Below are 67818 nucleotides of genomic sequence, written 5' to 3'. Positions count from 1 at the left end.
TGAAACTCACTTGATCTTAATGTAACTTACATTTGTGTTTGCCAAACACAACTCTAGATTCAGCCGAGGGCATGTGGGTTTTACTTGGGTTGTCATGAGAAAGGCTGGGGCATAAGCTACAATTGTGCTGCCCCTCATGGCACCATCCTTAGTAATGGTTGCAGGGTCCCTGCTCAGTCTACAGGGTCTTCCTGGAAACTGCCAGGACAGTGCAGGTTGTGCTGAGGCAGGAGGACTAACTGACAAAACACTGGCTCCACACTATATCTGAAAACACTGCATTGCAAGGTCCCTCTTTAGCGTCAATAAAAAAAAGAGGTGGTTTCTTAAGCATTGTGTATCCAGAGTTAAATGGGATTCTGTCCCAAATGCCCCTGTTTGCTCACTCAATCCCTTGTTATGTTTGTTACCTACAGAGGGGCCAGTCTAGACATAGGTTAATCGGGGTGTGACTGGGAGACGTTTACAGTTAGCCTGTTTCTGTTTTTCTCTTTCTCTCAGACAAGGCAGCCCACCCACAACAACCGCTAGCTACGCAACTTGTCTTCTTCTTGTGTCGACTTGCTGTTTTCTCTTAGGTCAAAGCTCAAAACCCACATGGAAAGAAAGACCGATAGAAACACAATTCTGCATATAAACACCAAGGAAATTCTTGAATGTAAAAAAAAAAGTTACATTAGAAACTACTTCTTGAAATTTAGTGGGCAGAGTTTTTGGTGCATGGGGATTTCTCTGTGGGATTTACCCCTAAGAGGCCCTAGGATTCCTGACAAAGACCACCCCTAAACAGTGTTCAAGCACCCTCACTTGGGCAGACGGATCGCACTGTTGCGTATGGAAACAAGTATAGGGCTAATATTCCTCTCATTCTCTGTTACACATGCTCTACACAAGCCTATCCATTTGTATCTCTAACAGCTCCTAGCTTCAGCACCCCCACACTGGGGCTGAGATCACACTGGGGCTGAAAGATCAGATTGTTGCATCTGGAAATATATTGCGTAATGTTAATATTCCTCTCATTCTCTGTTACACATGGTAGTCAATTCTATGTAGACTTTACATGTCTACCTCCTGAACAGGCCCAAACGTTCTATTTCCAGGTACTACAGCTGGTGTCGAGGCTTCCCATGAGCTCAGTGTAATCTCAGGGCCCTGCACCAATGAGGGCACAGTGGCCATTCCTAGTCACGCATGGGCTGTGGTCCCTACCCCCAACCCCTCTCTGATAAAGCAAGCTGTCCAGGCCTGCAGGCTGATCAAACATGCTAACTGGATAACACTAGTATTTTGCTATGAATTATCTGTCTCATAAAGTGCTAGCAATTCTGTGCAAAAAGGTTTTTGTCATATTTTTTTTTAAATAATTGCATTGGCTCTCGTCTATACGCCCTTATTTGCAGTTGTATCTCATGCTGTAGGCTATTCCCTTTATAAATATAACTTTGAGTGAGCTTCCCGCTGTCCCCCTAAAATATCCTATTCAGGGATTTCAACTATGTTGTAGTGATTGGACTATATTATCACTATATTATTCAGAAAAAAACGTTGACCTTAAAGTTTGTAGTTTAGTTGATTATTTGATGACTAAGTAGAAGCCTCACGGGAATTAGGACAGAACAAACACAGGATCAGATGTGGAGTTATTTATTGATAGCAGGGGCAGGTTCCTGAAAGCCTGGTTGACTGTGGGAGGTTGTATTATCCTGCATGCCTGCATTCTGACTATTTGCAGAGAATGGTTGTTTTAGGACCTAAATCTGAATTTACTTCTCACCATCTAGAAGGTAAATAAACTAACTGCAGCTTCACTGGTGTGAGATAATTCAGAGGACATCAAATCAAATTGTATTTGTCACATTCTTCTTACGAACAGGTGTAGACTTCTACAGGATAATGTCCCTAAGCACACAGCCAAGACAACGCAAGAGTGGCTTTGGGACAAGTATCTGAATGCCAGAGACCAGACTTGAATCCAATCAAGCATCCCTGGAGAGATCTGAAAATAGCTGTGCAGCGACGCTCCCCATCCAACCCGACAGAGCTTGAGAGGATCTGCAGAGAAGAATGGGAGAAACTCCCCAAATACAGGTGTGCCAAGCTTGTAGCGTCATATCCAAGAATAATCAAGGCTTTAATCGCTGCCAAAGGTACTTCAACAAAGTACTGCGTAAAGGGTCTGAATACTTATGTAAATGTTACATTTCAGTGTTTTATTTTATTTTTTAGAAATTTGCAAACATTTATAAAAAACTGTTTTGCTTTGTAATTATGGTGTAATTATAGTGTGTAGATTGATGAGGACATTAAAAAAATTAAAAAATCAATTTTAGAATAAAATGCGTGAAAAAGTCAAGGTGTCTGAATACTTTCCGAATGCAATGTATGTGATGAGTCAAAAGAGTTAGTGCAAAAAGGGTCAATGCAGATAGTCCGGGTAGCTATTGGTTAACTATTTACTGTAACTAACTACATAGAAGTCTTATGGCTTGGGGTTCTAGACTTGGTACATCAGTACCGCTTGCGAGGCGGAAGCAGAGAGAACATTCTATGACTTGGGTGGCTGGAGTCTGACAATTTTTACGGCCTTCTGACACCGACTAGTATAGAGGTCCTGCATGGCAGGGAGCCCATTACTTGCCCATTACTTGCAATGCTCATACCTTGAAATCCAACCCATCACGCGCCACACAGTATTCTTGTTCATGTTTCTATACTTTTACAGCAATGTTTTCACTGACTGAGGAAGCCATGTGACTGTGTTTGTATGTGTGTTTGAGAGATTTTCTTTTCCCCTTGAGAGATAATACCCTTGCTGACATGTGACCAATCAGCTACATTCCTGCAACCGTTGCTGCAACATTTCCTGACATTAGCCGGCACCATCTGCAGAGACCTGAGGGTGCTGAGACGGGGCTTTTCAGCCACGATTGTCTCACAAACAAGGTCACAGGAACCCAAGGAGAGGGCTGCTCTCCATTCAGCATGCATACCAAGACCTGAGGCAATTAGAGAAAGACCCTACAGCACATCCATTCTGCTGACAGTGAAAGCATTCTGGGACGCCAGAGAGGTAGAGGTGGCCTGAACACTTTATCCCTTTGGTCAACCTCTGACTGTGTTCACACCTGTCTCGCTACACCACCTGGCTAAAACCACTGCCTTCAAACTGGACTCAGAGGTAAACGTAACATAGTAAACAAAAATCCAGAACTATTAGTATGATATGTGACGTTTGGTATGGTATGTATTACTTTTTGGATGTCCTCCATCCATTTCGTATGAAATGTTACGAATTACAATTTGTATGATACACTACATTACCAAAATTATGTGGACATCTGCTCGTCGAGCATCTCATTCCAAAATCATGGGCATTAACATGGAGGTGGTCTCCCCTTTGCTGCTATAACAACATCCACTCTTCTGGGAAGGCTTTCAACTAGATGTTGGAACATTGCTGTGGGGAATTACTTCCATTCCGCCACAAGAGCAGTGAGGTCGAGCACTGATGTTGAGCGATTAGGCCTGACTCGCAGTCAGTGTTCAAATTCATCCCAAAGGTGTTTGATGGTGTTGAGGTCAGGGTTCTGTGCAAGGAATTCAAATTATTCCACACCAATCTCGACAAACCATTTATGTACATTGTCATGCTGAAACAGGAAAGGGATGTCCCCAAACTGTTGCCACGAAGTTGAAAGCACAGAATATTCTAGAATGTATGATGTAGCGTTAAGATTTCCCTTCACTGGAACTAAGGGGTCTAGCCTGAACCATGAAAAACAGCCCCAGATCATTATTCCTCCACCAAACTTTACAGTTGGCACTATGCATTCGGGCAGGTAGCGTTCTCCTGGCATCCTCCCAACCCAGATTCGTCCATCGGACTGCCAAGTGGTGAAGCATGATTCATCACTCCAGAGAATACGTTTCCACTGTTCCACAGTCCAATGGCGGCGATCTTTACACCACTCCAGCCAACAACTGGACATGGAAATTGCACATGGTGATCTTAGGCATGTGTGTGGCTGCTCGGCCATGGAAACCCATTTCATGCAGCTCCAGACAAACAGTTATTGTGCTAATGTTGCTTCCAGAGAGCAGGTGTGTCAATACTTTTGACTGGTACTGTAGGTCCTGGATGTCAGTAACCTTGGCCCCAGTGATGTACTGGGCCATGCGCACTACCCTCTGTAGCGATGCAGCAGAATACCACCCTTAGGTATCATCTGCAGGAACTCCAGAACAGTCACGTGTTATCGCGGGACGACCAAACCAAGCAACCTAGCTCACATCCGGAGCTCAGGGAACGAGGTAATGTAGACGACAGGAGATTTCACAATTTTTCTCTTGGCCATTCGGCCCACAGTGACATGGCGCCTCCCTGCCAACACAACCACAGCTTGACTTTTCCTCTTGGCCTTTCGGCCCACAATTCCCTACGGGAGGGTGCCGATGTTTCAGGAAAGCCAAACAGCATTCTTCGCAGACATAGAGGATGGCTAACCAAACGCTACGAATGCCGACAGGCTCTACCTGTTGAAGCGAACATCCAACAGACACGTGACAAGGTTCATCCGCCTACAAGAGCAACACGTGCAAAATTACTAAGCTAAACTTGCCAATGTGTTGAAAATAGAATTCAGTGGTTCTGCGACTCGCAAACACAACAGCTCATTAGCTAACAATATCAGACAAGCTCGAAATGAACACCCACAAGCTTATAGGCTTCGTTCAGCTTACTTTGTCATGCTCACTGAAACAGGAATGGTAGACCTATTAGGATTCAAACAACTGTTTCTGTCAAACATGTCTCCCAACTTCATCAACTACTTGGTTTGCCGATCTCGACACTCCGAGATCGGAGCATCAAAAGCAAGCTGGGCTAAGAGCCCGGACAGCTCGATTTTAGAGCTTGGGCGGGAACCATCCCTCTAATTGGAAGGTGTGGCATCAGGGACAAGTGCGGTGAAAGATGCCGCACAAATGGGGTGGCTACCAAGTAACCACCACACCGATAACCACCGCAGTAACAATAGCTATGATGAACATCCCCAACCTAACAGGTCCCGTAGAGGTCGACCTGACCGCTATGTCCCTGCACCTAACCCTCACAAAGGGTCAGGACACAAGGGTAACAAGCTTAACAAGGACAACAAAGTGTTCAACAATGATCTAAACGCTAACCGAAACTATATGACAACCCGCTATTGGAACTAAATGCTAGATCCACTTTTAATTTTTTTTTAACCAGGCAAGTCAGTTAAGAACAAATTCTTATTTTCAATGACGGCCTAGGAACAGTGGGTTAACTGCCTGTTCAGGGGCAGAACGACAGATTTGTACATTGTCAGCTCGGGGGTTTGAACTTGCAACCTTCCGGTTACTAGTCCAACACTCTAACCACTAGGCTACGCTGCCTCCCCACTTATCTCCTGGTACATAATCTGACTCATGCGGATATTTCCATTCCTCGGCACACTCAGATACAAACATTGATTGATTACTCCTTCCATGATTTTTAACTTGTTGTTCCCGTGATTGGGCCTCTTCCGTCCTCCCTGGACCTAGGTGACGAGGGAGATACGCTGTTTACTTGTCCGTCAAAAGCAATCACAATAACTCCCGTACTGCCACATGACGACACAGACGTTCAGGCTGGATGTCGATTCTGACAACAACCTGTTAATATACTCCATATACTGCATGTGAGGTACACTCTTGTGAGGTAACAACTGATGATTCTCCCACCCGATGATGACCTGTACACTGTCGCCGAATCATATCCTGGCTTCCATGCACGACAGGTCGTACAAACACTGTAAGAGGCTGATGCACTTGATAATGACACTGAAGTTGAGAGAACAAACACATTGAGATCTGGTCGACAGACTCGCTGGATTGCGGTGTTACGGGCATTAATGTGGTGCGTATTCCTATGCCACCCCCCATTGACTCCCCATTAGCTAAACAGATAATCAGGGAATATAACAGTACGTACAACACTCCCGTGTGGTCTGTTCTGAAACCAACGGGTAAATGGCATCTTACCGTTGACTATAGACAACTCAACAAGCTGGTTCTGTTGTCTCATTGGCCAATGACACAGCTGGACCAAGAGTTGCCAAAGGTGGCAAACGCCAAGTACTTCTGCACCGTCGACGTGGTTAATGGTTTCTGGACCATGACAGTTGACCCTCGTGACCAACACAAGTTGGCTTTTTCTTTCTCGAACAAGCTCTTCACATTCAATTGTTGCCTGTTCAGGTATGTGAACTCCCCCTCAGAGTTCAACATCTTCCTGCACAAGGCAATGCCAGATGCAGCATCCAGGGGGATGATAATCTACATGGACAACGTTCTCATGAGAAGTTGAGACTTGGTCACATCACCTCAACAAGTTGGACCACGTTCTTACCCAACTCGGGGCGGCAGGGGCCATCAGGAAGTTTGGCCATCATGAAATGGCAATGGCGCAGAACCAAGGTAAACTACGTTGGGCTTCTGGTGGGTGCTGAGGGCATCCTGCCACTGTCTAACAGAATCCAAGCAGTCTGCAACATCAAAACACCTACAAACATTCATGAGATGCGCAGTTTCTAGGGAGTATGTAATTACTCCATTCAATTCATCGAAAACTATGCTGACTTGTCAAAGCCTTTGACCTGTCTTCTTCAGAAAGACACCCATTAGTTTGGGATGGCACTCACGATGAACCTGTGGCTTCCTTGAAAAACCTGCTTTGCGAGGCACCCTGCCTGGTGTACCCCAACAAAGATTCAGATTCCCGGATTATGCGACGTTCAGAATGACACTGTAGAGGAAATGAATTAATTAGCGACTGTTGATATTCTGATATTCTTTGAGTTAAATTTGGGAAATAGAAACTCAATAAAGCCAAACTTTCCCATGGTGCCCCAGGTTATTGAGTTAATAATTACCTGATTAATTTAATCACGTAATTATAAACCGTCAATCATTCGATGAACAGCAGTCGTCACAATCAATCCAACGTCACGACAATGGTCTATTTGCATGTAGGCGTACTGCAGCTCTGATTGTTTATGCCGCACAGGTCTGTGTGTATGGGCTGAGTAGTGTGTGTCAATACAATAGAATCCTACTCCGATGCGTTCTGCATCCGTTTTCAATGTTTGGAAAATACATACTTTCATCTTTCATCAGAACTGAAAATTAACCTGATTTCAACGTCTAGAAAATATGTCTAAAATACATATTTCAATGTAATTCTGCTCAAAGGGTAGAGAATTTCCTAGTCGGTTCTTTCCTACAAGTCTCTGGCATCCCCACTAGAATATCACCATCGGTTAGCTAAACCTGTGGGCATTCTGTTAACGCCATGGTCTCTGCTCACCTCCCTGTCAGCAGTTTAAACCTGACTCACTCATGTTTGTTCAGTGTTTGTGAAACTCACATGATGTGAGCACAACATAAAGAGCAAGGAGCTGGGAGGTCTATTAATAGCAATTTTTTTCATGAATGACACTGTGGCTACTATTAGACATCAACAAACATAGCCTATACCCTTGGATGGGCCCTGACCATAAGTCGTAATCGTCTTGCACACAGGCACATAAATACACACACACACACACAGGAACAAGTCTAACTGACACGCACGCATATACACACACCTCCCTAATCGGCACTGATCAGTGGGTTTGGTCAGTTAACACTCACATGCACTTTCCTGTTTTTGCTGTGAGGATGTGGTTACATCCGCACTTTCAATGCTTCTGCTGCAATCAATACACGACACGCACACAGGCCTACCTCTCATTCACACTTTAATTCATTGGAATAACTATCACTTTAAATCAATATCACTTTCCTAGTAAGCTATTTTGTCAGGGAAACACGAAAATAATAGGCGACCGTTGATGTAAGCCTTGTTCACATTTGCTTTGGAGAATCTAGCTCACCAGTCAGAAAAGAGGTACTAAATTCAATAAGCACCCAGGTGTTACGCAACATATGGGCTAATTAAGTTGCAGCATCACTTGGGACACCTCAAAGGCAAAAACCGTATGCAAATAGTATGTCCTCTGCAAATAACACGATTGTGACTGACTCATGGCAGAACATGTGCCTGAGCCTCAAGGAGAGGAATCAAGGAGGATGGAGCTCACCTGCCCTCTGTTGGTCAACTGTCGTTCATCTAAAATTTCCTGGAGCAATAAAGAGTATGATTTCAATATTTACTCAATCTTGATCCACTATAACAAAACTGAAAATGTACAAAAACAATTACAGCATAACTCATGCTATTCACTCATCTTGAGACTTTGGCCAAGATTCAATCAGATCAAGCGTTAATGTCGATAACCAAGGTGTAACTGTGTTGGAGATGTCAAATCAGTGAGCAGCTGTTCTTGATCATTTTCATGAAGCCAAACCCGTCCCACACTTGTGTTAGATGTTCGGAACAAGAAAGTGTGGGCTATATAGAAATTACACTCCAAATGAAAACCATTAAGCAAAATGAGGACTACCATCAGCCTAATCGAGGTGTAAATTACATCTCACATTCCAGTGTTCGAACTTGCAAACAAGGCTTCATGGGATTTATCTTAATGGCAATGTCCGCTTTAGGTATGTGGACTTGACAACTCTAACACAGTTCGACCACCCAAAAACTGCTATGTGGATGTCGGCTAAATAACTTCATGCTACGCCCATACTGTTTACAAATTAAGAAAGTATGACTGACAGATAAACAGTTATTATATCTTTATTGAACATTAATGAGTATGATAAAGCTCTCAATGTATGAACTCTAATAATATAGTATAAAAATAAAAAAAGTACAAATAACAACAGTCATTGTAAACATCCATAACAGTTTATCATGTCAGTATTTCTTCAGCACAGTATAATGTGTTTTGATAATGTAGTGTGTCATACTGTTTGAAAACCATGCCTCCAAACAAAAATAAATTCAGAACAAATCCCAAACAGCTGGGAGAAACCTAGTTTTTCCCCCTGGAATTAATTACACTGAACAAAAATATAAAACGCAATGTGTAACAATTTAAAATACTTTACTAAGGTAAAGTTAATTTACAGAAAAGCCATAAATCTATGGATTTCACATGTCTGGCAATACAGATATGCATATGTTGGTCAGATATCTTTAAAAATAAAGGTAGTGCGTGGATCAGAAAACCAGTCAGTATCTGGTGTGACCACCATTTGCCTCATCTCTTTCGCAAAGAGTTGATCAGGGTGTTGATTATGGTCTGTGGAATGTTGCCCCACTCTTCAATGGCAGTGCGAAGTTGCTGGATATTGGTGGGAACTGGAACACGCTGTCGTACACGTCAATCCAGAGCATCCCAAACATGCTCAATGGGTGAAATGTCTGGTGAGTATGCAGGCCATGGAAGAACTGGGACATTTTCATCTTCCAGGAACTGTGTACATTTCCTTGCGACATTGGGCCGTGCTTTATCATGCTGAAACATGAGGTGATGACCGGCGGATGAATGGCACGACAATGGGCCTCAGGATCTCGTCATGATAAAATGCAATTGTGTTCTTTGTCCGTAGCTTATGCCTGCCATAACCCCATGGCTACCATGGGGCACTCTGTTCACATTGCCATCAGCAAACTGCTCACCCACACAACACCATACACGCTATCTGCCCGGTACAGTTGACACCCGGGATTCATCTGTGAAGTGCACACTTCTCCAGCGTGCTACTGGCCATCGAAGGTGAGCATTTGCCTACTGAAGTCGGATGCGGCGCCGAACTGCTGTCAGGTCAAGACACTGGTGAGGACGATGAGCACAAAGATGAGCTTTCCTGAGACGGTTTCTGACAGTTTGTGCAGAAATTTACAGTAAACCAGTTTCATCAACTGTCCGGGTGGCTGGTCTCAAACGATCCCGCAGGTGAAGAAACCAGATGTGGAGGTCCTGGGCTGGCGTGGTTACACGTGGTCTTCGGTTGTGAGGCTGGTTGGAAGTACTGCCAAATTCTCTAAAATGACGTTGGAGGCGGCGTATGGCAGAGAAATGGACATTCAATTCTCTGGCAACAGCTCTGGTGGACATTCCTGCAGTCAACATGCCAAAACTTGAGACATCTGTGGCAAAACAGCACATTTTAGAGTGGCCTTTTATTGTACCCAGCACAAGGTGCACCTGTGTAATGATCATGCTGTTTAATCAGTTTCTTGATATGCTACACTTGTCAAGTGGATGGATTAGCTTGGCAAATGAAAAAATGCTCACTAACAAGGATGTAAACACATTTGTGAACAACATGAGAGAAATGAGCTTTTTGTGCGTATGGAACATTTCTGTGATCTTTTATTTCAGCTCATGAAACATGGGACCAACAGTTTACATGTTGCATTTATATTTTTGTTCAGTATACTTATTTCATACAAAACAGCCAAAATGGCCTAATGCAAGTCCATATTTTCCAGGGAAGGCACAAAAAAAAGTGATAAAAAACAATGTAATACAAACTCTGGCCTAAAATGGCCATTTCAGTAAAAAATGACTACACACAGGGAGGGCATCATTGGTAGAGGTTGTTGTAAGAGAATATGGAATAGAAAAACAGGCAAGTAACATGATGGATGAGGAGGAGCTGTGGGCGAGTCAGTCAGTCTGCATATCCAATGCTGCTGTAGGGCTGGATTGTGCCACACAACAGAAATAAAATGTAAATAAGAGAAGTTCGCCACAGGGCTTCTTAGATGCGGCAGAGAAAGGGAGGGGATATATGACACCAGGTATCATAGCCTAGTGGCGGATGCGACATGTGCTGGTTAGTCCAGTAGTATGCCGTGCATTATATCCTGTAGAGGGGAGGGGGGGACGGGACACTGATGAGCTCAATTTGGGCGTCCATGTTTGAGCTTGTCGATGTGGAATGTGAGTTTTAGGGCAGGCCCGAGCTTCAAGCCCATGTATTTCATCATCATGTCGCTGCGTAGTAACAAGAGGGCTTTGCCATCAATCTCCTGCAAAACATAGGAGTGGGATAACATTTTCATTTGCTATTAAGGTTATAAACTCAACAAAACACTTAAGAATTTGAAAATACTTCCACTAAAAACAATGGCAAAACATACAGTGCATTGGGAAAGTATTCACACCCCTTGACTTTTTCCACATTTTGTTATGTTAGAGCCATATTCTAAAAGGGATTAAATTATTTGTTTCACTCATCAATGTACACACATTATCCCATAATGACAAAGTGAAAACAGTTTTTTATACATGTTTGAAAATTTATTAAAAACAAAAACAGAAATACCTTATTTACATAAGTATTCAGACCCTTTGCTATGAGACTCGAAATTGAGCTCAGGTGCATCCTGTTTCCATTGATTTTCCTTGATGTTTCTACAACTTGATTGGAGTCCACCTGTGGTAAATTCTATTGATTGGACATTATTTGGAAAGGCACACAACTGTCTATATAAGGTCAAACAGTTGACAGTGCATGTCAGAGCAAAAACCAAGCCATGAGTTTGAAGGAATTGTCCGTAGAGATCCGAGACAGGATTGTGTCAAAGCACAGATCTGGGGACGGCTACCAAAGAAATTCTGCAGGATGAAGGTCCCCAAGAACACAGTGGCCTCCATCATTCTTAAATGAAAAAAGTTTGGAACCACCAAGACTCAGGAGTGGCTTTGACACAAGTCTCTGAATGTCCTTGAGCGGCCCAGCAAGAGCTGTGCAGCGACACGCTCCCCATCCAACCTGACAGAGGTTGAGAGGATCTGCAGAGAAGAATGGGAGAAACTCCCTAAATACAGGTGTGCCAAGCTTGTAGAGTCATACCCAAGATGACTCTTGGGTAGACTCTAATCACTGCTAAAGGTGCTTCAACAAAGTACTGAGTAAAGGGTCTGAAAACATATTTAAATGTGATCTTTTTAAATTTTTTAATACATTTGCAAAATGTTTATAAAAACCTGTTTTTGCTTTCTCATTATGGGGTATTGTGTGTTGATTGAGGGGGAAAAAACAATTTAATACATTTTAGAATTAAGCTGTAAAGTCACAAAATGTGGAAAAAGTCAAGGGGTGTGAATACTTTCCGAATGCACTGTAAGTGTCCCTCTATGCTGAGTGTTCTGTCGGGCTGATACGTACATATACAATAGGATAGTACTGTTCTATTAAATTCTGTAGATACGTACGTGTTTTCTGAAGAGATCTGCGTGGGGGGCCAGTAGGGGGTCTATGTCTCTGATGAACTGCATGACGTCCTTCACCGTCCACAGGTTGGGGTCCTGGCCACTGGGCCGAGGGCTCTCTCTGAAACGCTCAGAGCCTGTCGGATGGCGGGTCAGAGTAGAGATACAGAGGAACATTAGTCACCAATCACCAGCAGGGTTTGTTATTATGGGATGATGAGCAACTCCATCGAAAGTGTTACCGAAAAGCCATACACAATCCATAAATTAGCTTGGCTAAAAATCTAATCAAATCCACTGGACAATATCATTTTTGCCTTTAATGACATGCACTGCATTAAAGATAAACCCCGACCTGAAGAGTTGAGATGTAGCAACTTGGTGGGGGACCGCAGGCCCAGAGGCTGCCCTGTCGAGCCCGGGGACAGGGGGCTCTTTTTTAAGTGCCCAGAACCCCCTACACCGTTCACCATGAGGAAGGGCTCACCTGGAACAACATGGACAGGAGAGTCAATGACAAGGCCCAAGTGACACACCTGTAGCTTAACTGTAGTCAAAAAGTTTGCTTAGTGGGACATTACTGGCTACACCTTGGGCTGTTGCGGTGACCGTATTACTGCCACACCGGCAGTCTTGAGTTATGACCGCAGTAAAATTCCATGCGACTGTTGAGTCATGGTAATCTCCTCTTATGCACTCCGGACATGCTTTGGTAATACCTAACTTGCTAATGACCATCAGGTCCCAAAGGCCTGGAACTCATTTTGGAACTCAGGGCTCTATTGTCCCTCCAACTACTCTGACATCAATGCAAAATCACTTATTATCAAAACAGTATTGCGCTTTCAAAACTCACCTCAATGTGATGATCAATTTGAAGAAAGAAGTTCAACAGCAGGTTGAAAGTGAGTGTAAAACATGGTCGTTGTGGATGTTGTTTCAAAGCCTAACACAACAAAATGGACAGCGCTTTCTAAGGTGATGATTCATTCAAAACACCAATACGCATTTTAGAGCTTATGCATACTCATTAATTTATGAGCCCAAGCCCGAAAAATACCTCAATTAAAATGATTGTGCATACATAGCCTACCACATAATACACATGGCAAAAAAACATAAAACAAAACTGATTTAAAATGTCTTTGGTACATAATTGGTCTAGCCTATACAAATTTGAGTAATCGCCATTGAGTGTGGACTGTATTATTATGCATACTGAATGGACTGGTTACCTTATGCTAAGTTCCAAAATGTCTATCCATGAGTCTGGGAGAGAACATACAGTGGGGCAAAAAAGTATTTAGTCAGCCACCAATTGTGCAAGTTCTCCCACTTAAAAAGATGAGAGAGGCCTGTCATTTTCATCATAGGTACACTTCAACTATGACAGACAAAATGAGAAGAAAAAACTCCAGAAAATCACAATGTAGATTTTTTATGAATTTATTTGCAAATTATGGTGGAAAGTAAGTATTTGGTCAATAACAAAAGTTAATCTCAATACTTTATTATATACCCTTTATTGGCAATGACAGAGGTCAAACGTTTTCTGAAAGTCTTCACAAGGTTTTCACACACCGTTGCTGGTATTTTGTCCCATTCCTCCATGCAGATCTCCTCTAGAGCAGTGATGTTTTGGGGCTGTTGCTGGGCAACACGGACTTTCAACTCCCTCCAAAGATTTTCTATGGGGTTGAGATCTGGAGACTGGCTAGGCCACTCCAGGACCTTGAAATGCTTCTTACAAAGCCACTCCTTCGTTGCCCAGCCACGTTTCATCTTCAATGCCCTTGCTGATGGAAGGAGGTTTTCACTCAAAATCTCATGAAAGACCCAGCCACGTTTCATCTTCAATGGCCCCATTCATTCTTTCCTTTCCTTTACACGGATCAGTCGTCCTGGTCCCTTTGCAGAAAAACAGCCCCAAAGCATGATGTTTCCACCCCCATGCTTCACAGTAGGTATGGTGTTCTTTGGATGCAACTCAGCATTCTTTGTCCTCCAAACACGACGAGTTGAGTATTTACCAAAAAGTTCAATCTTCTTCTGGATCATCCTAATGCTCTCTAGCAAACTTCAGACGGGCCTGGACATGTACTGGCTTAAGCAGGGGGACACGTCTGGCACTACAGGATTTGAGTCCTGGTGCAGGTCTACAATTTTGTTTCTGGTGTCCTTTGACAGCTCTTTGGTCTTGGCCATAGTGGAGTTTGGAGTGTGACTGTTTGAGGTTGTGGACAGGTCTTTTATACTGATAACAAGCTCAAACAGGTGCCATTAATACAGGTAACGAGTGGAGGACAGAGGAGCCTCTTAAATAAGAAGTTACAGGTCTGTGAGTGCCAGAAATCTTGCTTGTTTGTAGGTGACCAAATACTTATTTTCCACCATAATTTGCAAATAAATTCATTAATTTTCATATGATTTTCTGGATTCCCCCCCCCCCCATTTTGTCTGTCATAGTTGAAGTGTACCTATGACGAAAAGTACAGGCCTCTCTCATCTTTTTAAGTGGGAGAACTTGCACAATTGGTGGCTGACTAAATACTTTTTTGCCCCACTGTATAACCCTAGGCGATGCTGTTGGATGTGCAGGGCGGCTTACAGATAGGCCTACAATTATAGTGAATTTGTATTTGATTTTGAATAGCCAGTTAATAGGGATTTTTTTATATATTCATAATTAATTGGGTGACACATTACCTTTCGCTATACAGACTACCTCACCACCATGCCTTTCCATCTCCTCCTCGCTCTCCTTTATTCCTTTCTCGAGCGTGCAGAGGTGCGGTCAACAGTTTAGTGAAATTGGTTTTGTTGTGAAAACATGTTATCATCGATTGAAAAACGTATTGGCGGGAAAGTGCACGGCCTCCATTCGCTATTCGAGTGCATGCAGATGACATGTATTTTTCCCCCTCCCCATTTGATAATGAGCCATTCTAAATCTAAACAAATTGTAAGGTTTATATCATTCACAACTAAAGTTGCCAAATAACTCTAAACCTAGCGTATAGGACCTGTTTCAAATGATCACTTTTACACTCAACATAACCACTTCATATGTGCACTCGCACTGGAATGGGGAAAAATATCCTTTCTATTTTATTCAGCTAAGTTCAATTATATAAAACCATGGCACGGGACTTTTAAGCATAACTTAATGAATAAGACTACAGCCTATGGCATGGAGCATAGCCAGATAACATACAGTATGCCAACTCACATTATGTTCTTCTGAAATACATTTTCTTCATATCATGTTTCTTTAGACCTGACTAAAATAAATGATGAATATATTGTGACGGTGTATATTAAATAAAATATACACCATCACAATAAATCCATTATAGTGAAGTCTAAAATAAACATGATTTGAAGAAAATGTGTTTCAGAAGAACAGAATATGAGTTGGCATACTGTATGTTATCTGGCTATGCTCCATGCCATAGGCTGTAGGCTTGTTCACTTAGCTGACAAGGTACAAGCTGCTGATGAGCTTGCCTTTGGGACAACTATATATATATATATAAAAAAAAAAAGTCTAATCTTAGACTTTTTAAAACGTAGATGTTCCAAAGGCACGCTCATCACTAGCTTGTATGTGGCTTGTATGCAATTTGTATTCGTGGAGGCCTGGAAATGCTAAACGTGTTTCTGTTAATTAACGGTCAATTACCGTGAGACCGGCAGACTTTTGCATTACAAAAACCGGCTGACCTCCAGTCCTAGCTACACCCTAAAATAAGAGTTTTTGTTTGTACACAAATGTTTTCCATTTGTTTGTCCCATTAGAGGTGCATGTTTCTATTTTCATCAATCAAGTCATTATAAATGAAGCGTTAAGGATTTCCTAGGGAGCTGTACCTTCCAAGGAGAGGCAAAGGTTTTTGGCCAGCTTGTGGGGGAGGGGGCTGTAGTAGGAGTCTTGAAGGAACCGCTTGGAGCCTCTTCCTGGACCCGTCGTGAGGCCCTCCCTAAAACTTCTCCTTTCTGGAGAGAGTCGTAACAGAAAAGAAAACTAGTGAGGAGTGAAAAGTAAATACCTACATACTTGACTCAAATCGACACTGTTAAAATGGTGAAAAGGCCAAAAAGAAACAGACAACCCTTTTCTGTCCTGAACCAACAGTAAAGTCAAGGTTATGCCCCAGTACAGTGTGTGTGCTGACCTGGGTGGGCGTGGCTATCGTAATGCAGGCCCCCTTGGGGAACGGGCTGGTTGCCAAACAGAGGGTCACAGTAGAGGTTGTGACAGAGTTTCTCCAGGAAGCGCAGGACGTACGTGACACTGTTGACCGTGGGCAGGGTGAGGGTATGGTGCTGCTGGTCAAAGTGGGCTGCATGGGACAGACACAGAGGGCAAGGGTTCGGCACAGACAGCCAATTCCTCACATTTAGCAGCAATGCCAAGTGAATAGGAGATATAGAGATTTGGTTTGATCAATTTCAGGAAAAAAAGATCTACCAGTCTGTTTTAACAACTGGTCCTGATGTAGTGCACAGGGAGGCTTGAAATAAATGAAGGAAAAATCATATTTTTTAAGGAAATGCAAAGACTCTTTGATTATCTCTATAACTAAACCTAAAATAAATCTTATAGAGAGCATAGCCCATACAGAAAGCAGGTACCAGTCCTTACCTAATATGACCTCTCCTCCGTGACCTGGCTTGAGGCAGGAGAAGACAGAGCTCTGGTTGTGGGCACAGTCCACACAGGCCTGGACACACTGCTGTAGCACCGAGGAAGCCCGGCCTGGACCAAAGTGGTCGGGCAGCTGCTGCACCCGCCGCCCGTCCAAGTGGGGTCCCACCTTCCCATACTTGTTCAGGTATACACACACTGTGGGGACACGTAGGTAGATGCAGGCAGTCACGCACACAACCACAGAGGCATCTAACATTCAGTGTGTTTACCACTTTGGCTGAAAAAGGCAGATTTGACTTAATGCTCCAAACATATTTAAAAATATCACATTTTCATCGATGATTGACTCGCAAGGATGTCCGAGGGCATACAATTATTCATAATACAGGTTGCACTGGGCTCCACAGAAATCCATATGAGTGTTAATTGTAGTGATGAAGTACTACTTTGTGTGTGTGTGTACCTGTTGCAGCATGCAAGGCAGCGCTGGGGATGGTGGCGTTGTCCAGGGGCACCGTGCTGGTGTCTGGCTCTGGCATATTGCTGTTGGGGGAAACAGGCACGGGGTTGGGCACCACCCGCGGTTTTCTCTGTTCACACAGACACACACACACACACACACGTTTAGTGGGGTGGTATGCGCTCATCCATAAAAAAAAAAAAAACACTTGTCCCAGGTGCTGGATTAGTCACATTGTACCTAAAAAAATATATAATTGTGTGTTTGTGTGGTTACCTTGCTGCCGGGCTTGGGCCCTCTCTTTTTGGGGATCTTGATAGACTCCACTTGACCCTCCTGCAGGGCCATCCTCTGGGCCCAGTCGGCTGGCAGCCTCCCTCTGGGCCGGGACATGGGTCGCCCTGGGCCTGCCATGGCACCCTCCAGCCAGCCTGCTCTCTTCGCCCAGCCCAACTAAACACAGAGGAGTGAGAGGACAATGTTAGGGTTAGGTCAATCACTCTAGATGTCAATGGGAGGGCAAACATGACTTTTCTCAGTAGCAGTGGAATTAGAATATAAGTGAATTCTTGACTTTAGTTCAACTTTTGACCAACAAGGTTGTTATTATAAAAGAGTGTTTGGGTACTGCGACACAGGATGAAACATCCAACCCTACCCCACCCACACTTCCCAACCCCGGGTCCTTGGTCTGTACCTTACTCCCCGGTTTGGGGCCTCTCTTCTTGGGGACCTTGATATGCTCCAGTCCATTTCTGGGCAGGGGGGCTTGTGTTCCTACTCCGGCCCCCTTCTGGCCCCAGAGCCCTGTCAGCTTGGCTTTCCTGCGGCCTGGCTTGCGCCCCCGTTGGCCAGGCGGCTGTCCTGGCATGGGGTGCATGGCTGTTCCCTCGCTACCGTCTGAAAGGCAACCGAGGGTCTTGGGTAGCACTGCTGTCCCCAGAGAGAGAAAGAGCAATAGGGGGAGTGTAAAAAAAAACCCCAGTTCAAACAGGATGTTAAGGAATCAAACAAATGCAATTTATCCTCTAGTCTAGAGATCGGAGGCGGCAGGGTAGCCTAGTGGTTAGAGCGTTGGACTAGTAACCGGAAGGTTGCAAGTTCAAATCCCTGAGCTGACAAGGTACAAATCTGTTGTTCTGCCCCTGAACAGGCAGTTAACCCACTGTTCCTAGGCCATCATTGAAAATAAGAATTTGTTCTTAACTGACTTGCCTTGTAAAATAAAAAAATATTCATTGAAGTTGTGTCATTCATTATTTCCTTCATCCATTAAAATGCAGCCGGACAGGAAACAATGAATGTCAGATTCAGGAAGTAGCATCAAAGTAACACATAACCAACCAGGGAAAGAGCAGCGACTTAATCAAAATCATGACAGACTCAATGACATAAACAGCCAGTGATAGGCAATAATTCCTCTAACAACACAGCTTTTGTGTTAAGGAAGGCCATGGTGACCCAGTTTGCTTTCAGCTGCGGAACAAAGAGGCAACTTGTGTTACACTCTATCCTTCATAGAGAAGGATGAGAGACAGACAGAAAAAGAGTGTTGCCAGGACCACAAATACAAACTCCATCTAGACACCGTTGCCCTAGAGCACACAACAAACTATTCCTGTCTTGGCTTAAACATCAGCACCACAGGTAACTTCCATAAAGCTGTGAACGATCTGAGAGGCAATAATTTTTATTTTATTTTTTAATTTCACCTTTATTTTACTAGGCAAGTCAGTTAAGAACAAATTCTTATTTTCAATGATGGCCTAGGAACAGTGGGTTAACTGCCTGTTCAGGGGCAGAACGACAGATTTGTACCTTGTCAGCTCGGGGATTTGAACTTGCAACCTTTCGGTTACTAGTCCAACGCTCTAACCACTAGGCTACCCTGCCGCCCCAGAAGGGCCTTCTACGCCATCAAAAAGACACAAAATTCAACATACCAATTAGAATCTGGCTAAAAATCTTGAATCAGTTATACAGTGCCTTCAGAAAGTATTCACACCCCCTTGACATTTTCCAAACGTTGTTGTGTTACAGCCTGAATGTAAAATGGATTACATTTAGATTTTCTGTCACTGGCCTACATGCCCATAATGTCAAAGTGGAATTATGTTTTTCAAAATGTGTAATAATTAATAAAAAAAATGAAAAGCTGAAATGTCTTGAGTCAATAAGTATTCAACCCCTTTGTTATGGCAAGCCTAAATCAGTTCAGGAGTAAACATTTCCTTAACAAGTCACATAATAAGTTGCATGTGTGCCATAATAGTGTTTAACATGATTTTAAATGACTATATAATCTCTGTGCCCCACACATACAGATAATTGTAAGGTCCCTCAGTCGAGAAGTGAATTTCAAAACAAGATTCAACTATAAAGACCACCATTTTCCAATGAATGCCTCGCAAAGGACACCTATTAGTAGATGGGTAGAAAAAAAAGACATTGAATATTCCTTTGAGCATGGTGAAGTTATTAATTACACTTTGGATAGTGTATCAATACCCCCAGTCACAATTTTCAAACCTTCCATAACAAAACCATCACCTATAGAGAGATTAACCTAGAGAAGAGTCCCCTCAGCAAGCTGGTCCTGGGGCTATGTTCACACACAGAGCCTGGACAGCAACACAGTTAGACCTAACCAAATCATGAGAAAACAAAAAGATAATTACTTGACACCTTGGAAAGAATTGACCAAAAAACCTGAGCAAACTGCAATGCTATTTGGCCCAGAATACCACTGAGACTGACCCAAAATTAAGGAAAGCTTTGACTATGTACAAACTCAGTGAGCATAGCCTTGCTATTGAGAGGCCACTGTAGGCAGACCTGGCTCTCAAGAGAAGACAGGCTATGTTCACACTGCCCACAAAATGAGGTGGAAACCGAGCTGCACTTCTTAACCTCCTGCCAAATGTATGACCATATTAGAGACACATATATCTCTCAGATTACACAGACCCATGAAGAATTCGAAAAACAAATCAAATTTGTATAAATACATTTTTTGGGGATAAACTCCCATATCTATTAGGTAAAATACCACAGTGTGCCATCACAGCAGCAAGATGTGAGACCTGTTGCCACAAGAAAAAGGGCAACCAGTAAAACACAAACACCAATGTAAATATTAACCCATATTTCTGTTGATTTATTTTCCATTTTGAACATTGTTACAACTCTGTACATAGCCATAAAATAGCATTTTAAATGTCTCTACTCCTTCGAAACTTTGGGTGTTTAATATTTACTGTTCTTTCCTGATTGTTTATTTTACTTTGGTTTATTATCTATTCACTTGCTTTGGCAATGTAAACATACAGTATGTTTACATTGCCAATAAAGCCCTATGAATGGAATTGAGAGTTCTTCACTGAGATAGAGATCAATGGCAAAACTTGCAATGAGTGATACAAAGCAAACAACTCACTTCAGGCACACACACACAATAAAGGGTGAGACAAACAAATACAGACCCTGCACAACAGAGAGGCTCCTGAGCTTTGTGAAGTGGCTCTGATACAAACCAATCAAGCCCAGACAGACAGACAAAGACAGTGTAAGTAGACAGTAGAGTTCCTCTGCACTAAGTTACCCGTGTGACTCTTCCTCTCTGCACACTTCCTTCCTCTCTTGAGTTTTGTACACTTGCAAGGCCTCGCCAATGGGGACCGGACAAGACCAAATTCCTCATAAACCGCAGACTCTCGCTCGTTGTAATCTCTGTGCAATTCTCACCAGAGGAAAAAGCAAACTAGTAGCCTACCGAGGCCCATCAAGTAGAACATGCTGACAACTGCCTGGGAAATAAGAGTAGTAGCAATAAAGACGCAAACTGCCGATAGCTGTCAGATATGGTGTTAACATTTATCTTTAAACGTCACACCCTGTAGTACACACCCTTTCATTCTTAGGGGCCAGGCCAAGTCTAAATCACGCTCTGCCTAAAGTGTACGAAGCAACGACGATGACAATATGTGCAGCTTGCAAAGTCACACACGAATGCGGACACTCGCACTAACACATGACTTGGCCTGTGGGGCAATATACCAGACTTGGGTTCAAATAAAAGTGTATTCGACTATCTGGTATTTAAAATACTTTTTTCTGTGTATTTGAGTATTTTCAAATACACAGCTTAAAACAAGTACTTTTGAGTATTTGAATGGGTTATTTGTAAAAATAAATAAATACTCTACCAAATTGTAATTGATAGTATTTCCAAATACTTATTTCAAACACTATTTTCAAATACCTGGGTTAAACACATGGGAGTGTATATGAGTCAGTGTATTTTCAAATACTTTCCGAGAGTATTTCCAAATAATAAAATATTCAACTTGTCTTTTCAAATATAATATATTAGAATACTTAATTCACTTACATCTTAGTAATTTAGCAGATACTCTTTGAAGAGGTAGGGTTTCACATGTTTTACGGAAGAAAATACAATGCTGTTCTAGCTTCAGGGGGAAGGTGGTTCCACCATTGTGGTGCAAGGACAGAGAAGAGCTTGGACTGGGCTGGTGGGAGCTGCCAAGAGACCAGAGGTACATCTCTGTGCAATTGTGAAAGTAATTGAGACATTTGAAATGGTATTTGAACCCAGGTTTGTAAAATACACAAACCCATAATGGCACGCACCGAAAAAGTCTGCAGGTTATAATTATACTCATGTACACGTCAGTATCAGATAATGTGCCTAGCATAAGTATTCACCCCCACTTGGATTTTCTTCACATTTTGTTGCTTTACAAAGTGGGATTAAAATGGATTGAATTGTGATTTATTTTGTCACAAACTACACAAAATACTGTCAAAGTGAAAAGAAAATTCTATAAATGTTTACAAATTAATAAAAAAAAAAAAAAAACATCTTGGTTATATAGGCATTAATTTGTTATGGCAAGCCTAAATAAGTTCAGGAGTAAAAATGAGCTTAACAAATGACATAATAAATTGCACGGACTAAGTCTGTGTGCAATAATAGGAGGTAACATGATTTTTGAATGACTACACCATCTACACTACATAACCAAAAGGACGTGGACACCTACTCGTCGAACATCTCATTTGAAAATCATTGGCATTAATATGGAGTTGGTTTGCTGCTATAACAGCCTCCACTTTTCTTCCAAAGGCTTTCCACGAGATGTTGGAATATTGCTGCGGGGACTTGCTTCCATTAAGCCACAAGAGCATTAGTGAGGTCGAGCACTGATGTTGGGCGATTCGGCGCTCCAATTCAACCGAAAGGTGTTCGATGGGGTTGAGGTCAGAGCTCTTTGCAGGCCAGTCAAGCCCTTCCACACCGATCGACAACCCAATCCCTGTATGGACCTCGCTTTGTGCATGGGGGGCATTGTCATGCTGAAACAGTAAACGGTATTCCCCAAACTGTTGCCACAAAGTTGGAAGCACAGAATTGTCTAGAATGTCATTGTATGCTGTAGCGTTAAGATTTCCCTTCACTGAAACTAAGGGGTCTAGCCCGAACCATGAAAAACAGCCCCAGACAAATATTTCTCTTCCACCAAACTTTACAGTTGGCACTATAAATTGCGGCAGGTAGCGTTTTCCTGGCATCCGCCAAACCCAGATTCATCCTTCGGACTGCCAGATGGTGAAGCGTGATTCATTACTCCAGAGAATCCGTTTCCACTGCTCCAGAGTTCAATGGCGGCGAGCTTTACACCTCTCCAGCAGGACACTTGGCATTGTGCATGGTGATCTTAGGCTTGTGTACGGCTGCTCTGCCGTGGAAACCCATTTCATGAAGCTCCCAACGAACAGAGGCACTTTTGGAACTCGGTAGTGAGTGTTGCCACCGAGGACAGATGGTTTTTACGTGCTATGCACTCGGCGGCCCTGTTCTGTGAGCTTGTGTGGCCTACCACTTCGCAGCTAAGCCGTTGTTCCTCCTAGACCGGGGCCGGGGCAGCTCTAGCAGGGTAGAAATTTGACGAACTGACTTGTTGGAAAGGTGGCATCCTATGCCGGTGCCACGTTGAAAGTCACTGAGCTCTTCAGTAAGGCCATTCTACTGCCAATGTTTGTGTATGGAGATTGCATCGCGGTGTGCTCGATATTACAAATCTGTCAGCAACGGGTGTGGCAGAAATAGCCGAATCCGCTAATTTGAAGGGGTGTCCACATACCTTTGTATATATAGTGAAAGTACCTCACACACTCAATTCTCTTTAAGGTCCCGCCGTTGAGTAGTGAATTCTAAGCAGAGATTCAACCAAAAGACTGGGTACCAATTTTTCACAAAGCAAAGGCTGAATATCCCTTTGAGCATGGTGAAGTTATTAATTAGGCTTTGGATGGTGTATCAATACACCCAGAACATGTACAGACCAGCTGGCTGGAGTGTTTACAGACATATTCAATCTCTCCCTATCCCAGTCTGTTGACCACACTTGCTTCAAGATGTCCACCACTGTTCCTGTACCCAAGAAAGTGAAGGTAACTGAATTAAATGACTATCGCCCTGTAGCACTCACTTCTGTCATCATGAAGTGCTTTGAGAGACTAGTCAAGGATCATATCACCTCCACCCTACCTGACACCCTAGACTTCAATTTGCATACCGCCTCAATAGATCCAGACAATGCAATCGCCATCACACTGCCCTATCACATCAGGACAAGAGGAGTACCTATGTAAGAATGCTGTTCATTGACTACAGCTCATACCATAGTACCCTCCAAGCTCATCGTTATGCTTGAGGCCCTGGGACTCAACCCCGCCCTGTGCAATTGGGTCCTGGACTTCCTGACGGGCAGCCCCAGGTGTTGAAGGTAGGAAACAACCTCTTCACTTCGCTGATCCTCAGCACCGGGGCCCCACAAGGGTGCGTGCTCAGCCCCCTCCTGTACTCACTGTTCACCCACAACTGTGTGGCGATGCACGCCTCCAACTCAATCATCAAGTTTGCAGACGACACAACAGTAGTGGGCTTGATTAGCAACAACGACGAGACAGCCTACAGGGAGGAGGTGAGGGCACTCGGAATGTGGTGTCAGGAAAACAACCTCTCACTCAACGTCAACAAAACAAAGGAGATGATTGTGGACTTCAGGAAACAGCAGAGGGAGCATCCCCCTATCCACATCGACGGGTCCACAGTGGAAAAGGTGGAAAGTCTGAAGTACACATCACAGACAAACTGAAATGGTCCACCCACACAGACAATGTGATGAAGAAGGCACAACAGCGCCTCTTCAATCTCAGGAGGCTAATGAAATTTGGCTTGTCACCTAAAACCCTCACAAACTTTTACAGATGCATAATTGAGAGCATTGTCGGGCTGTGTCACCGCCTGGAAGGGCAACTGCAATTGCACCGCCCACAACCGCAAGGCTCTCCAGAGGGTGGTGTGGTCTGCACAACATATCACCGGGGGAAAACTACCTGCCCTCCAAGACATCTACAGCACCCGATATCACAGGAAGGACAAAAAGATCATCAAGGACAATAACCACCTGAGCCACTGCATGTTCACCCCGCTTACCATCCAGAAAGTCTCAAAATCATTGGCCACTAATAAATGGATCACTAGTCCCTTTAATAATGATGTTTACATATCTTGCATTACTCATGTCATATGTATATACTGTATTTTATACCCTTCTGTATTTATATATTGCATCTTGCCTATGCCACTCGTTCATCGCTCATCCATATATTTATATGTTCTTATTACATCCCTTTACTTAGATGTGTGTGAATTAGGTAGTTGTGGAATTGTTAGATTACTTGTTAGATATTACTGCACTGTCGGAACTAGAAGCACAAGCATTTCGCTACACTCGCATTAACATCTGCTGACTAATACAATTTGATTTGATGTGTCCCTGACAAAGTTGATTATGCACATTACTTTATCCATTACATATTTTAGCTCACCGTTTAGTCTGGCACACAGCACCAATGTTTGGGGGGCGATTCCTTCAACCTGCTGATCAGGATGTGTCTGCCCACCATAAAAGGAGCCCAGTCGGTAACCACAATATTTACTTTTTCGAATGGCAGGCATGCTGCGTAAACAATTCTTACAGCTTTGTGAATATGTGTCCTTCGGGCGGGAATCCATGCCAGCAGCTCTTGTTTAAATTTGTGATCACGTGCCCACTGGAGCCGCTTCTTCTTGTTTTTAGCTGATAGGAGTGGAGCCGGTGTGGTTGTCTGCTGCAATAGCCCATCTGTGACAAGGACCGACGAGTTGTGCATTCTGAGATGCCATTCCGCACACCACTGTTGTACAGCGCTGTTATTTGCCTGTGGCCCGACTGTTAGCCTGCATGATTTTTGCCATTTTCCTACGACCTCTCATCAATGAGCAGTTATTTTGCCCACAGAACTGCCGCTGACTGGATGTTTTTTGTTTGTTGCACCATTCTCCGTAAACCCTAGACAAGCGTTTCTCAAACTCGGCCCACGGGATCCCATAGGGTTCATGTTTTGGTTTTTGCTTAACACTACACAGCTGATTAAAATGATCCAATTTTGATGATTAGTTGAATATTTGAGTCAGCTGTGTAGTGCTAGGGAAAAACAAAACCGTTTGGGGTCCCGAGCACAGAGTTCGGGAAACCCTGCCCTGTCGTGCGTGAAAAGCCCAGGAGAACAGACGTTTCCGAGATACTGGAACCTGTGCGCCTGGCACCGACAATCATACTATGCTCAAAGTTGCGTAGGTCACTCGTTTTGAACATACTAATGTTCAGTCAAACAGTAACTGAATGCCTCAATGCATGTCTGGTTTACAGTATATGGCCACGTGACTCACTGTCTGTAGGAGCAAAACATTTTCATGAACAGGGTGGTGTACCTAATGAACTGTCCACTGAGTGTACTTATGAAGTTGGTAAAACAGTATGTAAACATTATTTAAAAAAGGGACCAGTGTTTTATAACTATATACATAGGACAGCAGTCTCTAAGGTGAAGGGTAGAGTACCGGGTGGTAGCCAGCTAGTAACAGTGACTAAGTTCAGGGCAGGGTAATGGGTGGAGGCCGGCTAGTGTTGACTATTTAATAGTCTGAGGGCATGGAGATAGAAGCTGTTATTCAGTCTCTCGGTCCCAGCTTTGATGCACCTGTACGGTCTCCGCCTTCTAGATGGTAGCAGGGTGAACCGGCCGTGGCTTAGGTCTTTGATGATCTTCTTGGCCTTCCTGTGACACCAGGTGCTGTAGATGTCAGTGTGTCCCCAGTGATGCCTTGGACTGACCGCACCACCCTCTGGAGAGCCATGCAGTTGTAGACAGTGCAATTGCTGTACCAGGTGGTGGTACAGACCGACAGGATGCTCTCAGTGGTGCATCTGTAGAAGTTTGTAAGGGTTTGAGGGGCCAGGCCAAATCTCTTCAGTCTCCTGAGGTTGAAGATGTGCTGTTGCACCTTCTTCAACACACAGTCTGTTTGGATGGACCATTTCCGGTTGTCAGTGATGTGCACACCAAGGAACTTGAAGGTTTTCACACCGTCAATCTGGATGGAGGTTATTTTCCAGGCACCACTCCACCAATGTCCTCACCTCCTCACTGTAGGCTGTCTCATCATTGTTGGTAATCAGGCCTACCATTGCTGTGTCGTCTTCAAACTTGATGATTGAGTTGGAGACATGCATGGCCACTCAGTCATGGGTGAATAGGGAGTATCGGTGGGGACTAAGCACGCACCCTTGTGGGGCACCTGTGTTGAGGATCAGTGTAGCGGAGCTTAGTGATGAACTTGGAGGGCACTATGGTGTTGAAGGCTGAGCTGTAGTTGATGAACAACATTCTTACATATGTATTCCTCTTGTCCACACATGCACTGGTCTGCACATGTTAACACGCTTAAACGGGACGGTGTTTAGCTTGTCTAGGAGCAAGGCATCGGTGTCCGTGACATGGCTGGCTTTCCCTTTATAATCCATAATATACTCAATTTAATAACAAACAAAAATAATAACTTTGGTCAATCAGATGAACCATTGAGATCATTCTGTTGGGCTGTATCACCGCCTAGTATGGCAACTGCAATGCAGTGAATACCCCCTAATCAAGATACATTAGTGTTTTATGTTTCATACATTTTGGGGATTTTTTCTTCAACTTTGACAGAGTATTTTGTTGACAAATAATGACAATTAAAACCATTTTAATCCCACTTTAATGTGAATAAATACAAGGAGGGTGAATACTTATGATAGGCACTTTACATAAAGCAGCAAGAGAGACCGTGTTAAAAAACAAAATACGTACTTACAAACACACACACACACACAAAACCACACTAACAATACATAAAGATACACAATGTCAAACATAGCTATTTTACCTCCTAAACACTAAAGAGCTCACTATCGCCACACCTGCCATGGACTCAACATTGTGAAGGAGCTCAGTGCAGCCAGACACCCCTCAACATACTTTATTTTTCTTCTCCTCAGATGGCAGGGGATAAGTTCATTAGAGTTACCAGCCTCAGAAATTGCAGCCCAAATAAATGTATCACAGAGTTCAAGTAACAGACACATCTCAACATCTGTTCAGACGAGACGGCGTGAATCAGGCCTTCATGGTCGAACTGCTGCTGCAAAAAAAACACTACTAAAGGACACCAATAATAAGAAGAGACTTGCTTGGGCCAAAAAAACGAGCAAATTTGAGATTTTTGGTTCCAACCGCCGTGGTGAACGGATGATCTCCGCATGTGTAGTTCCCACCGTGAAGCATTGAGGAGGTGGTGTGATGGTGCTGTGACACTGTCTGTGATTTATTTAGAATTCAAGGCACACTTAACCAGCATGGCTACCACAACATTCTGCAGCAATACGCCATACCATCTGTTTTGTGCTTAGTGGGACCGTGATTTGTTTTTCAACAGGACAATAGGACTTCCAGGCTGTGTAAGGGCTATTTTACTAAGAAGGAGAGTGATGGAGTGCTGCATCAGATGACCTGGCCTCCATAATCACCTGACCTCCATAATCACCTGACCTCAACCAAATTGAGATGGTTTGGGATGAGTTGGACCACAGAGTGAAGGAAAAGCAGTCAAGAAGTGCTCAGCATATGTGGGAACTGCTTCAAGACTGTTGGAAAAGCATTCCAGGTGAAGCTGGTTGAGATAATGCCCAGAGTATGCAATGATGTCATCAAGGCAAAGGGTGTCTACTTTGAAGAATCTAAAATATAAAACATGGTTTAACACTTTTTTGGTTACTACATGATCCCATATGTGTTATTTCATAGTGTCGATGTCTTCACTATTATTCTACAATGTAAACCCTTGAATGAGTAGGTGCGTCCAAACTTGTGACTGGTACTCTATATTGCTCATATCATTTTGGGGATTGAAAAACGTTTTCAGTGAAAACTTATTAAACAACTGAAACTAGATATAAACTGCAGTGCATTCGGAATGTATTCAGACCCCTTGACTTTTTCCACATTTTTATGTTACAGCCTTATTCTAAAATGGATTAAATAAAAATTTGCAGAAATCTACACACAATACCCCATAATGACTAAGCGAAAACAGGCTTTTAGAAATGTTAGCAAATGTACACTACCGTTCAAAAGTTTGGGGTCACTTAGAAATGTCCTTGTTTATGAAAGAAAAGCACATTTTTTTGTCCATTAAAATAACATCAAATTGATCAGACATACAGTGTAGACATTGTTAATGTTGTAAATGACTATTGTAGCTGGAAACAGCAGATTCTTTATGGAATATCTACCTAGGCGTACAGAGGCCCATTATCAGCAACCATCACTCCTGTGTTCCAATGGCACGTTGTCCAAGTCTATCATTTTAAAAGGCTAATAGAAAACCTTTTTGCAATTTTGTTAGCACAGATGAAAACTGTTGTTCTGATTAAAGAAGAAATAAAACCGGCCTTCTTTAGACTAGTTCAGTATCTGGAGCATCAGCATTTGTGGGTTCGATTACATGTTAGAGTCCCTCAGATAGCATAAGCCATGGCAAAATGTTTAGAATTGCAGGAAATTAGCTTTAAAACAGCACACTTTTGTCACTGTGGCCAACAGGTGGGCCTCTAAAATTTTAGATTGCCCATTTTCATTTCAACTTACCCTTCAGCAGTGTAAAACCATGCCTCAATCTGCTGTGCTGCTGTCCTCTCTTTCACCCTCTACTGTTATCTACCTCTTACTCCTCTACTCTCCTTTCCTGGCCTCCTTCACTCTCCTCCCCTCTGCTGACAAGACAATGTAAACAGCACGCCTTTCACAGACAGAACCTTTTCCCTATCGGTTTTCCTCCTACTTTCTCTCAGTCTCTGGTTATCCTGGATGCCCCCTTTGCCTTGGCCCCTCTCAGTACCAGCATGAGGCCCACATAGTGGGGCATACACACACATAGCTTTGCCTGATCCCCCCCCCCCTCCCCCTTCACAGTCCTGTGCCAAGGTCTCATAAAACACACTCTTACAAAAGGTGACCCATTCTTTTTCTCTCTCTTCTGTTCTTCCTCACTCATTCACTCACATTATGTCTTTCAAAGATGCATTCTATTGACCTAATAAACCACTCATCTCATTCAGAGGACATTTCAGAGCCTTTAACTTCAGATTTCAATTATTTCAGTTACATGAATCAATAATGTTAATGTCAATATCACAGGTATTAGACCACATCAATGACCACAATATAAATAGCTGACAAGTCTACAGGGTGACACAAACAAACAAACACACATACCATACATACACACAGGCACGCACAGACCTTTGGTGCCTGGCGGCTGCAGGTTGTCCCCGGTGAGAGAGCACCAGCCCACGGGGAAGATGTCCCGGGAGTCGTAGCGGCAGTAGTAGTCGAAGGCACCCCGCCAGCCGTCGAAGGTGACCAGCACCTCCACGCCACGCAGCGCTCCCACCGTGGCCGGACAGATGAAGTGGGGGTTCTTGCGGTCCACCGCCTCCAGCTTCATGCCCACCTGGAAGGAGTTCTGCTCTGGGGCTGGGGGCTCCTGCTGGGATACGAGGGAAAGGGAGTTGGCAGGGACGGGAGAGGTCAGTGATAAGGGAGCAGGTAAATGTGGAATTATCCAGATGAAATGTGAAATAGTTCGGAAGCTTCATTTAGTTGGAAAATGTATATGATCACGTATGATGTTGTGATCCCAATGGTGAGTGTGGAAGAGGTAAACAAATTATTGTTGTCTATCAACAATGACAAGCCACCGAGACAATAGAACTTCCAGGCTGTGTAAGGGCTATTTTACTATGTACAGTGCCTTGCGAAAGTATTCGGCCCCCTTGAACTTTGCGACCTTTTGCCACATTTCAGGCTTCAAACATAAAGATATAAAACTGTATTTTTTTGTGAAGAATCAACAACAAGTGGGACACAATCATGAAGTGGAACGACATGTATTGGATATTTCAAACTTTTTTAACAAATCAAAAACTGAAAAATTGGGCGTGCAAAATTATTCAGCCCCTTTACTTTCAGTGCAAAAAACTCTCTCCAGAAGTTCAGTGAGGATCTCTGAATGATCCAGTGTTGACCTAAATGACTAATGATGATAAATACAATCCACCTGTGTGTAATCAAGTCTCCGTATAAATGCACCTGCACTGTGATAGTCTCAGAGGTCCGTTAAAAGCGCAGAGAGCATCATGAAGAACAAGGAACACACCAGGCAGTTCCGAGATACAGTTGTGAAGAAGTTTAAAGCCGGATTTGGATACAAAAAGATTTCCCAAGCTTTAAACATCCCAAGGAGCACTGTGCAAGCGATAATATTGAAATGGAAGGAGTATCAGACCACTGCAAATCTACCAAGACCTGGCCGTCCCTCTAAACTTTCAGCTCATACAAGGAGAAGACTGATCAGATATGCAGCCAAGAGGCCCATGATCACTCTGGATGAACTGCAGAGATCTACAGCTGAGGTGGGAGACTCTGTCCATAGGACAACAATCAGTCATATATTGCACAAATCTGGCCTTTATGGAAGAGTGGCAAGAAGAAAGCCATTTCTTAAAGATATCCATAAAAAGTGTCGTTTAAAGTTTGCCACAAGCCACCTGGGAGACACACCAAAAATGTGGAAGAAGGTGCTCTGGTCCGATGAAACCAAAATTGAACTTTTTGGCAACAATGCAAAACGTTATGTTTAGCATAAAAGCAACACAGCTCATCACCCTGAACACCCCATCCCCACTGTCAAACATGGTGGTGGCAGCATCATGGTTTGGGCCTGCTTTTCTTCAGCAGGGACAGGGAAGATGGTTAAAATTGATGGGAAGATGGATGGAGCCAAATACAGGACCATTCTGGAAGAAAACCTGATGGAGTCTGCAAAAGACCTGAGACTGGGACGGAGATTTGTCTTCCAACAAGACAATGATCCAAAACATAAAGCAAAATCTACAATGGAATGGTTCAAAAATAAACATATCCAGGTGTTAGAATGGCCAAGTCAAAGTCCAGACCTGAATCCAATCGAGAATCTGTGGAAAGAACTGAAAACTGCTGTTCACAAATGCTCTCCATCCAACCTCACTGAGCTCGAGCTGTTTTGCAAGGAGGAATGGGAAAAAAATTCAGTCTCTCGATGTGCAAAACTGATAGAGACATACCCCAAGCGACTTACAGCTGTAATCGCAGCAAAAGGTGGCGCTACAAAGTATTAACTTAAGGGGGGCTGAATAATTTTGCACGCCCAATTTTTCAGTTTTTGATTTGTTAAAAAAGTTTGAAATATCCAATAAATGTCGTTCCACTTCATGATTGTGTCCCACTTGTTCTTGATTCTTCACAAAAAAATACAGTTTTATATCTTTATGTTTGAAGCCTGAAATGTGGCAAAAGGTCGCAAAGTTCAAGGGGGCCGAATACTTTCGCAAGGCACTGTATATGATCACGTATGATGTTGTGATCCCAATGGTGAGTGTGGAAGAGGTAAACAAATGATTGTTGTCTATCAACAATGACAAGCCACCGAGATCTGACAACTTGGATGGATTACTGACGATAATAGAGGTCGATATTGCCACTCCTATTTGCCATATCTTCAATTTAAGTCTACTAGAAAGTGTGTGCCCTCAGGCCTGGAGGGAAGCAAAAGTAATTCCGCTACCTAAGAAAAGTAAAGCCCCCTTACTGGCTCAAATAGCTGACCAATCAGCCTGTTACCAAAATAGGTTTGACCAGATACAATGCAATTTCACAGTAAACAAATAGATAGCAGACTTTCAGCACGCTTATAGGGAAGGACATTCAACAAGCACAGCTCTTATACAAATAACTGATGATTAGCTGAGAGAAATGTATGATAAAAAGATTGTGGGGGCTTTTATTACACTTCAGTGTGGCTTTTGACATTATTGATAATAGTCTGCTGCTGGAAAAACTAATGTGTTATGGTTATACACCCCCTGCTAAATTGTGGATTATGAGTTACCTTTCTAACAGAACACAGAGGGTGTTCTTTAATGGAAGCGTCTCCAACATAATCCAGGTAGAATCAGGAATTCCCCAGGGTAGCTGTCTAGGCCCCTTACTTTTTTCAATCTTTACTAACGTCATGCCACTGCCACTTTGAAAGTGCCACTGCCACTTTGAGTGAAGACAGTATGTATGCGGATGACTCGACACTATACACGTCAGCTATTATAGCAACTGAAATGACTGCAACACTTAAAGAGCTGCAGCTAGTTTCAGAATGGGTGGCAAGGAATAAGTTAGTCCTATATATTTAAAAAAGTAAAAGCATTATACTTGGGACAAATCATTCACTAAACACTAAACCTCAACTAAATATCGTAATAAATAATGTGGACATTGAGCAAGTTGAAGAGCCTAAACTGCTTGGAGTAACCCTGGATTGTAAACCGTCATGGTCAAAACATATTGATACAACAATAGCTGAGGAGAAGTCTCTCCATAATAAAGCACTGCTCTACCTTCTTAACAGCACTATCAACAAGGCATGTCTTACAGGCCCTAGTTTTGTCGCACCTGGACTACTGTTCAGTTATGTGGCCAGGTACCACAAAGAGGGACTTAGGAAAATTGCAATTGGCAGCATGGCTGGCCCTTGGATGTACACAGAGAGCAAACAATAATAATATCCATGTATATCTCTCCTGGCTCAAAGTAGAGGAGATTGACTTCATCACTACTTATGTATGTGAGGTATTGACATGTTGAAAGCACCGAGCTGTCTGTTTAAACAACTAGCACACAGCTCAGACACTCATGCATACCCCACAAGACATGCCACCAGAGGTCTCTTCACAGTCCCCAACTCCAGAACAGAGTATGGGAGGTGCATAGTACTACATAGAGCCATGACTACATGTAACTCTATTCCACTTCAGGTAACTGATGCAAGCAGTAGAATCAGATTTAAAAAAACATATAAAAATACACCTTATGGATCAGCAGGGACTGTGAAGCAACACAAACATAGACACATGCATACAATACACACATGATAACATACACATGGATTTTGTGTGGTAGATATGTGGTAGTGGAGTATGGGCCTAACACACTTAGTGTGTTGTGAATTCTGTTATGAATATATTGTAATGCTTTTAATATCGTATTACTGCCTTAATTTTGCTGGACCCCAGCATATCATTAACCCCTCCACCAACCCCCCTCTTCGGAGGAAATATATAAATAAATAAATATATATATATTTTACAGCTTTTCTGCTACATACAGTATACATTTTACATACATATTTTGCATACACGATTTACATACATGGTACTTTTATATAAAGCAGTCACATAACAATAATACATTACCAAACATGAGATCTTTAATCCCAACCCTCGGCCCATCCCACCTATCACCATAGACCACCTTCGTTTGTGTGCCATATATTTTTCAATTTCAATTAACTATGGCTTTCCAAATCACCCAACACTGCTAATTGTAAGGATATTTTAAAGTGCATGTTGTGATTTTTTCAACCATTCCCGAACCTGTGACCAGAAACAAGCTACATAGGGGCAATACCAGAATAAATTATCTATTGATTCGGTCTCTTTGCAGAAAAATCTACAGAGCTGAGATTGTTGTATATCCTATATATATACACAGTTGAAGTCGGAAGTTTACATACATTTAGGTTGGAGTCATTGAAACTCGTTTTTCAACCACTCCACAAATGTATTGTTAACAAACTATAGTTTTGGCAAGTCGCTTAGGACATCTACTTTGTGCATGACACAATTAATTTTCCCAACAACTGTTTACAGACATATTATTTCACTTATAATTCACTGTATCACAATTCCAGTGGGTCAAAAGTTAATGTACACTAAGTTGACTGTGCCTTTAAACAGCTTGGAAAATTCCAGAAAATTATGTCATGGCTTTAGAAACTTCTGATTGGCTAATTGACATCATTTGAGTCAATTGGAGGTGTAGCTGTGGATGTATTTCAAGGCCTACCTTCAAACTCAGTGCCTCTTTGCTTGACATCATGGGAAAATCAAAAGAAATCAGACAAGAACTCAGAAAAACAATTGTAGACCTCCACACAAAAAAGTATAAACACCATGGGACCACGCAGTATATATGTACCGCTCAGGAAGGAGACGCCTTCTGTATCCCAGAGATGAACGTACTTTGGTGCGAAAACTGCAAATCAATCCCAGAATAACAGCAAAGGACCTTGTGAAGATGCTGGAGGAAACAGGTACAACAGTATCTATATCCACAGTAAAACGAGTCCTATATCGACATAACCTGAAAAGCCGCTCAGCAAGGAAGAAAGCCACTGCTCCAAAACCACCATAAAAAAGCCAGACTACGGGGACAAAGATTGTACTTTTTGGAGAAATTTCCTCTGGTCCGATGAAACAAAAATGTAACTTTTTGGCCATAATGACCATTGTTATGTTTGGAGGAAAAAGGGGGAGGCTTGCAAGCCGAAAAACACCATCCCAACTGTGAAGCACAGGGGTGGCAGCATCATGTTGTCGGGGTGCTTTGCTGCAGGAGGGACTGGTGCACTTCACAAAATAGATGGCATCGTGAGAATGGAAAATTATGTGGATATATTGAAGCAACATCTCAAGACATCAGTCAGGAAGTTAAGCTTGGTCGCAAATGGGTCTTCCAAATGAACAATGACCCCAAGCATACTTCCAAAGTTGTGGCAAAATGGCTTAAGGACAACCAAGTCAAGGTATTGGAGTTGCCATCACAAAGCACTGACCTCAATCCTATAGAACATTTGTGGGCAGAACTGAAAAAGCCGGTTCAAGCAAGGAGGCTTACAAATCTGACTCAGTTACACCAGCTCTGGCAGGAGGAATGGGCCAAAATTCACCCAACTTATTGTGGGAAGCATGGGAAAGGCTCCCCGAAACGTTTGACCCAAGTTAAACAATTTAAAGGCAATGCTACCAAATACTAATTGAGTGTATGTAAACTTCTGACCCACTGAGAATGTGATGAAAGAAATAAAAGCTGAAATAAACCATTCACTCTACTATTATTCTGACATTTCACATTCTTAAAATTACCTAAAACAGGGAAGTTTAACTCTGATTAAATATCAGGAATTGTGAAAACCTGAGTTTAAATGTATTTGGCTAAGGTGTATGTAAACTTCCGACTTCAACTGTACCTCTACTGGAATACCATCCAGCCCTGGTGTTTTTCCTGACTGAAAATATTTTATTGCCCCAGAAAGTTCCTCTTCTGTAACTTGGCCTTCACACAGGTCTTTCTGTAAAATGTGTAAATTTGACATAATTTGTATTATTATTATAGAAATCCTTACAGTTAACGTCATTCAGTGGAAATGGAGGAGACAGAAAAGAAAAACATTTGCTTAAAATATTTGCTTCCGCTTTCAAAATATAATTTGGTGAATCATGGATGACTCCATTTGTAACGAGTTTCTGTAAATTATTTTTGGTAGCATTTCTCTGTTGAAGATTCAAGAAAAATTGTGTAAAGGTTTCACAATTTTCCATCCAATTCGCTATAAATTTTTGTAATACATTACACTTGATCGTTCTTGAATAAGTACCTCCATTTCTTTTTGTTTTTCCTCTAACCTATTTTGTGCCTCTATAGTACAGTTTCCATTACCTTCTACCTGCGCTGTTACTTCCTCTATTTCCCTTTGACCTAAACTGCTTTTGTTTTAATGATGAGTATTGTATTGAATGGCCTCTAAAAGTACATTTAAAAGTGTCCCATACAATAAGGGAACTGCTGTACCTATGAGGTGCAAAAAATGCATGAATTCCTTTGTCTTCTCTAAGAACAAATTGTGATCCAATAGGTCTTGACAAAATGTCCAATATCCCCGTCCACGCGGAAATTCTGTAAGAGTTATAAGGAGGCCAATTAGATGGTGGTCCGATTGCATTCGGTCTCCTTTTAACACTTTTTAAAAACTTTGATGCCAGCAGGAAGCCTCCTCCATGTATATCTCACTAGGTCAGGGGTTTTCAACCTCCATATATCCACTAGTTCTAATGCATCCATGATCTTCGTGGTCTCCTTAAGTGCTTGAGGGGGATAGTTTGTCGTGCGATTTCCTTTACGATCCATTGAGGTACTTAAAAACGTATTATAATCTCCCACCATAATAATAGATTAATTCGTTGCTTGTGATCTCAATAGATTATTATATACATTTTCAAAGAAGTGTGGATCATCATTATTTGGCCCATATAGATGAATTAGCCAGATCTGTTTTTGGTCCAATAGCATATTTTAAATAATAATAATAATCTTCTATGCAGATCTGTTTGCACAGTTTACACAATTGGATCAAAATGTGTATTAATTAGTATAATCACACCTTTTGAGTTTCTTTGCCTGTGACAAAAATATATTAATCCCGCCCAGTCCTTTCTCCACCCAACCTCATCTATATTTGCAGGACGAGTTTCCTGTAAACAATCTATATTTTATTATTTATTTTTTAGCCTTATAAGAACGTATAAAAAATATTAAAAAATCACCTAAGCCATTACAATTATAACTGGCTATACTTATTTCCCCACTTACCATAATGATACAATTATACTTATCACAACCAATGTTTGCAAACTTACCATTTAAAAAGCACCATGATGATTATGTGTCAATATACAGTGGAGGAAAAAAGTATTTGGTCAGCCACCAATTTTGCAAGTTCTCCCACTTAAAAAGATGAGAGGCCTGTAATGTTCATCATAGGTACACTTCAACTATGACAGACAAAATGAGATTTTTTTTCTTCCAGAAAATCACATTGTAAGATTTTTAATGAATTTATTTGCAAATTATGGTGGAAATATTTGGTCACCTACAAACAACCAAGATTTCTGGCCCTCACAGACCTCTCACAGCACAATTGGTGGCTGACTAACAGGCTCCTCTGTCCTCCACTCGTTACCTGTATTAATGGCACCTGTTTGAACTTGTTATCAGTATAAAAGACACCTGTCCACAACCTCAAACAGTCACACTCCAAACTCCACTATGGCCAAGACCAAAGAGCTGTCAAAGGACACCAGAAACAAAATTGTAGACCTGCACCAGGCTGGGAAGACTGAATCTGTAATAGGTAAGCAGCTTGGTTTGAAGAAATCAACTGTGGGAGCAATTATTAGGAAATGGAAGACATTACAAGACCACTGATAATCTCCCTCGATCTGGGGCTCCACGCAAGATCTCACCCCGTGGGGTCAAAATGATCACAAGAACGGTGAGCAAAAACGTGGCTGGGTCTTTCAGCATGACAATGATCCCAAACACACCGCCCGGGCAACGAAGGAGTGGCTTCGTAAGAAGCATTTCAAGGTCCTGGAGTGGCCTAGCCAGTCTCCAGATCTCAACCCCATAGAAAATCTTTGGAGGGAGTTGAAAGTCTGTGTTGCCCAGCAACAGCCCCAAAACATCACTGCTCTAGAGGAGATCTACATAGAGGAATGGGCCAAAATACCAGCAACAGTGTGTGAAAACCTTGTGAAGACTTACAGAAAACTTTTGACCTATGTCATTGCCAACAAAGGGTATATAATAACAAAGTATTGAGATAAACTTTTGTTATTGACCAAATACTTATTTTCCACCATAATTTGCAAATAAATTCATAAAAAATCCTACAATGTGATTTTCTGGATTTTTTCACCCTCATTTTGTCTGTAATAGTTGAAGTGTATGTACCTATGATGAAAATTACAGGCCTCTCTCATCTTTTTAAGTGGGAGAACTTGCACAATTGGTGGCTGACTAAATACTTTTTTGCCCCACTGTAGCTGTACCATAATAATTTGCACTGTTAAGCATGTAGCTGCATCTTTGTAAACCCCAAATTGTCCTAATATTCCACCCACTAAAACCTTCCCCCATATATAGATCTGTTGTCACTAAGACCATCAGACCATCTCCCCGACTCATGACGTGCCCTAAGGCAAACACTTGGCCACCAATTGCCTTTGGCCAGAGGGAAATGAGGGCAGTCCCATGATAACATAAATATCTATGAGGGTGCTTTTTAAGAGAACTAACTAAATAACACACGGGAAAACAGTCCCAAAAAAATAGTAACAATAATAGATAATATTAATAGAAATAATAACCGCACAATCTTATAAACGCATGCTCAAATTTAGAAAGTCCTAGCAAAGGCTATAAGCATGTCAGCCCAGCCTGCTTAGTTCACTGGATACAATTGTATGTGAACTCTTTAGAATTGCCTGGATTTCTGCATAAATTTGTCATAAAATTTGATCTGATCTTCATCTAAGTCACAACAATAGACAAACACAGTCTGCGTAAACTAATAACACAAATATAACTGTTCAAGTCTTTATTGAACACACCGTGCAAACATTCACAGTGCAGGATGGAAAAGTATTTGAACTCTTGGATTTAATAAAAGGTTGACCATCCTTTGGCAGCAATAACCTCAACCAAACGTTTTCTGTAGTTGCAGATCAGACCTGCACAACAGTCAGGAGGAATTTTGGACCATTCCTCTTTACAAAACTGTTTCAATTCAGCAATATTCTTGGGATATCTGGTGTGAACTGCTCTCCTGAGGTCATGCCACAGCATCTCAAATCGGGTTGAGTTCAGGACTGACTGAGCCACTCCAGAAGGCGTATTTTCTTCTGTTCAAGCCATTCTGTTGCTGATTTACTTCTGTCTTTTGGGTTGTTGTGCTGTAGCATCACCAAACTTCCGTTGAGCTTCAATTGGCGGACAGATAGCCTTACATTCTCCTGCAAAATGTCTTGATAAAACTTGGGAATTAATTTTTCTGTCGATGATAGCAAGCTGTCAAGGCCCTGAGGCAGCCCCAAACCATGATGCTCCCTCCACCATAGTTTAAAGTTGGGATGAGGTTTTGATGTTGGTGTACTGTGCCCTTTTTTTCCTCCACACAGTGTTGTGTGTTTCTTCCAAACAACACAACTTTAGTTTCATCTGTCCACAAAATATTTTGCCAGTAGCGCTGTGGAACATCCAGGTGCTCTTTTGCGAACTTCAGATGTGCAGCAATGTTTTTTTTTAGACAGCAGTGGATTCTTTATTCTTGTTTAGTGTTTTACGCATTCTAGACTCGTCAACAGAGATGATAGAATCTTCCAGAATTTCTGTAAGTCTTTAGCTGACACTCTAGGATTCCTCTTAACCTCACTGAGCATTCTGCACTGTGCTCTTACAGTCATCTTTGCAGGACAGCCACTTGTAGGGTGAGTAGCAACAGTGCTGAAATTTCTCCATTTATAGACAACTTGTCTTACTGTGGACTGACTTTTAGAGATACTTTTGAAACCCTTTCCAGCTTTATGCAAGGCAACAATTCTTAATCTTAGGTCTTCTGAGATTTATTTTGTTTGAGGCATGGTTCACATCAGGCAATGCTTCTTGTGAATAGCAAACTCAAATTTTGTGAGTGTTTTTTTATGGGGCAGGGCAACTCTAACCAAAATCTCTCACATACTTTCCCCAACCTATACTGTGAATGTTTAAATTATGTATTCAATATAGACAAGAAAAATACAATCATTTGTGTTATTAGTTTAAGCACACTGTGCCTATTGTTGTGATTTAGATGAAGATCAGATCAAATTGTATGTCAAATTTATGCAGAAATCCAAGTAATTCCAAAGGGTTCACATACTTTTCCTTGCCACTGTATATATATATCGTAAAACCAGTTATTTATGTCCATTACATGCAAGACATATTTCATGTGGTCCTCATTATATCATGTTTTATTCAGACAAAAAAAAAACGAAGGAAAAAGAAACAGATTCTAACTTAGGCATCAAACTACTAATAAATGAATACACAACTTAAAATTGACTCTGACACAGCCATAGCATGATAGCCAAGAATACATGCAGTACTGAGAATCCAGAACGAGTAAACCTGTAAAACCAACCCTCCATACACATTTGGATTTTTATTCAAATTTTATGACACCTCGGCTGTTCACATCTAGGCCTATATCATTAGGATCAATAAAAGGGAGCATAAATAGAAATATTTAATATACCTCTCGCTTAGAGCAGTGCTTCCATAAGCCAGTGGTGTTAGTTCTACCGTTAACTTTAATCCGTTTTTCTGCAACCATAATAAATACAAATGGCCATCAATGGAAAATGTAGCTACATAGGTGTATATGCTGGGAAAGGGAGAGTGTATATGTGTACAGGTATGCTTTATAAACAGGTGTATGACGAGAGCGTGTGCTGCTTTGTGACAGGTACCTTGTGAAAGATGCGTGCTGGGGCCATTTCGGCTCCGTTGAGTGTTTTTAGAAGGAACATCGGCCAGGAGGATGCGTTCAGACGGAAGCCTGTGGGAGAAGTACAGACGCTTTCAAAAAAACTCACCCATACACAGTAGACGAGACCCTTCATTAATGTGCATGGGATGGGGCCATAGACATCTTTTGATATTAGCTGACACCTAGTGGACATTTAGAGAATTGCACCAAATCACACTATTACACACAGGTGTATGTACTTGTATTTTTAGTATTTTTTTTTATCCTTTATTTAACTAGGCAAGTCAGTTAAGAACAAATTATTATTTACATTGACGGCCTACAACAGCCAAACCCGGACAACGCTGGGCCAATTGTGCGCCGCCCTATGGGACTCCCAATCACGGCCGGTTGTGATACAGCCTGGAAACCAAATACAGCCTAGAATACAGCCAAGAAAACAAATTGACGCAAATGGGCCGATAACAGTGAGGGACTTACATTCATTTGTCCAATAATAAATTCTCGTTTTCAATACAAAAATATTTTCCGTTGCACGTTTTGCTACAGTGTGCACTAATTAATAGACCGCAGTATACATCAGTCTGGTGTAAATCTAACTGAGGAAGGTAAGTATCACTGTGTGATCGCAAACAATTTAAAAAAGAATAGGGCACATCATATCCATAATGGGTATGTAGTATCGGAGTGTGTGAAAATGTGTTTCTCTCTCCTCCTCACCCAATGGCGGCTGCAGCATGCCTGCGTTCTTCTCGCAGTTGCCGATAGGCTGGATCTCTGATGAGTCCACCAGGCGCCAGAAGTCGTTCTTGTTATCGGAGCCATCGAGGCGCAGGCGCAGCCGCGATCCAGTCAGGCCCACCACCGTAGCAATGCAGGTGGACGTTGTATTCCGAGGGTCCTGCGCCTCCAGCTTCATGCCCGCCTTGAACTCATTCACTGGAGGTGTTGCGCCCTGTAGAGGTAGGGGAAGGTCAGAGAGGCATGCAATGATGCTGGACAGATTCAACATGCTAAGATAGGAACACAGCATCAAGCAAGACTATGTATCGAAGGTGAGTTGAACTCACTCTGTGGTGACGAGGTAGCCCTGCACGCAACTTGAAATCAGTGTCACCCCTCGACCCAAGAGGGAATTTCTTCTTAGCCTAATGGTTCCCTAAAAAAAATCCCGCCACTTAGCAAATTTCAGGTCTTGTGAGTGGAAATTTGAATGTTGTGAGCATTCTGTGCAACTTGCACACATTTACTGTGAACACTGGCTGTACCCGCTTTAATTATAGTTTTAGTCAGTGGCCAAGCAGGCTATTAGGGCATAATATAGGCCTATCAAAAAGGCCTACAAACAAAACCAATGGAGCAAATGCATCCCATAACATTTTCACATGAAATAGCTAACGATTTCTATTATATACACTACGGTTCAAAAGTTTGGGGTCACTTAGAAATGTCCTTGTTTTTGAAAGAAAAGCACATTTTTTGTCCATTAAAATAACATCAAAATGATCAGAAATACTGTGTAGACAATGTTAATGTTGTAAATTACTATTGTAACTAGAAACAGCAGATTTCTTATGGAATATCTACATAGGCCCATTATCAGTAAGAGGAGCTGCCTAGAAGGCCAGCATCCCGGAGTCGCCTCTTCACTGTTGACGTTCAGACTGTTGTTTTGCGGGTGCTATTTAATGAAGCTGCCAGTTGAGGACTTGTGAGGCGTCTGTTTTTCAAACTAGACACACAAATGTACTTGTCCTCTTGCTCAGTTGTGCACCAGGGCCTCCCACTCCAATTTATATTCTAGTTAGAGCCAGTTTGCCAGTATGAGATCTTCCGTTTTTTGGAAATTTCTCTCATGGAATAGCCTTCATTTCTCAGAACAAGAATAGACTGACAAGTTTCAGAAGAAAGCCTTTGTTTCTGGCCATTTTGAGCCTGAAATCGAACCCACAAATGCTAATGCTCCAGATAAACAACTAGTGTAAAGAAGGCCAGTTGTATTGCTTCTTTAATCAGAAAAACAGTTTTCAGCTGTGCTAACATAATTGCAAAAGGGTTTTCTAATGATTAAGAATTAGCCTTTTAAAATAATAAACATGGAATAGCTAACACAACGTGCCATTGGAACACAGAAGTGATGGTTGTTGATAATGGGTCTCATCGACATGGGAGTACAATTCCATAAAAAATAAATTCAGCCGTTCCCAGCTACAATAGTCATTTACAACATTAACAATGTCTACCCTGTATTTCGGATCAATTTGATGAAAATGAGCTGTTCTTTCAAAAACAGAGACATTTCTAAGTGACGTCAAACTTTTGAATGGTACACACACACACATATATATATATATATATATATATACACATACATACACAGATAAAGTTGAAGTCGGAAGTTTACATACACCTTAGCCAAATACATTTAAACTCAGTTTTTCACAATTCCTGATATTGACTCTTGAGTAAAAATTCCCTGTTTTAGGTCAGTTAGGATCACCACTTTATTTTAAGAATGTGAAATTTCAGAATAATAGTAGAGAGAATGATTGATGTCTTGAGATGTTGTTTCAATATAGCCACATAATTTTCCTTTCTCATGATGCCATCTATTTTGTGAAGTGCACCAGTCCCTCCAGCAGCAAAGCACCCCCAACAACATGATGCTGCCAGCCCCGTGTTTCACGGTTGGGATGGTGTTTTTCGGCTTGCAAGCCCCCCCACACACACACTTTTCCTCCAAACATAACGATGGTCATTATGGCAAAACAGTTCTATTTTTGTTTCATCAGACCAGAGTACATTTCTCCAAAAAGTACAATCTTTTTCCCCATGTGCAGTTGCAAACCGTAGTCTGGCTCTGATCGGCCTTTCAGGTTCTGTCGATATAGGACTCGTTTTATTGTGGATGTGTATGTAAACATCTGACTTCAACTGCATATGTAGCTCTGGAAACCAACGTCTTAACCAATGTTCCCTCTAAGCTGCTTGGCTGCACAACACAAGGACTGCTGCACTGATGAATTGCCAGGCAGTGCAGAGATACACAAATAGCTAATTTATCAGCCATGAGGGGTGTTTGCTTCCTATAAGAGCAGGATATCTATATATTTCTAGTCCTCTTTGAAAAGTGGGTCAGTGTTGTATTTTGAGACAGGCTTGAATATGCAAAGAAGCCAATAGGTAGCCTGCATTTTTGTCTGATTCTCTGTACGGTAATAATAATGAATGTTATTTTGTAAAGTGGTTTCTTCCATCAAACAACACAATGTTCAGTCACTTATTTGAACCATGCTGTTTAGGCTACAAACCATTTATTATTTGGTGACTTGAGCTTTTGGACAGGTATAAAATCTGTCTAACTTGTCTGAAGGACAAGTTGCTAAAAGGTTCATGTGAAGCCCTGCATAATGTTTAATGACTGTAGTGTGTTTATGTATATATACAGTGGGGAGAACAAGTATTTGACACACTGCACGATTTTGCAGGTTTTCCTACTTACAAAGCATGTAGAGGTCTGTAATTATTATCATAGGTACACTTCAACTGTGAGAGATGGAATCTTTTCAAAAATCCAGAAAATCACATTGTATGATTTTTAAGTAATTAATTTGCATTTTATTGCATGACATAAGTATTTGATACATCAGAAAAGCATAACTTAATATTTGGTACAGAAACCTTTGTTTGCAATTACAGAGATCATACGTTTCCTGTAGTTCTTGACCAGGTTTGCACACACTGCAGCAGGGATATTGTCCCACTCCTCCATATAGACCTTCTCCAGATCCTTCAGGTTTCGGGGCTGTAGCTGGGCAATACAGACTTTAACCTCCCTCAAAAGATTTTCTATTGGGTTCAGGTCTGGAGACTGAATAGGCCACTCTAGGACCTTGAGATGCTTCTTACGGAGCCACTCCTTAGTTGCCCTGGCTGTGTGTTTCGGGTCGTTGTCATGCTGGAAGACCCAGCCACAACCCATCTTCAATACTCTTACTGAGGGAAGGAGGTTGTTGGCCAAGATCTCACGATACATGGCCCCATCCATCCTCCTCTCAATACGGTGCAGTTGTCCTGTCCCCTTTGCAGAAAAGCATCCCCAAAGAATGATGTTTCCACCTCCATGCTTCACGGTTGGGATGGTGTCTTGGGGTTGTACTCATCCTTCTTCTTCCTCGAAACACGGCGAGTGGAGTTTAGACCAAAAAGCTCTATTTTTGTCTCATCAGACCACATGACCTTCTCCCATTCGTCCTCTGGATCATCCAGATGGTCATTGTCAAACTTCAGACGGGCCTGAACATGCGCTGGCTTGAGCAGGGGGACCTTGCGTGCGCTGCAGGATTTTAATCCATGACGGCGTAGTGTGTTACTAATGGTTTTCTTTGAGACTGTGGTCTCAGCTCTCTTCAGGTCATTGACCAGGTCCTGCCGTGTAGTTCTGGGCTGATCCCTCACCTTCCTCATGATCATTGATGCCCCACGAGGTGAGATCTTGCATGGAGCCCCAGACCGAGGGTGATTGACCGTCATCTTGAACTTCTTCCATTTTCTAATAATTGCGACAACAGTTGTTGCCTTCTCACCACAAGCTGCTTGCTTATTGTCCTGTAGCCCATCCCAGCCTTGTGCAGGTCTACAATTGTATCCCTGATGTCCTTACACAGCTATCTGGTCTTGGCCATTGTGGAGAGGTTGTAGTCTGTTTGATTGAGTGTGTGGACAGGTGTCTTTTATACAGGTAACGAGTTTCAAACAGGTGCAGTTAATACAGGTAACTGGAGAACAGGAGGGCTTCTCTTGGTACTAGGGGGCAGTATTTTCATTTTTGGGAAAAGAAACGTTCCCGTTTTAAACGGGATATTTTGTCAGGAAAATATGCTGGAATATGCATATAATTGACAGCTTTGGATAGAAAACACTCTAACGTTTCCAAAACTGTAAAGATATTGTCTGTGAGTATAACAGAACTGATGTTGCAGGCGAAAGCCTGAGAAAAATCCAATCCGGAAGTGCCCCAGGTTTTGAAAGCACTGCGTTCCAATGACTCCCTATTCAGCTGTGAATGTACCATCAACGAGCTTACGCTTTCTACGTATTCCCTAAGGTTTCTACAGCATTGTGACGTAGTTTTACGCATTTCTGTTGAAGAATAGCCATAGGCGGCCACATTGCGTAAGTGGTCACATGGTGGTTCTGAGAGAGATTCTCGAGGTTAAAGAAAAACTAACAGGTCTGTGTGAACCGGAATTCTTACTGGTTGGTAGGTGATAAAATACTTATGTCATGCAATAAAATGCAAATTAATTACTTAAAAATCATACAATGTGATTTTCTGGACTTTTGTTTTAGATTCCGTCTCTCACAGTTGAAGTGTACCCATGGTAAAAATTACAGACCTCTACATGCTTTGTAAGTAGAAAAACCTGTAAAATCGGCAGTGTATCAAATACTTGTTCTCCCCACTGTGTGTGTGTGTGTGTATATATATATATATATATCAGTTGAAGTCGGAAGTTGACATACACTTAGGTTGGAGTCATTAAAACAAATTTTTCAACCACTCCACAAATGTCTTGTTTACAAAGTATGGTTTTGGCAAGTTGGTTAGGACATCTACTTTGTGCATGACAAGTAATTTTTCTAACAATTGTTTAGACAGATTATTTCACTGTATCACAATTCCAGTGGGTCAGAAGTTTAAATACACTAAGTTGGCTGTGCCTTTCATTCTTACGACTGAAATCCCACTAACGGGATCGATATGGCAACAGCCAGTGAAAGTGCAGGGCGCTAAATTCAAACAACAGAAATCTCATAATTAAAATTCCTCAAACAAACAAGTATTTCACAACATTTTAAAGATAAACCTGTTGTTAATCCCACCACAGTCTGATTTCAAAAAGGCTTTAAGACGAAAGCACAACAAACGATTATGTGGTAGGTCAGTACCTAGTCACAGAAAAACACAGCCATTTTCCAGCCAAAGAGAGGAGTCACAAAAAGCAGAAATAGAGATAAAATGAATCACTAACCTAACATGTATGTTTTGTTTGATAAAGTTCATATTTATATCCAAAAGGCCCGTTATGTTCAGCAATGTTTTGCTTCCAAAACATCCAATGATTTTGCAGAGAACCACATCAATTTACAGAAATACTCCAAATAAACATTGCTAAAAGATACAAGTGTTATGCATGGAACTTTAGATAAACTTCTCCTTAATGCAACCGCTGTGTCAGATTTTTAAAAAACTTTACGGAAAAAGCACACCATGCAATAATCTGAGTACGGCGCTCAGACACAAAAAAACAAGCCATACAGATACTCGCCATGTTGTTGAGTCAACAGAAGTCAGAAATAGCATTATAAATATTCACTTACCTTTGATGATCTTCATCAGAATGCACTCCCAGGACTCCCAGTTACACAATAAATGTTTGTTTTGTTCGATAAAGTCCATCATTTATGTCCAAATAGCTCCTTTTTGTTCGCGCGTGTCGTTCACAAATCCAAATTCACGACACAAAGGCCAGACGAAAAGTCAAAAAGTTCCGTTACAGTTCGTAGAAACATGTCAAACGTGAGTGTTTTCCATCCAAATCTACTAACAATATGCATATCTTAGCTTCTGGGCCTGAGTAGCAGGCAGTTTACTCTGGGCACCTTATTAATCCAGGCTACTCAATACTGCCCCCCTGCCATAAGAAGATAGGGGGCGCTCTTTTAATTTTTGGATAAAAAACTTTCCCGTTTTAAACAAGATATTTTGTCACGAAAAGATGCTCGACTATGCATGTAATTGACAGCTTTGGAAAGAAAAAACTCTGACGTTTCCAAAACTGCAAAGATATTATCTGTGAGTGCCCCAGAACTAATGCTACAGGTGAAACCAAGATAAAATTTCATACAGGAAATGGTCCAGATTTTGAATGCCCTGTGTTCCAATGTCTCCTCATATGGCTGTGAATGCGCCAGGAATGAGCCTGCACTTTCTGTCGTTTCCCCAAGGTGTCTGCAGCATTGTGACGTATTTGTAAGCATATCATTGGAAGATTGACCATAAGAGACTACATTTACCAGGTGTCCGCCCGGTGTCCTCCGTTGAAATTATTGCGTAATCTCCAGGTCCATGCGCATTCCATTTTCTTCAGAGGAGAATGTCAACTGCCACGAATGATTTATCATCGATAGATATGTGAAAAACACCTTGAGGATTGATTCTAAACAACGTTTGCCATGTTTCTGTCGATATTATGGAGTTAATTTGGAAAAAAGTTTGCGTTGTAATGACTTAATTTTCGGGTTTTTTTCTTACCCAAAAGTGATGAACAAAACGGAGCGATTTGTCCTACACAAATAATCTTTTTGGAAAAACTGAACATTTGCTATCTAACTGAGAGTCTCCTCATTGAAAACATCTGAAGTTCTTCAAAGGTAAATGATTTTATTTGAATGCTTTTCTTGTTTTTGTGAAAATGTTGCATGCTGAATGCTAGGCTTAATGCTATGCTAGGCTATAAATACTCTTACACAAATGCTTGTTGAGCTAAAGCATATTTTGAAAATCTGAGATGACAGTGTTGACAGCCTGGAAAATTCCAGAAAATGATGTCATGGCTTTAGAGCTTCTGATAGGCTAATTGACATAATTTGAGTCAATTGGAGGTGTACCTGTGGATGTATTTCAAGGCCCACCTTCAAACTCAGTGCCTCTTTGCTTGACATCATGGGAAAATCAAAAGAAATCAGCCAAGACCTCAGAAAAAAAATTGTAGACCTCGAAAAGTCTGGTTCATCCTTGGGATCAATTTCGACATGCCTGAAGGTACCACGTTCATCTGTACAAACAATAGTACGAAAGTATAAACTCCATGGGACTACGCAGTCGTCATACCGCTCAGGAAGGAGACTTCTGTACCCCAGAGATGAACATACTTTGGTGCAAAAACTGCGAATCAATCCCAGAACAACAGCAGGTACAGGTACAAAAGTATCTATAGTCACAGTAAAACAAGTCCTATATCGACATAACCTGAATGGCCGCTCAGCAAGGAAGAAAGCCACTGCTCCAAAACTGCCATAAAAAAAGCCAGACTACGGTTTGCAACTGCACATGGGGACAAAGACTGTACTTTTTGGAGAAATGTCCTCTGGTCTGATGAAACAAAAATAGAACTGTTTTGCCATAATGACCATCGTTATGTTTGGAGGAAAAAGGGGGAGGCTTGCAAGCCGAAAAACACCATCCCAACCGTGAAGCACAGGGGTGGCTGCATCATGTTGTTGGCGGTGCTTTGCTGCTGGAGGGACTGGTGCACTTCACAAAATAGATGGCGTCATGAGAAAGGATAATTACGTAGCTATATTGAAGCAACATCTCAAAAGACATCAGTAAAGAAGTTAAAGCTTGGTGGCAAATGTGTCTTCCAAATGGACAATGACCCCAAGCATACTTCCAAAGTTGTGACAAAAGTTGTGTCAAGGTATTGGAGTGGCCATCACAAAGCCCTGACCTCAATTCCATAGAAAATCTGTGGGCAGAACTGAAAAAGCATGTGCGAGCAAGGAGGCCTACAAACCTGACTCAGTTACACCAGCTCTGGCAGGAGGAATGTGCCAAAATGCACCCAACTTATTGTGGGAAGCTTGTGGAAGGCTCCCCGAAACGTTTGAAACAAGTTAAACAATTTAAAGGCAGTGCTACCAAATACCAAATTGAGTGTATGTAAACTTCTGACCCACTGGGAATGTGATGAAAGAAATAAAAGCTGAAATAAATCACTCTAGTATTATTGACATTTCACATTCTTAAAATAAAGTGGTGATCCTAACTGACCTAAGACAGAGATTTATTACTAGGATTAAATGTCAGGAATTGTGAAAAACTGAGTTTAAACTGTATTTGGCTAAGGTGTATGTAAACTTTTGACTTCAACTGTTGATGCTGCTCATTGTCACTGGTGAGACTTTGGCTGCCACGGTTAACTTCTATCTCATATTGCTTGTTGGTCATAATTCCTACAAACTCTGTAAATGCCATGGCTTAGAATCATTTGGCTCTGAATCATTTCAGGAGCAGAAGTTTCACATAGGATAGTAGCATGCCCTGACATTTTGATGAGGAGGATATACTGTAGTCTGATTAGGGGGGCTTACCTGTCTGAAGCAGTGCGCAGGTGCAGCACTAGCACCTGTTTCCTTCAGGTATTTGTCCCAACTGAAGTGACCTGTGGGACAGAAAAAGCACAATGGCTGCTTTTTGTTGTCTACCGTTATATGTTTTTGTGTGAATGTGTGTGGTTTTGGGGTTCAGTGCTAGTGGTATGTGCTATTGTTAAGGTGTTCCCATGCCTTCAAGCCGAAAACGTTCGGTACATATATTATGACAACATTTTGGGACATGTTTGTTTTGTTTTAAACTTCGGTAAGGTTTATTTTTTTCAGTTGATCGAGGCAAGCTGAAGTCGGTAGCCGAAGTCAACGCCCCTTCGTTGGTCAACAGTAGGGATTCTTCAGTAAAGTCTTAAAGCACATTTTTCATTGAGAAAAACTGCACCAAACATCTTAGTTAGATGTAAAATTGCACGACTAAAGATCTCCTCTGCAAAAACTTCAAAATTAATTACAGATTTCTTGAGTTATCTTAGATTAATTCTGACTATTTTCAGGAAGTGTATAGAGCTAAGGCATCTCAAAATGGACAAACAGTACTATGACCAAGTTCTTCTCATTTTTCAAGCAAATTTATTTTAAGGTAGAATGCTTAGCACACCGCCAGCTGAAATGAAGCATGCTGATGCCTTTAGAACCGTGTTATAAGCCAGGGGTTGGAACTGGTTCAGGGAACAGGCATTTTTTTTTGTAGTCCCACAAAAAAAAAATTGAAGCTAAGCCCTCACTCAGAAACATATTCCAGTGTCTGCTTGCAAGCTGAAAATCTTTACCAGGGTGTGTGTGTTTAGCCTACCTGCCCCTCCCCCACCAAAGCATAGGCTACTGTACTGACATTACAAGCGTGATTCAGATGATGGGCAGAGATTTTTTAACTAGCTAGAGAAGAATAGATTTGCTTTTTCCGATGCTAGTTAAGGATAATATAGGCCTAGTTATCACGTTCCGTGTTAAATTTATTAACTACAAAAAGACATGTTTTTAATTCTGGTGCCGCTCTGCGTACACAAGCCCCAGTTTGGGGCGGCAGGGTAGCCTAGTGGTTAGAGTGTTGGACTAGTAACTGGAAGGTTGCAAGTTCAAACCCCCGAGCTGACAAGGTACAAATCTGTCGTTCTGCCCCTGAACAGGCAGTTAACCCACTGTTCCTAGGCCGTCATTGTAAATAAGAATTTGTTCTTAACTGACTTGCCTAGTTAAATAAAGGTAAAAAAAATCATAATAATAATAATCTAGCTCAAGCCTGTTAGCTATATAGGTCAAAGGACAGTCAAAGTTCCTCTATAGAAGCCGCTTCTTCTAGGTATAATTCTGGGGACCCAGATAATGCATGTCATAAGATGCCCAGAGCTTCAAGCCTCCTCCTCAACCCTCTCTTTGCGCTCTCCCGACCCCAAAAAAATTCAGTCGCAATAATTTAATGAGCTAAATGTAAAAAAAGAAGAAGGTTGATTTAACAGGTTAAAAAGGAACAGAAAATATAAACCAATACTTCTTTGGGATTCGAACCGGTTCAGAACTTTATTTTGCTGGTCGGAATAGTGGAACGGAACGAACAGAAATTGTGTTTCTGTTCAGAAAGAAACAATTGGAAAATCATTTTGGTTCCAACCCCTGGTTATAACTGAATATGAATGTGTTTGATTCAGGATGTTGTTTTCATTCAGCAGTGATTCATCTGAGAAAGTTGGTGTGTGTGGTACTGTACCTCCTTGGTACTGCGATGGGACCCGGGAGGGACGGCCACTTCGGGCATGCTTGATCTGCCTGCCATCTTTCCACTCAATAGCTAGAGGAGAGAGCAGGGCACAACGTTTCAGAGACACCATTCAATTAATCAACTATCTATTCATAACTAGAATAAATTCACTTGATCTTTAGCAACTGTCATTGAGATGTGTGAGTCCAAACTATCACATCAGCATCTGAGACTTCTATACACACATTAAAGTATCCTAAATATAGGACCCTTCTTGAGCAGCATCATTAGAAGATGTACATTATGCTTTTCAAATGGACAATTGCATTCCATTTCTTAACATGACATTACCTTTTTGTGGCACTGGCTTCCTCATGTCCAGTAATACTGACTAAGTTCAAGACACAATAGTCCTCTCTCTAAAGAAGGGAAACGAGAGTGGGAAACAACATTGAAGTAAACACAAACCATTTGATACTTCCCCCTTCATGTTAGGTCAGAATTTAGGTCCAATTTGGACCTTTCTTCTACATTGTTGTATTCAAGAAGCCAGTCTGATGTAGCCTATACTAGTGCTAGCCTGGTTAGCCTTTTAAGGGTGATTCCAGCATTATGGACATTACATTTGCACACAAAATCAAAACTTTAATTTCTAACAGAATGGACAAACAAAATATAATATATGTGTATGTCTATAGTACCTCTTACGGGAAGTGTATTCCCCCAAAATAACTGACTTCCAAATATTGTCATGTTGGAGAAATAAAGCAAAAATTACTGTTATGGATGTTAGAGTCTACGGTGTCCAATACATTTTTTATATTTTGACCAATGGGTATTTTACTCCTCTAAGAAAGCCAATGGTCCAAACCGCGTGTCTCTATCATAATCCATGAAAAGTTTATTGGAGTTCTTACTCTTGTATGTTGGCCAAGATTAGGGTGACTCAACGGAGGCTAGAGAAGAAATGTGGTCAAAAATCGGGAAAATAGCATTGCGTCAGCTAGGCTGGATGCTGTGCGAGAACTAAGGCAAACTGACAGGTTCACTGTTGAACTTATCTTTCTTCTCAAATCCGGAGGAGATAAAACAATATAGGAGGTAAGATAGATATCGATTTTGAGACATGACATGTATACTGAACATAAATATAAATGCAACTTGTAAAGTGTTGGTCCCGTGTTTCATGAGCGTAAATAAAAGAACCCCAGAAATGATCCATACGCACAAAAAGCTTATTTCTCTAAAATGTAATGGACAAATTTGTTTATATCCCTGTTAGTGAGCATTTCTCCTTTGCCAAGATAATCCATCCACCTGACAGGTGTGGCATATCAAGAAGCTTGCAGTACGTCCAACCAGCCTCAACCGCAGGCCACGTGTATTCCGCCGTGTGGGTGAGCAGTTTACTGATGTCAAAGTTGTGAAACAGAGTGCCCCATGGTAGCGGTGAGGTTATGGTATGGGCAGGCATAAGCTACGGACAAAAAACACAATTGCATTTTATTGATGGCAATTTGAATAGACAGACTATTTTTGGTTCAGTGTAAAGAAATAAACTGCTTTTTTTTCAGTGGCACCAAAGATTTAAAAAGCAGTGTTGCGTCGCTGCTGAATACATACACTGACAGTATGAAAATATGGATACCGCCCAACTTTAGGCCATGTCCATTACACCCCCCCCATGAGCCCTTTCGAAAAGCCATGAAATACGACTTGACTGAAATATCTTTGAGACATGTAGACCGTAAGGATAATTATGGATGTGTTTCATTTGGAAATTACTAACTTTATCTGTGGATGCTCAGGTTGACTTTCCCACGGATTCGCTCTTAACACTCTCCCCTTCTGTCGGCCAGGCAGGGGGTCGGCGTTGGAGGCAGACGACAGGGTACAACAAAGAGGTGGCCCCAGCTGTCAGCAGACCTCAGTCACCCACCCAAACACACTCAGGGCTCACTGTAGACACAGAAAACTCATCCCTGTTGGGGTATTGACAAAACAAGAGGATCCAGACTGGAGAAACAGAATGGGTAACATTATAGCCAATATAGGGTATTAATTTCAAGAGGTGACCATCTATTTTGGATCTTAAAAATGATCTGTGAATGAATTTAATTGAACCTTTATTTAACAAGGCAAGTCAGTTAAGAACAAATTCCTATTTACAATGATGACCAGGCTGGGGATGTCTGGCTGGCTATCCTTGACTTGAGGGGCTTTGGCCCTTAACCTTGAGCCTAGGTTAATTACCAGTTGGCTAGACACACAGGTGATTAGGTCAGACAAACACGTGGCTGATATTATATTGGTCCTCAAAGTAGACTAGATTTGTTTAGCATCAAGACACAGCAGTCACAGCTACTCACAAATCCATTGTTTATAAAAATGCATGCAGCCAGGACATTGAAATGAATAGCAGATAAAGGCAAATTGCCTAATTAATGCATATTTACAAAGTAGCCACGCTAATCACATCAACCATTTAAAGATATATCAATAACAATGTAACCTTGCAGCCCTACTGTTTTTTTAAATATCCTAACTGGTTTAGATTATTCATACACACCAGCAGCAGTGCATCAGTAACGGTTTCAAGCTAGCAAACTAGGTAGCTACATAATTTCAGCTGGCAATCAAATAGACTTCTAAATTAACCTAGCCTTAAACTCAGTTACTATAAATTTGCATGGCTACCATTTGCTAAGTTTACATTGGGCTGACAAGTGGTCATAAATAACGGTTTCAAAGATGCAATACTAGGCTATAGCGGTTTCAAATACGCAATACTAGACTATAGCAATGGAGGAGACACAAAAACAAAACTCATAATATGCAATAAAAAAAACGTAAAAGATCATAAGTCTTCAGTTGGTTCTCTCAATAGAAGTGCGCCTTTTTCCTTGCGTCAAGCGGATATCGACCAACTCCCTCATTTTCCCTTCCCAGAAAAAAATGACAGCGGCATTACCTACTAGGTACTAGGTTGGACAGACCAGCTCGCTTCTACGACCACTATTAATGATAATGACCCACGTCAATGCTGTACTAGCTATAAGGGAAATTAGCTACCATCATTAGTCCGTGTAATGTGACTAAAATACCGATTTTTAAGTTAGCCTAGCTAGCATAAGATATCAAGAATCCACACAAAAGCCAACACACGGGACTCCCCCCAGGGGCAAAAGCCAAGCAATTCATCACGGTAGCTAGAAATTCAGCCAGCAAATATGTGCATTTAAGAGTGAGGATATGAAGCAGTACCTACCTCCAACCTAATAACATGGGCATGCTCGAACAGCCGCTAGCTAGCTAGCTCCGTCAACATAGCATGCTAACGGGTAGACTTTATGTTAGCTATCTATCTATAGTTGGCTTGATTATAAATACATCAATAAATGCTAGATAAATTCCCGGCTAAAAAATGAATTTGGTAAAAAGAGGACAGCGTGTAAACAATATATTCGAGTCTGTTTACCTTGCTTTGAAATGTTTGTGTATTATTTTTATGTGGATTGAGCTAGTGGCTGTCCGCCATTTTTTTTCTCCTTCTTTAAATTTGTATTGGCGGATAGCAAACGTGAGGTGCAAATACACCGCCACCTACTGTACTGCATTGTGAGATTTCTTCATCTTCGTCTGTGGGATATATCAGCGGTTGGCATCCAACGTTATGGTACATTACCTCCACCTACTGTACTGGAGTGTGGGCCAGAGACAGGGAGAAACTAAATCCTACCTACCAGCCCCGTTGCTCTTAAAAAAAGATAACAAAATATTTGAGACTAAATCTAACGACATTCTACTCAATATACTCTTTAAACTAATTTCATGTATCCCCTTCTCCCTCATACTAGATCTCAGCCTCTCTCTTTCCCCTGATACTGCCCACTGTAGCAATACATAAAATAAAATTGAATTTGTCACATGCGCCGAATACAACAGGTAGACCTTACAGTGAAATGCTTACATGCTCCACGGTCTCTGTTTCTTGGCAATAATCACACTTCCCCGTTGGATGCTTTCCTGTCACATTTAAGGACTTATTCAACTGGCTGTGTCCCACCCTTAATCTTGTAAAAAATTGCCTCCTCTCTTCTGTCCCTTCCTGCTGTCCTCCCCTCCCTTGCTTTCTTCTGTACTTGAAATAAATGCCTGCCCTTAGTATCTCTATTCCACTGCTCCTGCCATCTCTGCACCATCAATGTCCATATCAGGCTTTTTGCCTCTGCCTTGCTCATTGAAACTACAACATCAACATTCCCACTTCTAAGTGCTTCTTTAGCCAGTACATCAACTGCCTCGTTCCTCTCCACCCCCACATGGGCTGGGTCCCAAGTAAATCTTATCTGTATACCCATCTGTCTAATCCTGCCATGGGTTTGTACCATCTCATAAAGCAGATCTTGTCTACTATGTGACCTAAAGGACTGGAGACTCATTAACACTGCACATGAATAAGAGCAAATAACTACTGTCTGGCTTGACATCCTCCACCCACTGCAAGGCCAACAGTATGGCCATCAGCTCCGTCGTATATACAGCCAGATGATCTGTAACAAGTTTTCTGACTTCCACCCCACATTCCTGCACTACAAATGCTGACCCAGTACGTCCTGTCCTTTGATCTTTTGAACCATCTGTGTAAATGGCCACAAAATCCTGATACACAGTATCCAGACATCTCTTAAAACAAATCAGATGGATCAACACCCTCCCTATCTTTCTGTAGTCTCTCCAACACTTCTAGATCCACTACTGGAGGTGGGAGTAGCCATGGTGGATTTACAGGAATAGCTACCGTTGGACTAAACTCCCTTCCATACAGTTCGATGTCCTTTGCCTGGATATTACCCACCCACCCAAAGCTCGTATTCTGTCTTCTCTCATGCAACGGCATATCCCCCATCTCCACCTGAGGTGCAGGCACTGGGGAGGTCCGAAACGCCCCACTACATATTCTGAGTCCTTGTCCCTGTATGACATCTAGCCTTTCCAATGAGGTCCGGGCTACCGAACCATACGCTACACTGCCATAGTCTATTACAGATCGGATCAATGCAACATACATGGTCCTCAGTGAGGAACGCCCAGCCCCCCACTCCTTCACTGTCAGACAGCGCATCACATTTAGCACTTTTTTACACTTTCCCAATGTGTTCTGCCCAGGTCAGACTAGAGTAGTAAGTATACCCCAAGGAACCTGAAGGTCCCCACCCTCTCCAAGTTTCTCCCATATAACCTCAGGCATACCTCATCTCCCACCTTCCTCTTGCTAAAGAACACTGTCTGACTTTTCTCTACAGAGAACCTGAATCCCCACATTAATGCCCACCGCTCTACCTCAACAATTGCTTCCTGTACCTTCCTGCCTATGTATTTCTTCACCTCTTCCATAAGGTCCCATCATCTGCAAATGACGACCGCCCAATATCCGGCTGTACCTGAGAGTAAACATCATTAATCATGATTGAGAACAACAGAGGACTAATCACGCTCCCCTGTAGTGTATCGTTATCCACCAGGTATCTGCCTGATAGTGACTTTCCCACCCTCACCTGGATAGACCTTCCAAAGAAGAAATCCTTTATCCTGTTGTACGTTCTTCCTCCTACCCCCAAAATATCAAGCTTGATTAACAATCCCTCCTTCCACATCATATCATACGCCTTGTCCACATCAAAAAAGACAGCTACAACAGTCTCCTTGTTCACCTGAGCCTTTCTGACCTCTGCTTCCAAGTGGCGCAGCAGTCTAAGGCACTGCATCTCAGTGCAAGAGGCGTCACTACAGTCCCCGATTTGAATCCAGGCTGTATTACATTCGGTTGTGATTGGGAGTCCTATAGGGTGGCGCACAATTGGCCCAGCGTCGTCCAGGTTTGACCGGGGTAGGCCGTCAATTGTAATTGTTAAATAAAGGTTAAATAAAATTTTAAAAATTTAAGCAGAACACTGGGTCCATAGGTCCCCTTCCCTTCCTGAACTCACTCTGGTGTGGCAATACTAGCCCCCTGCTCTCCAGGAAGCAATTTAGCCTCTCCGTAATCATATGTTCAATAATCTTACATACATGTGATGTTAAAGCTATTGGCCGATATCTTGTTGGCCTCGTTGGGTCCTTCCTTGGCTTCCGGATTGGTACCACTACTGCCTCCTTCCCACACTGTGTTTGTTGTACAACACCAATACCTTACCCAGTGCCTCATCACATAGATGGGACAACATAACATAGCACACCTCATCTTTCCCAGGTAAAGTTAACCCAGCCTTACCTATTGCCCTTTTCATCTCTGCCATGGTAAATGGTGCATTCAATGCATCATTTACATCCTCCCTCCTTTCCAGCACTCCAGGATGCTGCTCTCTCGTTCTCTCTCTCCCCGTCTGCCGCTCCTCTGACAAATTTGTAGAGCTATGCACTTCGACAAATGCTTTGGCCATCATCTCTGCCTTCTCCTCATCTGTTACTGCCACATCCTTCCCACTCGTCAACACTGGATAATCCCACTCCCTTCTGACCCCACTTATCCTCTTAATCATCCCCCACACTTCTCCCACTGGTGTCGCCCTTCCAATGGTGTCACAGAACCAACGCCAACATGATCTCTTTGCCTGACGGATAGTTCTCCTCACCAGAGTCTGGGCCTGCTTATACTGAATTAGATGTTGGAAGTTATGCGTTCTTTTCAGTACTCTAAATGTCCTGTTTCTACTCCTCACCATTTCCCCACACTCCTCCGTCCACCATGGGACTGCTTTCCTCCTCCTCCTCCCTGAACTCTTAGGTATAGCCTCAGTAGCTGCCACACTAAAGCTGTTCTCACCCAGTTATTCATACTATCCACATCCCCGTTCTTATCCACCCGAGCCATCACCTGCTCACTCAGCTCCTGAAACTGATCCCAATTTGCCCTTCCTAACACCCACCTGCCAACTCCATCCACTGACACCTCCTTCCTCTCTCCGTCCTATTGTGCATACTATGGGGTAATGATCACTCCCTACTGTCGACTCCTCCCATACCTCCAACTCACAGATTCCTGCCATCGCACTAGATACCAGAGTGAGGTCCAAGGCAGACTCTTTCCCTGTGGCTACATCAATCCTGGTCCCTCGGCCATCATTCAGGAACACCAGATCTTTCATTTCTATTAGATTTTCATTTCCATCCATCCATTTCCATCCATCCGTCCACCCCAGAGCGTGTTGTGGGCATTAAAATCCCCACACCATATTACTTTACTTCTGTTCTGGCCCTCCACCCTCTCCAGCACTTCCAGGTCCAATATCTGACACAGATTATAGTAGTTCACTACCACTATCACCCCTCCTCTCAACCACACCTCCACCACCACCACATATTCCTGTTTAATACCTCTGCCTAGAATCCTGTAGGGAAGTTCTTGCTTTATGAAGGTGCCCCCGCCCCCTCCCCTTACATCTCTGTCCTTACGAACCACTACATATCCCTGTATGGTAAAACTCCACATTCGGTTTGAGCCATGTTTCCTGCACACAAATCACATCAGGCTTAGCTGGAACTATCTACAATGAACTGCTTGAACTCCTGCCCACTAGCCAACAGGCTTTGAGCATTCCATTGTAGTACTACCACCTTAACTAAGATCCAGTATACATGACTCCACCCTCGGCTGATTGAGGTCATCTCAAACCTCTTCCCATGTCAACCCTGTCATACTCAGACGTCTCCCAGCAGCTTTCAGTATTAGCTGAATCCTCTCTGTTTTAGACTCTACTTTATCAGTGCTATTGATAGCTCCATTTATGAAAGTCACCAGCTTTCTCTTATCTATGTATACCATAATCACCTCCCACCTAACCCGTAATCCCCGGTCTAGATTAGAGGTCGACCGATTGTGATTTTTCAACGCTGATACCGATCCCGATTATTGGAGGACCACAAAAAGCCAATACCGATTAATCGGACGATTTATATATATACATATATTTAGTTTGTAATAAATGACAATTACAACAACACTGAATGAACACTTTTTATTTTAACTTAATATAACACATCAATTAAATCAATTTAGTCTCAAATAAATAATGAAACATGTTCAATTTGGTTTAAATAATGCAAAAACACAGTGTTGGAGAAGAAAGTAAAAGTTCCTTGCTCAGAACATAAGAACATATGAAAGCAGGTGGTTCCTTTTAACATGAGTCTTCTATATTCCCAGTTAAGAAGTTTTAGGTTGTGGTTATTATAGTAATTATTGGACTATTTCTTTCTATACCATTTGTATTTCATATACCTTTGACTATTGGTTGTTCTTATAGGCACTTTAGTATTGCCAGCCTAATCTCAGGAGTTGATAGGCTTGAAGTTATCAACAGCGCTGTGCTTCAAGCATTGCTAAGAGCTGCTGTTTGAATGAATGCTTATGAGCCTGCTGCTGCCTACCACCGCTCAGTCAGACTGCTCTATCAAATATCAAATCATAGACTTAATTATAATATAATAAACACAGAAATATGAGCCTTTGGTCGTTAATATGGTCAAATACGGAACCTATCATTTTCATTTAGAAAACAAAACGTTTATTCTTTCAGTGAAATACGGAACCGTTCCGTATTTTATCGAACGGGTGGCAACCCTAAGTCTAAATATTACTGTTACATTGCACGACCTTCAATGTTATGTCATAATTATGTAAAATTCTGGCAAATTAATTACTGTCTTTGTTAGGAATAAATGGCCTTTCAACAGTTCGCAACGAGTCAGGCGGCCCAAACTGCTACATATACCCTGACTCTGCTTGCACTGAACGCAAGAGAAGTGACACAATTTCCCTAGTTAATATTGCCTGCTAACATGAATTTATTTTAACTACCTAAGCAGGTTTAAAAATATATACTTGTGTATTGATTTTAAGAAATGCATTGATGTTTATGGTTAGGTACATTATTGCAACGATTGTGCTTTTTTCGCGAATGCGCTTTTGTTAAATCAACACATGTTTGGCAAAGTTGAAGTAGGCTGTGATTCGATGATAAATTAACAGCCACCACATTGATTATATGCAACACCGAAAAAGCTAGTTAACCTAGTAATATCATCAACCATGTGTAGTTAACTAGTGATTATGTGAAGATTGATAGTTTTTTTGTAAGATAAGTTTAATGCTAGCTAGCAACTTACCTTTGGCTCCTTGGATCCACAAGGTCCTTTTGATGCTGTACTCGCGTAACAGGTGGTCAGCCTCGTGGATTGCAATGAAATCGGCCATAATCGGCATCCAAAAAGGACGATTACCATCTGTTATGAAAACTTCAAATCGGCCCTAATTAATCGGCCATGTCGATTAATCGCTCATTCTCTAGTCTAGATGCTCCCTGGACCTGGACCACCCTCACTGCCTCAGCATATGACACCCCTCTCTCCACTCTCACTTGTTGCACCTCCACTGCCTGCTTCATAGCCTCACACCCCACTATATGCCACACTATGAGCACCCCCACAGCTGCAGCACTTTGGTTGTCCACCATTCCCACACTTCCCATACTCATGCTCCCCTCCACATCTGGCAAACTTTTCTTTTCTTTACAGGCTGTTGCCACATGCCCAAACCGCTGGCAGTTATACCATCTTAAAGGCTTTGGTACATAAGCCCCAACATAATAACTCATATATCCTATGGTTACTTTATTTGGCAGTACCCTGTTCTTGACGTGTAACAAAATAGACGGGCTGTCTACCCTAATTCCACCCCTTGTTGCTTGCAATCTTTGAACACCCACTAGAACGCCTCATCTCAAATTGTCCCTTACCTCGTTAGTGCTGACACTCACAGGCACTCCTGTTATCACCCCCCACTGCTTCCCTGCTTGATCATTCCAGCTGCTCGACATCACCGTACACTTCTCTATTTGCTTCACTCAGAGCTTTTTCCCTCTGCGCCATGTCCAGAACACCAACAAGTTCCCATATCTTAACACTTTATCATTGACAACTTCCCCAATCAACTATTTTATCACAGCCGTCAGCCTTATCGGACTAATCACCCCAACTCCCCCTTCCTCCCTAAACTTCAGAATCCCTTTATGCTCCTCCTCAACTCCATGCTCCCCTCACGTCTGATCTTGCCCTTCCTCTGCACTTTCTACCTCCGAACTGCCGCTAGCGTTGGAAACTGTTGTTCTCCTCAAACTTCCTTTTCTGCCTCCTCTCTGCCTCCATAGACCTCTCATTCTCCTTCAAACCCCTACTCCCTTTCTCTCCCGCTTTATTTTTGTACCACTATGCTCCATACTTGCTTCACTTTCTTCTCTATCAGTAGTTCTCCTACCATCTCTGACCCAGTCACAACACAGCCATGCCCAGTCCAAACAGTCAACCAGCGTGACCTCGCCTCCCCACCCCAACTATGTCACTCCACCGGAGTGTGAGGCCATTCACGGATTCCCTATGAATCTATTCCTCTTATCTAGCTCTGTGTTTCCACCTACTGTTCTGGAGTGTGAGTTCATCACACTTCATAGAAAAATTGCCTACAAACTAAACCTACAAAAAAAACTCACCACTATTTGACTACTTGTCCCTATCTGATCCTACATCAGGCTGGCAGCCTGGAAGGATAGTACACTATCACTCAACCTCTTCTCCACCCAACCTGACACTACATATGGATTCGCCAAAAGGCAGGGATCCATCCTCTCAGAAAATATTACCGTCTCTCAGTAACTGCTCATAGTGTGGATCTGAGAAAAATGGCTTTTATTTGCCTTGGTTCACAATAACTTTATGCAGTTACTGCTAACATGACCCCCATTTTCTCCAGAACACAATACAATAGAGGCAGGATACGTGCCCACATGATTAAGCATGCATTTAATGTAGCAAAAATAACTAAGTCATTTTCGACCAAATGAGCAATTACTGCCTGTTTGCTTGGTAGGGCAGTATACTCAAAATATGTACTGGATAGGGGTAAAATAATAACCATACGGGAAAGGGAAAATTAACATTAATTCACACACTACAAAATATAAAATATACACTCCCGCTCCTTCAAAAACTAAAATACCCTGCTCAAGCTCTGGGGTCTGAGAGGGTGGGACCACACCAGACAGTACTCCATGTAGTTCTTCAAATGTAAAATCATTAATATTCCAAATCATAATTAACAACCCAACTATTTATCCAACCAAAATGTAGAATGACATTCCTCAGTAATTCAAATTGGTCTTATCACTCAAAGTAAAAACCTCAATTTAACACACATCAATATTAGCAGATTTTACATTCATTCAGGATAATTATCTCATAATTCTACCATTAACTTTTTTAATCATGATTATAATACAGATCAGTATCTCAATGCATTCGTAATCTAAATTACTATAATTTTACATGGTGTAGATCTCTACAATCAACCTGATACCACAAAAGTATAAAACAATTTTATTGGCACAGTTGACCAACCCCCCCTCTCAGGCACTGATTCTTCTGGCGTCCTTTTCGTTCTTCTTCAGATAGCTTTACAGTTCAAAGTGGATGGCCCATGATAATGTTCCAATTTCAATGTCTCATCTTTACCACTCATGTCTTGTCTTGTCCATTCGTCAACTAATATACCAGTACCATAAGAAAAGGTTAGAACAGATCTCTCTCCATGATCACTCCATGTGGACTGAGAGAAGCATGAAAGAAAAGCAGTTAATAGCTTAGATCTGATACTGTACACAGATTTCTGGCTTGGTTCCTTTCTCTCGGTAGAAGTGGTTTGGAAGGGCCTTATTCAACGCCTTTGTCACTCTTCTTCAGTCAGTTAGAGGGGGTTTTGAGGTACACACACTATTCGGTCCAATTATCTCTTCCATGCATTAAGATACCGTCTGATGTCACTTTTCATGATCACCTCGAAAGAACAGATCAGAACAACAGTTTAGTTCAGTTCATTAACTACATGACAAAGTATTACTTTTACCAATTATTCTTAATACACATATCTAAACATATTTCAAAGAGAATATCAACACATTCTATTGAAACTATTCTTTCAAATTGACTTATACTCCCCATCTCACTGTCAACTCCATCGTAGAGCCAAGGATCAAGAAGTTAGACCTATACCCCTCGGGAATAGAACAAAACAAACACAACAATACAATGCAATACACTCCTTCACATATCAAGGTGTATAAACTTCAATTCAAAACTTCAAAAAACTGAATCGTCCCCCATGTTTTACACATATATCTCCATGAGAGTAATGTAAAAAACAAAACTACTACTGGATTTAAATATATATTTCAAATAAACTCATCAAATGAAAATCACTAAACTGAAAAAACTCCACAAAGAAAAAGTATTAAACCCATAAATAAAGGTAAAATTAAAAATATGGTCATAGGAAAATAGACTTAAAGCAGCATACCTTTAGTTAAAAGCAATGCCCTCTCACATTACACATTGATCCAAATTACAAATATGGCTAAGAACTATAAACTCAAACATATTTATCAATTACACAAATTATCTTGAAAGCAGTATTACAAATGACCATAAATTCATTATCCAAATGGCTTTCCAATGCGGGTGATCAAGCCACAACGGAAGGTCATCATAGAGGTCGGTCATAGGTCATACAAACCCCTTCAAAGAAGTGTGTTTTACTATATTAGACAAATTGCAAACAATAGTCAAATAGTTCCTACATGTTGTATCCCAGGTTCCCAGAACATTCCTCTATCAAAATAATTAACGTGTTTAATTAAAACTCCAACTCCATGAAACTCCATAAAATTGCATGTGCGTGCGTGCCCCTTTAAGATACCTTTCCACTAAAACAAATGGAAAACTCACCAAACCCAAAGGAAAAAATAAAAAACAAATCAAACATAGTATTTTAAAAACACCAACAAATAGTCATAACAAAACTTTTATGTGTGTGTATTTTTCAAACCTTAAGGTAAAAACAAAAACTTCCAGGCCCCTTTCAATTTGGTCGTTTATGGCCTCAATCTCACTCACTCTCCCCAAGATTATAGTCCCAGGAAACATTTCAAAGAGAGACAATGAAACACCCAGTAATTGATTATACACACATACAATTTATCATGATTTCAAAATAATTCACAGAATCCATATAAAATGTAAGAAAATCTTAGGTACTCACACAGAACTTTAAGGATCCCCCACACAGGATTGGTCAGATGTTCACACAGAACTGGTCAGACGTTCACACAGAACATCAGAACATACTTGAAAGGTACTCACACAGAGTCAACCTACCCCGCTCACACAGAACGGTCCGACAAATATTACCTAGTGATCCTATAACAAAACTCACACAGAGTAACCCAGGGCATACCTGGCTAGCACATTTAAAATAATTGGAATTCACCACCTCTGAGGGTCACTTAGACAATCACACAGACACACAGAATGAGGTCCTTCTTCCAATAGGACTTCACCAAGTACCATGTTTCACACAGAAACACACAGTCCCATGGCCCCTCCACAAACTCTCAGATTACTCTACTCTGACTCGGGCCCTCCTCACGCCTCCGAGGTGCCCTCCTTACAAAGGAATTCACACTCAGAGTATACGCAACCGAGGCATATTTAAAAAAAGTTGACTTCAATCTGTGTGGTTCGCTTACCCTTTTCTTTAAAAAAACTCTGTTCGAGATGTGGTATCCACTCGGCTCACTTCCTCTCAGATCAAAACAAATCTGCTTTGTTCCCGAAGTGTGGTTTCCCTAAGATCCCACGTTTGAGGGATCCCTCGTGCACGATTTATTTATCTAGATCGTCAGGAACGGTCACCAAGTGAAGATTCACATCCCATCCTCTGCGCCAAATGTTGTGGAAATTTCCTGTATTACCAAATCATGAGAGAGCAAACCACACTACAAGTCAGAGTTATCATAAAGTCCATCTTTAATTATATGAGCTTCACCATAGCCCTGTGACTCTCAGATCAATTCAGCATCTATAAATGAATTCTCTGAGAGTGCTTACAAAACAGTCCTTTAGTATCATTTATAGCCAAGACACACCCATCAAAACTCACATGACGAATAACAGATCTTAGGAACATTACACAAAGAACCTTTTACCAGAAAAAAAGAGTATCCCATAATTTATAGCATTAGCTATAAATTATCGTTCAGTTTGGTCTCCTAAACCGAAGCTCTTATCTCGTTCTTGGTACAACATAGTACCAAGACATTACCTCATCCAATGATATATATCAATTGTCAATTTCTAGATACTCCCATTAACTTCTTGGATATAGGGGGCGCTCTTTTAATTTATGGATAAAAAAACGTTCCCGTTTTAAACAAGATATTTTGTCACGAAAAGATGCTCGACTATGCATATAATTGACAGCTTTGGAAAGAAAACACTCTGACGTTTCCAAAACTGCAAAGATATTGTCTGTGAGTGCCACAGAACTAATGCTACAGGCAAAACCAAGATGAAATTTCATACAGGAAGTGCCCCAGATTTTGAATGCGCTGTGTTCCAATATCTCCTTATATTTTTTTATATTTTTATTTCACCTTTATTTAACCAGGTAGGCTAGTTGAGAACAAGTTCTCATTTGCAACTGCGACCTGGCCAAGATAAAGCATAGCAGTGTGAACAGACAACACAGAGTTACACATGGAGTAAACAATTAACAAGTCAATAACGCAGTAGAAAAATAAAGGTGGAGTCTATATACATTGTGTGCAAAAGGCATGAGGAGGTAGGCGAATAATTACAATTTTGCAGATTAACACTGGAGTAAATGATCAGATGGTCAAGTACAGGTAGAGATATTGGTGTGCAAAAGAGCAGAAAAGTAAACAAATAAAAACAGTATGGGGATGAGCTATTTACCGATGCAGCGATCGGTTAGCTGCTCAGATAGCAGATATTTGAAGTTGGTGAGGGAGATAAAAGTCTCCAACTTCAGCGATTTTTGCAATTCGTTCCAGGTACAGGCAGCAGAGAACTGGAACGAAAGGCGGCCAAATGAGGTGTTGGCTTTAGGGATGATCAGTGAGATACACCTACTGGAGCGTGTGCTACGGATGGGTGTTGCCATCGTAACCAGTGAACTGAGATAAGGCGGAGCTTTACCTAGCATGGACTTGTAGATGACCTGGAGCCAGTGGGTCTGGCGACGAATATGTAGCGAGGGCCAGCCAACTAGAGAATACAGGTCGCAGTGGTGGGTGGTATAAGGTGCTTTAGTGACAAAACGGATGGCACTGTGATAAACTGCATCCAGTTTGCTGAGTAGAGTGATGGAAGCAATTTTGTAGATGACATCGCCAAAGTCGAGGATCGGTAGGATAGTCAGTTTTACTAGGGTAAGTTTGGCGGTGTGAGTGAAGGAGGCTTTGTTGCGGAATAGAAAGCCGACTCTAGATTTGATTTTCGATTGGAAGGAGAGTTTACAGTCTAGCCAGACACCTAGGTACTTATAGATGTCCACATATTCAAGGTCAGAACCATCCAGGGTGGTGATGCTGGTCAGGCGTGCGGGTGCAGGCAGCGAATGGTTGAAAAGCATGCATTTGGTTTTACTAGCGTTTAAGAGCAGTTGGAGGCCACGGAAGGAGTGTTGTATGGCATTGAAGCTCGTTTGGAGGTTAGATAGCACAGTGTCCAAGGACGGGCCGGAAGTATATAGAATGGTGTCGTCTGCGTAGAGGTGGATCAGGGAATCGCCCGCAGCAAGAGCAACATCATTGATATATACAGAGAAAAGAGTCGGCCCTCCGATTGAACCCTGTGGCACCCCCATAGAGACTGCCAGAGGATCGGACAGCATGCCCTCCGATTTGACACACTGAACTCTGTCTGCAAAGTAGTTGGTGAACCAGGCAAGGCAGTCATCTGAAAAACCGAGGCTACTGAGTCTGCCGA

The 67818-nt window shown here is 41.9% G+C and overlaps 1 protein-coding gene across 12 annotated transcripts; it reads right to left on the bottom strand.

Moving 5' to 3' along the window:
- Nucleotides 1-8736: 8736 nt before the first annotated feature.
- LOC115106725 (polycomb protein SCMH1-like) lies at nt 8737-55517 on the bottom strand. Of its 12 annotated transcripts, none has more exons than XM_065011259.1 (17): nt 55400-55517; nt 53711-53937; nt 52273-52340; nt 51931-52011; nt 50208-50278; nt 41769-42003; nt 41029-41117; nt 30050-30296; nt 17994-18229; nt 17573-17749; nt 17300-17426; nt 16831-17031; nt 16361-16528; nt 16056-16181; nt 12541-12672; nt 12189-12322; nt 8737-10999 (listed from the first exon to the last, which is right to left on the bottom strand). In XM_065011259.1, the coding sequence occupies exons 3-17, from the start codon at nt 52295-52297 to the stop codon at nt 10871-10873; spliced, it is 2178 nt and encodes a 725-aa protein (XP_064867331.1). In that variant the 5' UTR covers nt 52298-52340; nt 53711-53937; nt 55400-55517; the 3' UTR covers nt 8737-10870. The 12 variants fall into 12 exon arrangements, with proteins under 12 accessions (XP_064867331.1, XP_064867333.1, XP_064867325.1 ...); XM_065011261.1 differs by having other exon boundaries at nt 53711-53903; XM_065011253.1 differs by having other exon boundaries at nt 53711-53880.
- Between the last annotated feature and the right edge of the window lie 12301 nt (nt 55518-67818).

This window comes from Oncorhynchus nerka, linkage group LG3, assembly GCF_034236695.1.
Source record: "Oncorhynchus nerka isolate Pitt River linkage group LG3, Oner_Uvic_2.0, whole genome shotgun sequence".
Classification (NCBI taxonomy): Eukaryota; Metazoa; Chordata; class Actinopteri; order Salmoniformes; family Salmonidae; genus Oncorhynchus; species Oncorhynchus nerka.
This window is presented reverse-complemented; position numbering and strand designations above follow the sequence as displayed.

Excerpts from the sequence above, each read along its gene's own strand:
- LOC115106725 (XM_065011259.1), bottom strand. The coding sequence starts at position 52,297 with ATGAGGAAGCCAGTGCCACAAAAAG. Across the intron at positions 52,012-52,272 it reads GAAGCCAGTGCCACAAAAAG|CTATTGAGTGGAAAGATGGC; the intron begins GTAATGTCATGT and ends TCTCTCCTCTAG. Across the intron at positions 17,032-17,299 it reads TGCCTTGCATGCTGCAACAG|TGTGTGTATACCTGAACAAG; the intron begins GTACACACACAC and ends GTGTCCCCACAG.